The sequence below is a fragment of the Cricetulus griseus genome, chromosome 6 (genome assembly GCF_003668045.3).
Source record: "Cricetulus griseus strain 17A/GY chromosome 6, alternate assembly CriGri-PICRH-1.0, whole genome shotgun sequence".
Lineage (NCBI taxonomy): Eukaryota > Metazoa > Chordata > Mammalia > Rodentia > Cricetidae > Cricetulus > Cricetulus griseus.
Genome location: NC_048599.1, coordinates 100,211,741 through 100,283,829, shown reverse-complemented (window position 1 = coordinate 100,283,829; position 72,089 = coordinate 100,211,741). Strand labels below are relative to the sequence as shown.

Below are 72,089 nucleotides of genomic sequence, written 5' to 3'. Positions count from 1 at the left end.
CAACAAAAGAAGACAGTTCAAATTTTTTTGTTTTGTTTTGAGACAGAGTTTCTCTGTGTAGTCCTAGAACTTGCTCTGTAGATCAGGGTGGCCTCAAACTCAAGAGATCCACCTGCTTCTGCTTTCCAAGTGTTAGGATTAAAGGTGTGTACCACCAATGCCCAGTGACAGTTTAGATTTTGAACTACGGGTACCTCAAATGTCAGATAGTAGAATAACAAGACCAATTCTGCATCCTTACATCCATGAGAATGAAACTTCCAATACGTTCTGGGCTTGCTTAGGATTTTCCAGACACTTGAACAAACTTACATGCTAAAATTGGAAGGATTTTTAAAGAGCAGACATTGATACAATTACCTATTTATGTACCCACTTATCTCTAGACTGCAATGCCTTTCTGCCTTCAAAAATAAAGAACTTTACATTGGTTTTGGATAATAAAGCAATTATCTACCCTTTAATTTACTACAAAATATCATGCATATTATTTCTTGCTGTACCACCATGACTTCGTTTAAGTCAGTGGTTCTCAGCCTGTGGGTGGCCCTTTTGGGGGTTCAACAACCCCTTCATGGGGTCTCCTAATATCATTGGAAAACAGAGATATTTACATTATGATTTCTAACAGTAGCAAAATTACAGTTATATAGTAGCAAAAAAAATAATTTTATGGTTGGGGGATCACCAAAACATAAGCAATTGTATTAAAAGGTCCTGGAATTAGGAAAGTTGATTTAAGGGAATGGTGTATCTCAGTGAACAAACTCTGTGAACTTATGATAAATCCATTCAGTTCTTTGCTATCTGGCTTCCAGTGTCACTATAATTTCTTTTAAGGTATTTATGAAGGAAAGCACCGTTTCCTTCGCTGATAAAGGAAAGTAATTTTTCATCTTAGAAAAAGCAATTTTAAGAGCTCTTTTCTCCAAGTTTAGACTGTTTTTCTGTTTGAGGAGTGGTTGGCTCTGGCCCACCTGTGCCTGTCAGGTATGCCCCATTTGCAGGCTCTGTCTAGACATGCTTTTTCCATTCTGAAAAGAGCCTGCAGCAAGTGCCTCACTCTTCAAGTGGACAGCATGCCTCTGAGAACCACCAGGTCTTTCTGGCCTCCAGGATCAGATCTCTTAGGACTGATACAGCTGATTGCATCAAGATCCCAGAAGCCTCTGGACCTTTGACACAATGACTGACTGTTTTTTCCCCTGATCCAGGAGGGCTCCTCTCCACCTTCCCTACCTCTTGCTGTCTCCCATGTTAGGTCTGGTGTTTAGCTTAGGCTGTGGAATGAATAATGCTGGAGAGATCTTCCAACATTAGTGAGGGCTGTTTCCTGTAAAACAAAAAGGACATTCTTAGCTGCTATGTTTCCCTTTGAAGACAGAGAAGAGGCCATGGAGAATTAGTTTTAGGTGTTTTCTAAAATTTCCAAAGTGTGTTCAAAGACATCCTCAAGAAATTATTTTTGGTGGTCCACGTCTTTGATTCCAGAACTCAGGGTGCCAGCCTGGTGTACATAGTGAGTTCCATGCCAGCCAGGGCTACACAGTGAGTCCCTGTTAGAGAGAAAAGCTCAGGTTCAATTCCCAGCACCTATGTAGTAGATCACAACTTACTATAATTATAATTCCAAGGAATCAAACACATCTGGCCTGCACAGGCACCAAGAATGCACCATATGGTGCATAAACACAAATTCAGGAAAAAACACTACACATATAACAAAAAAAGAGAAATGTGTAGAACTCTGAATACTGCTCTTGTGTATAGAAATTCATAATGCAAAAATGCACAGTAGCAGCTCTGAGAAGTGAAGAAATCTATTCAGTGTGGAGGCTGTAGCTCAGTGATACAGTGATAGAGTGTGGATTTAACATGTCCAAGGCCCTGAGTTTCATACCCAGGGTGATTTCATACCCAGTGAGAGGTGATTTCTGATGCTTGCCATACTGAATCCAGCTTTGATATGGGTTTTGGGGATCCAAACACAGTTCATCATGTTTTTTGAATACTGCACATCACTGCCAAGGAACTGGAAAGCTCAAAGCTACACACAGGCAAATAAATACCAGCATCAACAAGCATTTAACTATACCCATTTGCTTTGCTGTTACTGAAGTCTTTGCCATAAAGGCCTGTTTTTATTCTTCAAACTTTCCTTCCTTCTTGGCTTCTGATACTCTGCCTCCTTCCACTCTGTGTTCCTGGCCTGGATGTTCTCTACCATTCAGGTTTCAGCTCTGTTTGTTTTTCTATCCTTTCATCCTTGGGAATCACATTATGCTTCTAAATTCAACTATCATTCATATACAGACTTGGGGAAATCATTTCTGTCTGGTGGTTAGTTTTAATGTTAACTTTGCATAATCTGCAATCACCTGGAATTTTTATGAAGCTGAGATTGGTTGCTGGCCTGTAGGCGATTGTCTTGGTTATGTTAACTGATGTAGGAAGACCCTGGGTAGAAATGGGTGGCACCATTCTTTTTGTCTAGGTCCTAGAAAATGTGAGAAAGGAAAAGTCGGAGCTAAACACAAGCCTGTATGCATTCATTTTCTCCCTGCTTTGGCTACAGATGTAGCTAGCCTTGTGGCTAGTCCTGCCACCTTGACTTCCATGCTATGATGGACTGTGACTGGAACTGTGAACTAAATTCAACCTTTTCTCCCCCTGAGCTGCTTCTGTCAGGTATTCTGTCACAACAACTAGAAAAAAAGCTAAGATACCCTCTCCCAGCTCCAGTCTCGAACCCTAAATGGCGCTACATAATTTTCTTTGTACATTCTGTTTCCTTTTAAAATTTCACACACCTATGCTTCTCTTTCCACAAAATCCACCCCTTTCTGACTTCCCTTAAGTACTCATTGCTAGGATTTTGAGTTTGGGTACAAAATGGAATTTTTAAATATTTGTAAAAGCTTTACTCAAATAGAAATCTGTCTTTTTTTTTTAAACCATGTTTTCATCCATTGGTACACTAAGGGAAAGAGTTGTTTAAAACTCAATTGTGTCAAGCTCATTTAATTGACCACAGGTACAAGACTGGTGGCGGACATAATGTCTGTTTTTATCACCAAGAGTCACTACTATTTGGTCACCAAATCCATTAACATTTTAAATGTAAAATAAAATGCCAAACATGAATACCCTTCATATCTATGAACAATACCACTTTTAGCCCATAAAGTTGGAGAAAAACCCATTTTAGTAGCAATAAAGAAGATTAAATACTCAGAAGTAAACATAGTAACCAAATGCACAAAACCCAGATGTGAACATCTTAACGCATCTTGCCAGGCAGAAACCAGCAAATGGAATATCTGTCTCTGTTCTTGCATCAGATGGGTCAACATTATAAAGATGCCAGTTCTCCTTAAATCAATTTATAGAGCTAATGCAGTTCCAATAAAAATTCCAAGAAGCTTTTTAAAACAGAGCTGTATAAGTTGATACAGAGTTCATGTGGAAGAATAAACATTTAAGAATAGTCAGGACAATGTTGAAAAATAAAAATTACGAGAAAAGACATCAAAAAAATAGAATACTTCATGTAAAAAGGAAAGGGATTTAAAGAAAATAAACATTTGTCTACTCATTTGTGCTAAAGATATGCGAAGAGAACAAAGCAGAAAAGGAGGCTGTTTACTGGTGGGAGTAGAAAGGAGGGAGGGGGTGAGGAGAAAATGTAGCAAGACTGAGAAAGGCAATGATACTTCTGTATCAACCTTTTTTGGCTTTTTGTAGGGAGATACCGTAACCACGCCTACTAAAGGCTGGCTACAGGTGTGCTTAACAACGCCTGTCAGGGCGTGGTCAAGGGGTGTTCAGGATGCCGACGTGTGGGAGCTCTCTCCTCTCTCTCTCTCTCTCTCTCTCTCTCTCTCTCTCTCTCTCTCTCTCTCTCTCTGCCTCTGGGCATGCTCTGGCTTGCGCTTGGCTGGTATTACTTGAATAAAGATATCTTAACCTACAGGCTCATGTTTCAGGTTTTGTTTGTTTGTTTGTTAGTTTTGGTTTAAAAAATGAATCTTAAAAGTTAGCATATAGAAGGAAGGGTTTCATCATGGTATTTCCACACACATATGCCATTGAAAATATATCTTTCCTGTAACTGGTCCATGGTGATAAGACACATATCCCCCTCCCTGATAAAATTAACTGCAGTCAGGATGTGAGGGAAACCAGAGGCAGAATATGAAGAGTGATAGATGAACCTAAGTGTATTACATGGGCAATGTGTAACACTCGAGTGGATAAGGAAAGAAAGCACTAACCTGGAAAACGGTTTTAGAACTATAAAGTGTATGTAAGGCAAACCAACACATATCTTTGCATGGGACTGGAGAGATGGCTCAGCAGTTAAGAGCATGGACTGCTCTTGTAGAGGATCCAAGTTCAATTCCTAGTACTCAAGGCAGGTGACTCACAACCACCTGTTACTCCAGCTCCAGCGGATCTGACATCCTCTTCTGGATTCTGAGGACATTTGCATAGATGTATATGTACATACAGAGACAAACACACAGATATACAGACACATAATTCAAAAGTTAAAAATAGTTAGGATTGGGAGAGATGGTTCAGCAGTTAAGAACCCTGGCTGCTCTTCTAGGGGACCTGGGCTTGAGTCCCAGTACCCCTACATGGTGGCTCAACTGTCTGTAACACCAATGATAAGGAATCTTATGCCTTCTTCTGGCCTCTGAGGGCACCATGCATGTAGATGAAATACAGACATACATTTGGGCAAAACACCCATACATAAAAAAAAAAACCAGCCAACCAACCCCCAAAACACACTAAAAAAACAAAAAACAAAAAACAAAAAACAAACCCAATTAGATAAACTTGAGGTAACCTTAATTATCAGTAGTAAATATATAAATACTCAAGAATTAAGATAAAAATTATTAGGAAAAGTGTGATAATTAAGTTTTTGACTCACTGTAGTATATTTTAATCTGATCCACACTTAAAATATGTATTTTCTTACTACAACATAACTTGGCAGAGCTGGTATACTTACTGTTTTTGTTTGTTTATTGTTTCTTCATATTATTTTGAAGCAGGGTCTCTCTATGAAGCTCTGGGTGTTCTGGTACTTACTGTATAGGCCAGCTAGCCCTGGTCTTGAACTCACAGAGATCTGTCTGCCTCTGCCTCCCAAGTGCTGAGATCAAAGGCTGGTGGCACCATGCCCATTAGTTTACTGTTTTCAAGTAGGCAAAATGTTTTCTAAAAGTCTGTTGTTATGTTCATTAGCAAGATAATGGACATTAAGTAATATATATCATATATGCTGTGGAATAGAATATTATTTTAACTATGTAAAAATGTGTTACATTTGTTTGTACAATTATGTAGAGATATGTTGTTGTTTTACCTTGCCAGCCTAAGGCACCAAACTGGTCTAATAAAAAGCTGAATGGCCAATAGATAGGAAGAGGAGGGATAAGTGGGGCTAGTGGGCAGAAGAGAATAAGTAGGAGAAGGAATCTAAGTTCTTAAAGAGAGAACAAGAGAGAAAGAAAGGGAAATGCCTGGGGCCAGGCAGTCACTAGCCAGCAGACACAGAATAGGATATACAGAATGAAAGGTAAAAAGCCCCGTGGCAAAACATAGATGAAGAGAAACAGGCTAAATTAAGTTAAAGAGCTGGTGGGACAAGCATAAGATGAGGCTTAGTGTTCATAACTAATAATAAGTCTGTGTTATGATTCGGGGACTGGAGGTCTTCAAAAGTCTGATACATATATATGTTTATCAAAAGAAGTACATATAGGCTAATTATATGGCCTTTGTTTTGCCATCAAGATCAAAGTAATTTTTAAGATTGAATTCATTCTTTCAGATATTCTCTTTACTCATTCTGACTTCAAGGCTATGGTTATTTTCATATTTATGTTATGCACATGTACAACTGTCTTTTTGTTTTGCTTTTTTTGTCTTTTAAAAATAGTCTCACTATACATTCTAAACTGGCCTTGAATTTAGTATTCTACTGCCTTAGTCTCCTGAGTGCTGGGATTATGGGCCTGGTCACTACTCTGGGCTGGCAACTTATTACTCTTATACAGATATATAAACTGGCTTTCTTTTCTCTGCTTTGTGGGGGTCTAGTTACAATTCTGGAGAAAGCTGAATAAGGAAATCATCCAGAGAAAACAAATTGCTTTATCTTTCCTAAAGCTGGTAAAAGTCCCCTTGGAGGGTTTTCTTTTCATTGTTTTTGTTTTCAAAGATTTTACTTATTTCTCGTTTTCTTTGGGTTAGTATACAATTAAATTAGTTTCTTCATAGTATCTGTTATAGATATGTGTCATTATGTATTTTTTGTTTGAGGCAAAGGTTTTTGCTATATATCCTAGTCTGGTCTCAACCTCCTGAGTGCTGCAATTACAGATGTGCACTGCCATGTTTGAGTTTGAGGTATTTGATTCTTCAGTCTTGGACTGAAGCACTACTGGACTTTGAAAGCAGCTCTTTTTTTTTTTGTCTGATTGAAGTAGTAGATCTCCAGTAGTCTGACAGCAATACTTGTATCATAAATACAACTTTAAAAACACCAGAGGTCAGCCAGGCAGAGGTAGCACACGCCTTCAATCCCAGCACTAGGAAGGCAGAGGCAAGTAGATCTCTGAGTTCAAGACTAGCCTGGTCTACAAAGTCAGTTCCAGGACAGTCAGGGCTACACAGAGAATCCCTGTCTCAAAAAAAAAAAAATCACCCCTCCTCCCCCAAACCCAAAACACTAGAGGCAAAAAACAAACAAATAACAGAGGCAGAATGGTATTTTTACTTAAAATTAGGTTCTTTATTGCCCTAAAATATACACAGACTAAGGAGAAGATCTGGATAGAGTTTGTGTGGGTTCATGTGAGTGACAGTTCAACAGTAAAGAGAGAAATACTCAGGCATTTGAAAATATTCCAGAGGGGAAAAATGGGAAGTTGCTGTGATTGGCAGGTGCTGCTGCTATCTGAGATTAGTTGTTTCTATTCCTTTTAAGTTTCTGTGTTTTATTTCTGGAATTTTTTTGAAAGGAAAGCTGACAAGATGCCAAGTATTTTACCCTGATCATCATCTTAAAGTGATTTCTTTGGACGATTTTGAAGAGTGATAGAGTGTGATGTTTTCATTTTATGTAGAAAGAAAAAAAACTAAGGAGTCATAATGAATAGAAGCGTGTTGTGCCTTTGAGGGATTGTGAGGCTCAAGGAGTGTGCCAAAATAAATTGCTCCCTCTCTCCACAAAGGCTATGGTTTTTGATGCCCTTTCAGGTTACTGAAAACATTCCCTATAAGGGCAAACACTTAGTTCTTAGATACCAAATTTCAGAAGGGCATTTGTATCTTGGAAGGGCATTTCACTTACATGAAGAGTTGTGTTAGTTCTTTCAACACTGCCACTTAAGCCATTTCTTAGGTAACACTGCCTATAACTTGCATGGGCTCACAGTTTCTCTTGTATTCATTCCAACGAATGGAAATGTCCTATTTGTGTCTCCACCTTCTGAGTTGGATTGTAAGCACCTACAGAGCAGACACTAAATTTTGATTCCTTTGGTAACTCTAGAATATAGTCGAGGGCCAAGAACCAAAAAATAAATCTTATGCTCTAACATAGATTTGTTTTGAAAAGAAGGCAAGGGAAAATGGTGGTCTCCATGTTGCTTGGCATTTTCTCTAGTTTGCCAGCTTTACACCGGAGGTGACTTATTTCTCCATCATGGGGCTTTCCTCAAAGGGACTCCAAGTGCTCGAGTGTCCTATCAGATTTTAGTGTTTATAGGACCATCTCTTCACCAACTGTGTCACATACAGAGAAAACTATGGAAACTATTGGTTTAGGGCACCTTAGTCATCATCACCATCCCTTCAGCTTTGTTAATGAGTTGAAAGGAAAATATGACAACTTGGTTAAGAGTTAGAATTCATACCAGGTCACTGCCAAAAGCAAAAGTGTCTACAACTGGTTTACAAAGTTTGTCAGCTTCTAGATCAACCCATTATTCTTGCCTATCAGTAGGTAGTTTAAGTAAGGATTTATAATCAAGAAAGAATGCACTTTAGATGCTGTTCTTTCTGTATATTCTTCTCTTGTTATTAATGTAAGCAATGAATCTCTGCTGTGGAACATGAAGCTGGTCTAAGGTAGGATCTCAGCAATGCAATTAATGAGACCTGTATCATGCAAGACTTGGAAGCAGAATGGCCCAAATACTTTTCATATTAGTCATCTTCAAAGAAATTCTAGCCTGTGTGATAGAAGAGTTATTTTTTGCTGATGTGTGAGACTGGGTCTTACTATATAGCTTCAGGTGTCCTTGAACTCATGCTTTTCCTTCCGAAGCCTCTTGAGTGCTAAGATTACAAATGTGTGCTGCCAAATTTGATTAAAATAGCCTTTTTTCTAAGTGGCAAAATATTACAGAAAATTTAAAAGAAACCAAAGAGTTAAAAGTACTAAATTTTCACTCCCTTCTGTAACAGGAGGTTTATGATTTTTGAGAATTTTACTTTTTATAACTATGTCTTTACATAATTATATTCCGAATAAAATATATTTTTTATTCTGTTGGGTTTCTTTTTTTTTCTTAGTATCTCACCAATCACACTGCTTTCTATGCTGTTATATGGACTTTATATGTACTAATTACAGATTTAGGAAGAGTGTATCCTTTTTAGCCAGATCTGAAAGGGTCATACATACATCCAAGGATGTTGCAGACATTCTTAGTTCTGTTCCTTCTAGTTAAAACAATCATGTGAATTATTCTTCCCCTCCCCTGTGCTAGAGGCCGCAATTAAGGCATTATTACATTTTATGACTCACTTTATGGAAATGGAAAATATTAAAGAGCTTAAATGACTCATCTAAGTTCCAAAACAAGTGATAGTCACTCCCCTAATTCCTATTGTCCACAGTGGTCCTATTGTTTTGGCTGGCCTGCATATTTTCTCTATTCCCTTATTGTAACAGGTCTCACCACCCCCCCCCAAGCCTGTTCAGCCATCCAGTCCATTCCCATAGACAAATACTAAAAGTGGGGGTGAGCGCATGCAATTGCAGTTCTTCTAGGGTAATTTAGAAGTTGGAAGGATGTCAAATTGGTTCTTCTAGCACCTATTTCTCAAATTACCTGGAGAAGATGTACTTTAAGATAAAAAGAAGTAATTGATCAGAGATACATAGATGAAAGGTGGGGAAAGAGACAGACAGACAGAGATCAAGACACAGAGAGACAGGTTGAGCCTAAACTTCTGGCTCTTACAGGCCTTTATTAATTCTGTGAATTATTGCTTTATCTTTTCTATCAAAATGAGATAATAAACTTAAACTTGCTTAAGTTTAGGTTTAATTGTGTTTTTATAACTCGCAACCACAAATCCCTAATTAACACAGTCCCTGTGACTGTAGATAAGACATAACTACCAGTTAGTGGTAGTCAGTAAAACAAAGAGATTCAGTTCCTACTAGCAAATTATGAAAGTGAGCAAGAAGATATTTAGAAGAACATGTCAGAAACAGTGTTTTAATTTGTTTTGAAAACCATTAATATTTGAAAAATCTTTGCCCACAACAATCAATCATGTAGCTATTTCTCCAAAAGTAGTCAAATACCCTTGTAGGTCACAGAATAGAATGCTAGAGTAACATAGAAGGAGTTGAAATCAGAAAGTGGGAACAAAAAGTATAAACTTTATTGTTCTGGTCAATTATGACTCCTTAGATACTCAAAAGGGGATAAAAGGAATGAAGAGAGATAAGGATAAACTGCCGCTACATTTCTGGACCCTTTACCCTTGTAAAGCTAGGTATGATGGCACATTCCTTTAATCCCAGCACCTGGGGAGATGAGTTTGAGGACAGTCTGGGATACATAGCAAGAGTTCCCTCACCCCAACTTAAAAAGGAGACGAAAGAGAGAAATTGCTTGGAGTATCTCGGCATTACCTACAGTTTATTGTCTCTTAACTGAATAGTACACTATTTGGGTTGAATGAATAAGCCATAGTCAAAACTGTTGATTGTGGAGGAGGGGACTAAATTAAGAAGTCTGGAATTGGCGATTTTATTATCAGAGCAATAGCATCCTTTGAAGGAATCATGTGTAAGAGTTTTCTCTTGCAGACATTTTCCAAAATATTTGCATTAAGTACTACTATTCTGTCAGAGAAAAATAAAATATAGCCAAATATTTTAATGTTTAAATGTATTCAAAACAATAATTGGACATTTCTTACTATGTAACAAAGTCTAGGCTACAGACCTGCAAATACCCAATGACAGAACAATTTGGCAAATAAGTGATTTCATTAGGGCAAACAATAAGACTGTTAATGTCATGCATTAATTATTTATTTTAAATAATTGTATGACTATCCTTTTAGTAACATATGGATTCCACAGTACTTTTGTTTTATAACCTCATTCTTAAAAATTCCAGTGGCTTGTTTTCTTGTATTTCCCTTAATTGTGGTGATCTTAAACAGATCTTCAGTTTTAAATCTGCCAGTTGTTCTAATACAGATGCATAAATATATTTTCTCCAGTTGGCTCTTTACTACAAAGAAAGCTTGTTTGTGGGCACCGTCAGGACATCTGCATCTTATTGGATTTAATTTTTAGTAATAAAGACCTCCCACATTACACATTCTTTCCAGCCTAAATTTGCCTGTGTGGGAAGCAAAAGAACTGTCAGTCAGAGAGAAAAAAGTAAATCCATATGCTGCAGAGGATTCAGCTTCCTTGACTACAATGAAAAAAAAGAGTTGCGTATAGACAGTGTCCCAGAAGATCTTGTTTTTATTTATTTATTTATTTTTCTCAAAAGGCTAGCTGCTGTGGTTTGAATGCTGGTACCCCTTCAAATTAGAATGTTGAAACTCAGCCTTTGAGAGGGTTCTTCCCTCATGTATGGAATTAAACCCTTATTGAAAAGGCTTGAGGGAACTTATTAGTACCCCTTTCCCTTCTACCATCTGAAGGCATGAGAAGGTACAGTCTATGTAGAACTGTTCCTCTTGCAAGACATTGGATCTACTGAACCCTTGATTTTGGATTTCAGAGCTTTCCAAAATAAGCAATAAATCTGTTGCTTATAAATTACCCAGTCTAGTTGGTTGTGGTGGCACACACCTTTAATCCTAGCAGAGGCAGGCACAGCACAGGTGAGTTTGAGGTCAGCCTGGTCTATATAGTTCCAGGACAGCCGGGGCTATGTAGAGAGATCCTGTCTCAAACAAAACAAAACAACTTACCCCCCAAAAACCCCAAAAAGATAAATTAACCAGTCTAAGGTATTTTCTTCTAGCTTCTATGACAGGCTAAGACACTTGTTATAGCAGCAAATGTAGGTGTGTCCTAACCCAGTACGCTTGATGCATCCCAGTTGAATGTCTAGCAAGCTATGGCTGCTTGACAACAATTATGCACAAACATCCATTTTGCCTCACTTTTGCTCTGTTGTTCCTACATATATCCTCAGTCTCTGACTCTAGCATTCTTTTCCATTTTGGGGTTCACCTTTACCCCTTATATTTGTTTATTGGTTTCATAGTCCAGTTGTCAGGACTGTCATCTAAGGACTTTGGCTCAAGTTGTGAAATAGAACACTAAATCCATCCCAAATAGTGAAAACATAGTATCTGTAGCTTTAGAAAGGCAACAAACAGAAGAGGCCAATTCAACTTGAACTGGTAATAGACTTTCATTTTTTTCAAGGCTATACATAACATTTCCTGTGCAGAGGACAAGAATGGAAAACTTGGTTGGCAGGAAGATGCGGGAACAGCTCATTTCTCTAGGTCAGCAACAGGATGAGGAGGGGATTGAGCACCACATACTCCACTTAGCACAAACAAGAACAACCTATCTTCCTTGTATTGCTATGAGCTTCTCATTAACCCTCAATTTCAGCCAGAGAAAAGATGCTATTAGAAACACTTTGTGTCTATTTAAGTTAATAGGCAAATTTAAATTTGCTCTAACAAACTTATTTGCTGTGTTGGCTACAAATGTTGCTGTGGTCTAGTCTTTAAAACTCTCTACTATTTTACATCCTCTGAGAAGACTTCTGCATCCTAGCCTCTGCTATCTATGGCTGTGACCTTATCTGAAAGTCAGCACTTTGCAGATGGAATTAACAAGAGCTCTTTTTAAATAGAGTGGGCCTTAATCCAATGACTGGTGCCTCTAAGAGGAAATTTTGGACAAAGAGACATACAGGGAGAATGCCATGTGATGATGGAAGAAGAGGTTGAAGGGACGTGTCTAAAGTCATGGAATGCAAAGGAGCACAGACAATTCTAGAAGTTATGAGGAATCAGGAAGGATGTTTATTACAATGTCCTTGAGAGAAAGCAGTCTTGCCAACACTTTCACTTCAGACTTCTAGCTTCCAGAACTAGGGAACGAATACATCTGTTGTTTTAACCACCCATTGTGTGGTAATCTGAATGGCAATTTTGTTTTGTTTTGTTTTTGGAGACAGGGCTGAGCAATATGCTACTTATGTATCAATTAAGGAAGCAGAAATATGAACAATAAATTGTAAGGGAGGGTCAGAGATACATGAACATAAAGAAAGGAGTCATACCTTTCCCAATGTCCTGGACAGTAATTCATAGCAGCTTTTCTAAATACAAACTTCATAAGCTATGGGATGGGTGTGTGTGTGTGTGTGTGTGTGTGTGTGTGTGTGTGTGTGTGTGTGTGTGTGTGTGTGTGTTGGGACTGAGAATGGGAAGTAGGTCTCAAGCTAGGCTCAAGTGTTACCAGGGAGCTATCTGCTCAGGCCTGACTTTTACTCATACTGTTGTTGGCCAGCCTAACAGCTAATCCTTGAGCTCCTGATTCTCAGTGAGATACCCTATATGAAAAAAACGAGGTGGAGGAACTTAGTTACCTCCCCCCCACACACACATGTACACAGTCTTCTTGCATCTCTTGAGACGTTTTCTCATCGTTGAAAGGAGCTTTGGCTCACCCAATGATCTCTGAAGTCTATTACAAGTGTAACTTCATGTTTCTAATTTGGCAGTATCTATGGTTTTTCTTCAGTTGTAACCTATAATTAAAAATAAATGATCAGGCGAAGAGGAAAGACTCATCTAGTGTCCTTCCTTTACTGCTCCTTTTCCGCTCAGAAACAAGAAATTGAAGTGTTTTATTGTTCAAGCTTCATTTTGGGTGCACGGAGTTGAAAGACAAATTATGTTTCAGCTCATGGCTGTTCAATCCTCCTTCTGGCTAGAGCATTTGAATAAATAATTGACACTAATATCCGTCCAAGGACCTCAAATCCTGCAGCTATTGGAACTGAGGGAATTTTGAGTTTCTGGGCCTCAGCAGTACCGCACCAGGTACTTTAACCTCTTGAAGCTTGTTTCCATCCTGGTAGGTTGCTAATGCCACAAAATTAAAAAACACTGATACGTGTGTGTGTGTGTGTGTGTGTGTGTGTGTGTGTGTGTGTGTGTGTGTGTGTGTGTGTGTGTGTGTGTGTGTGTGCCTATATACATACACACACACTCACATATATGTATATGCCTAGTGACATTACATAGTGAGAGAGTCTAATCTTCAAGGGTTCACACGGGTCTGGAGCGCGCGGGGCGGAGCAGCCGGAAGTGCCGGCGCGCGCTGTCAGCGACGCCGGAAGTCCTCGGCCGGCCTGGCGGTAACCTTGCGGGCCGAGCCGCGGCAGCGGAGGTGTGCTCTGCGCGTCTGAGCGTTGGTCCAGCGAGGCTCGTTAGCTGCGGGGGGTCGCGAGGTCGCGCGGGAGGGCGCCGAGGACCGCGGAGCGCAGGCGCGCGGTCAGGGCCTCGCAGCCGACATGTCCCTGGTGGCGGAAGCGTTCGTCTCCCAGATCGCAGGTAGCCCGCGTGGGCGGGGGCGGCGGCGGGGGGCCGAGTGGGGAAGGGGAGGTAGTTTCCCTGCAGCTGTGGGGCGGGAGTCCCCAGCCCACAGCCCGGCCGGAGGCGGCCATGCAGGCCTGGCCTCACTCTGCGGGTGAGGAAACTGAGGGCACATGGCCAAGGTCACCCTGCCGGGGCAGAGACCTGCCCCCGCGGCGCTTTGTTCCGCTTCTCGGAGGTTTGGGTGTGTGGAGGAGGCCCGGGGTTGGGGTTGGGGTGGGGGCGTGGCCTCAGGGCCACCCCTCCCCCCCCAAGGCCGCTGTGGGTGGTGGTTCCCAAGTTTGGGGTGGCCATCACTCATCAGCTTCCCGTCTTTACCTGTTGTTGACGGGCCACTTGCTTCTCCAAGCCACTTGCAAAATCCGTAGGATTCTTTGAACTGTCCTCAGTTGGCATGAAGTTTTAAAAAAGTAAACACTTTGATGGTCGTACTTGACTTGTAAATAGATTTATAAAGTTTTTTTTTTTTTATTGAGGTTTTTATTTTGGTGAAAGTGACTATGGTAGAGAAAGTGAAGAGTTTAGGTAATTGGGATGAAGGTTAACTCCAGCAGTGTTGAAAACATGAGTAAGATAAGGAGGTAGTCACTAGGGTAAACAGGAACACTTGAGATAAAGTAGTGTTTTGGAAATGAAAAGTATACTATGTTATAACTTTGCCAACTGTATTGAATTTGTGTGAACAAAGATTTCCCTTTCCTTTAAAATATCATTTTATAGGGGAGGGGAGAAATTTAAGGTGGATTGTAAGCAGCTTGAAAGCAGGGATGCTTGTTTTGGTTCCCATTGTACCCTAGTACCTGTCAGTTGGTTCTCTATAAATACTCATGACTTGAGTGAGAGAGTACTACTGAGATTTCAAGTAATGGTTATTTCTGTATGTTGTCTTAGCTATTTGTGGTAATCTATTAGGGTAGCATTTAAAGATAAATAATTCAGTAAAGAGTATTGCAACAGCTCCTATGTCAAATTGTTGCATGAATGAATTTTAGGTGTATTAAATATTTAAATATAACAAACTAATTTATAATACTTAGAAGGAAATTACAAGGACAAGTACAGGATATTATTTTAATAATATTAGATAGCAGAAGAGGTTCCTAGGCAAAATACAGAATGTACACTCCATAATAGAAAGTATTGGTAGAGTTGGGTATATAAAAATATTGGAAGCTTTTGAAGGTAAAAGACAGACACCATGAATAGTTGGTGTGGTGGCTCTTTCCTGTAATCACAAACACGTGGGAGACTGAGACACATGGATTGCAGGCTTGAGGCTAGCTATCCCGGGCTTTATAGGAACATGTTTCAACAAAGCATCAAAACAACAAAACAGTGAAAAACCCCACCATAAATAAATTTGTACATATTCATAAGAAAACTAACTAAAAAGAAAACATTCCAAAAGAAAGGCAAAGGATCTGAATGGGTATTTCATAAAAGGAGAAAATACAAGTAGACAATGGATAGGTGAATAGATGTGCTCCATGAGTAACTGATGAATCTTCTACTTAGGTAGGCAAATGTGAATATGATCACCTCTAGTATTGGCATAGAGAATAGAGAAACATTACTTTCTAACTTAGTGGGTCTGTAAATTAGGCTCCCTTTAGGAGCCAAACACAGCAGTGTTTACTAAAATGTTATACTTTAACCCAGAAATCATCTGTATGTGGATTTATCTGATAGAAATTTGAGAGTCAATTCTTAAAAGAACTATATAGTAATCTTTATTGTAGCCTTATATCTGATAGCAAAAAATAAGGATGTTCCAGATGTTTGCCAGATTTTGATAATACCAATTCCAATTTCATTTTGGTACCTAAAATAAGTGAATTGTCAAAGAGATATTTACTCCATTATTAGTACTATTCATAATGGCCAAGATATGGACTCTAACTAGGTGCCTGTCAACATGAATGGGTCAAAAGGATGGGCATATATACAAAAAGAATACTAATCAGCATTAACAAGAGGGCAGTTATTTCATGATGACATGGATAGAGCTTGAGATATTATGTTATGTGACACCAGCTAGGACTAGAAGCACAGATAATGTATGATCTCATTTTTCTGTTGAATCTGAACAAAGTTAATCTGATAGAAACAGAGAGTAGACTGGTGATTACTAGAGGCTGGGCAGTGGGTGGTGGGTAGGGGATGGGAGAGGCAGAAAGAAGCACTGTTGGTCAGAGGGCACAATCTGTTATTTAGACTCAAGGAGCGTAGTTTTGTGGTTTGTGTTCCTTCAATGGTGACCACAGTTGATAGTAACATTGTCTGTCTTAGGTTTCTAATGCTGTGATAAAGGCTATGACAAAACAACTTGGGAAGGGAGTGTTTATTTCAGTCCCTTATGAAGGGAAGTCAGGGCAGGAACTCAAGCAGAGACCATGGAGAAGGACCACTGCTTACCTGCTTGTCTTTGTAGCTTTCTCAACCTGCTTCCTTATACAACCAACCCAGGACCACCTGACCAGGGATGGCACACTGCCCACAGTGAACTGTGCCCTCAGGCATCAGTCATTAATAAAGGAAATGCTCCACAATCTTGCTTACAAGCCAGTCTGCTGGAAGGTTTTTTGTTTTGTTTTGTTTTGTTTTGTTTTTTCAATTGAGATTCCCTCTATCATGGCATGTCTGAGTTTGTGAACACTTGACAGAAACCAACCTGCACAAATGTGTATTTCAAAATAACCAAGAGGATAGATTTCTGATGTTATCACAAGAAAGTTGATGAGTTGATGATGGACATGTTAAGTAGCTTGATTTAGTCTTTACATAGTATGTACCTATGTTAAAAACTTCACATTTGTCATTTCAAAAAGCGAATTTATTTCTGATGTGGTGATAAACAGTTGTAATAGTAGCAGTTGGGAGGCAGAGAAAGGAGGATTGCCAATTTCAGGTCAATCTGGGATGGATGGAGATATATATATATATATCTCCTGTCTTTAGGGAGGAAAAGGAAGAAAGAAAAATAAATTTATAAGCAAATACTTGTGTGTTTACAGATACTAAAACTGAAGAAATGCTATATATATGTTAGCTTGCAGGCTAGAATTATACTAAGTAAAAAGTTATAGCATGTCATATCCTGTATGAACCCATTAAATAAATTCTGTATATGCTTACATAAGCAAAGAAAAACTTAGAGGAATTCAACAAATTCTCCTTAGGATGTTTCAAGAAAATATAAAGTGTTGATAGAGGGTGGAGGTCTGTGTTTCTGAATTGTTTGAATTACTGTAGTGTGCCTATTTTACTTTTGTAATTTAAATGATTATAAATTTTTAAGTTAAAGGATTATACTTAGTCAAGAACTGAAAATAAATGATTTGGGTTTGACCTTGACCTGTAAGTGATTTATAAATGTAACTCAGACCCAGTAACTATCCACAGTGTTCTGTTTCTGGTCATAATTTACCGTTTTTTGGAAGAGGGTAACCTATGGGGTAGAGATATGTATTTACATAGTTCTTTTGTTGTTGTTGTTGTTTGATGGGTTTTTTTGTTTGTTTGTTTTTTGTTTTTGTTTTTTTTTCTTTCCGAGACTGGGTTTCTCTGTGGCTTTGGAGCCTGCCCTGGAATTCACTCTGTAGACCAAGCCAGCCTCAAACTCAGAGATCCACAAGCCTCTGCCTCTTGAGTGCTGGAATTAAAGGCGTGCACCACCACTGCCCAGCTATGTAGTCCTTTTATAAAAAATAATTACGATATTTTTTGTAATTGAGAACTTTAGTTTTAGTACATATGGTAGATAGTTTGGTTATTCTTCTAGTGGACTTTTTGATATTTCTTTTGGAAACATTTAAGGCATCTGGTGTTTGTCTGTGACATTTCTGCAGTGCCTTCCCTGAGAGATTGGTTTGTAAAGGACACTGTTTTGTGATCTGCGGTGGTGTGGGTCTGGAGTGTTCCCCCAAAGCCCATGTTATCTAAAGTTTTTATTTTATTTTATTTTTTATCTAAAGTTTTGATCCCCTCTATAGCATTGGGAAGTAACTGATAGAAATTAAGAGGTGGTGATTGTGAGACCTGGGTCTCTTTTGCTGTGTGTCCTTACCATGAAGTGAGCGGCTTTGTTTTGTTATACCTGCTTCACCCCAGGTCCAAAGCAGTGAGTCGGTCCTACAGTAAATCAAAACCTCCTAAACTGAGGCAAAATAAACCTTTCTTCTTTGTAAGTTGATGATTTCATATATTTTGTTAGAGTAATGGAAAGCTTAGTACTAGAGAAGCTTTCTTTGAATTTCACAGTTTAACTAATCACCTTTGTCTCTTTACTAGCAGTGTCTCTCTCTTGCTTATAGAGTTTCCCATTCTTATTCCTTACTGTGGCTTTCTGTGTCTCCACAACCCTTAACTTTCTCTCAAGGCTTTGTTAATTATTACTTAGCTTATTATATTAGTCCATGAATTATCGTTTTTTTTTGTTTTGTTTTTTTTTTTGGGGGGGGGAGGGGGGCTTCCAATCTTGCTCTATTCCTAAAATAATCTTTACACTGCAAGTCTCAGTGGGATTGTTGTCTTTTTAATTTTTATTTTCTTAAACTATTTAGTGGGACTTTTCTTTTTCAGTACCTTCCTTGGTTTCCCAATGTCTGTAGGGCTAAGTGGCTTAAAAACCTCTCTATACCTGAGTCCAAGTCTGTCACTCTAGCTTCATCTTTTGTCCCTCCTTTCCCTCAACCTCTAGCCTTTTCTAAACTCTTTGTAATATCCATCTTTAGCCCATGCTGTTGTCTGCTTGAAGTGTCCACTTAAACAACTCCTGTTTCTTCTCAAGACTGAGCACCATTTGAATGTGTAAGTGCCTCTGACATTTTTTTCCTTGTCAATGAGATTAAAAATAATAATAGTAATGATCCATGGTCATTATAGAGAATGAAAATAATCCAGAGAACTGTAAGGAATAAAGTGAAAACCACACAACAGCCTACTGCCAAAATTAAGACTTTAAAATCCCATCTCATATTCAAAACTGTGGTGAGCAAATCTATCATTTATTTCCCCTAAATTAAAAATACAGACATAGATAATACAGAGGGTACATTTCTTTTGTCATATGATATAATGAATCTCTTCTCATGTCTATGATGAAATTATATGCTGTCAAATTGAATGGTTATGTAGTATTTCATTATAGTAAAGAAACCATAATTTACTTATGAGATCATTTGTTTGTTTGTTTGTTTTTTGATATAGTAACATAAAGTGTAGCACTAGCTGTCCTGCAACTGTCTGTAGACCAGGCTGGCCTTGAACTCACAGAGCTCTGCCTACCTCTGCCTCCCAAATTCCAGGCTATTGTGAAATTATATTCTGATGGATTTTTAGGGCTTTGTTTTATTTTGTTTTGTTTTATGAGACAGGGTCTCACTAAGTAGCCTTGCCTGGTTGGCCTGGATCTTGCTTATATAGACCAGGCTGGCCTCAATCTTGTAGAACTGCATCTGCCTTTGCCTCCTGAGTGCTGGGGTTTTTAGGCTATTGTATCAATTAATATAAATGAAAGATTCGTGGCAGTAGGAGCTCTGTGTCTGCACAGGAATACCTACACCAGCTCATGCTTCTATTATGTGGCTAAGAAAATTCAAAATTTGAAAAGCAGACAGTAACAGGATCTAGGAAGAAGAGAAAGCATTTTGGGACCAGGTGCTGTTTGGAATGTGTGATCTCAGGCAAGACAGTCCCTCTTTTAAAGGGCTTATAGTTTTTAACCTAGATTACCCAGCATCATCTTTTTTTTTAAAAAAAGTCATATGATTATGAATTTTCACTGTTATCACTTGAATTCCTTTACTGCAGCACCTGCATAAGTATTAGAGTAGCCAGGTGAAGGTGCTTTTGTTTGTCTCATGATGGCTATTGGTCTTATTTTGCATTCCTACCACTTATTGTGTAATAGGCTGGCAGTTCATATTAACTAGAATAGAAAGGGAATTTGGCAAGTCAGTTTGCTCAAGTTGATGTGTGCCAAAGCCATTGAAGGTGTATATGATTTTTTTTTCTCTTTGCACTGGTGCTTGTGTTTGTGTATGTGGCTTTTTTTGGGGGTGGGGTGGGGGGTACATTTCTTAAAATGGAAGAGGAATTTGAATTACTCTTTTATCCAAGTAATATGGAAAGAATAATAATTTATGACTTTGAATGAACAGTTTGGTTCTCTAGATTATTATAGGCTAGATTTGGATTTTGTTGTTGTTTTGTTTTGATTTTGAGACAGGGTTTCTCTGTGTAGCTTTGGAACCTGTCCTAGAATGCACTCTATAGACCTGGCTGGTCTTGAACTGAGAGATCTGCCTGCCTCTGCCTCCCGAGTGATGGGACTAAAGGCTACCACTGCCTGGCTAGATTTGGAATTTTGAAAGGATAAAAAATGGTCCTGGATATTGGATTGTCTAAATAATCTATTTTAAATTTTCATTGCCATTTTTTTGTGGTAACATTACTAATACATACATTTCTGGTTTACTTATGTATTTTTTAGTTAGTTGAGCATGAGTGTGTCCCTAAATGTGAGTATCTTGAAAATACATGGGATTAAAACAAGCATGTTTTAGTTGAGAATGTGGCTCAGTGGTAAGGCAGTTACCTATCATGTGGGAGACCCTGGGTTTGATCCCTAGCATCACACAGAGACACATATACCTACATATAAAATGGGCATATTTTAAAAATGTTTATATTAATATAAATAATATTATATTTAATATTAATAAAATATGCTTCCTTCTGTTTTTTCCCACATTAGCACAGGGCAGTGTAGATTTACATAGCACCAAGAAAGGTTCTAGACGCTAAAATAAATGAAAAAATAGAGGCCTAAAAATATTAATATTGATAGAGGTGTAGTATTGCCCAGGGGAAGGATATATTCAAGGCCCTGTGTTTGATGTTAAGCACTACCAAAAAAGTAGGGTGGGTTTTGTTTGTTTTTTTGTGGGGCAGTGTTGCTACTGTTCACAAGGCCATATTGAGATCTCAAAGTATTTAATGATGAAAACTACAACAGATAATTGAAGAAATGTATTAATTTAAGAACATGTGCTGAGGAGAATACATTCAGTTCTTTTACTCTTGGAAATAATTTTTTTTCTTAGTTGATTTTAATGTGTTCTTCTGAGGATTTCCCAGGGGTATTGAGAAAGGCACCAAAGAACTACTAAGAAGTGAATGAAGTGGTTATCACATTTCAGATTTTTTTTCATTTTCAGTCATATGAATAATATTATATTATGGAACTTACGTTGGTAGATGTGAAGTTGATATTGAAGGGGTAGGTGGTTGTAGGCAAACGTTTCTTTCTACCCACCAGTTTCCAAATAACCGACATGGAGTCTTAATATTAATTATAAATGCTTGGCCAATAATTCAAGCTTCTTACTAGCTAACTTTTACATTTAAATTAACCCATATTTCTTATCTATGTTTTGGTATGCCCATCTTGCTTTTCTCTGCATCTGCTGGCGACTCCACCCTTCTCCTTTGAAGCCTTCTGTTTGGCTTTCCAGTCTTACTTTATTCTGTTCAGCTATTGCCCAGTCAGCTTCTTTATTAAACCAATTATAGTGGCGTATATTCACAGTGAATAGGAATATTCCACAGGTGGTGAAACAGACAAAATAAGAAAAGTATAGGTTATATTTCAGATGAGAGGCAATGTATAGTTGATTGACAGGATGACCTACTATTTGATCTTAATGTATTCTTGAATATATTGCAATGCTTTGCTCCCTTTGAAAGACATGTTTCCTGAAATAATCCATAGTTGAGCAATAATGTCAATTTTAGTTTTCTTGTAAGTTCTGTTATAAATCGATATTCTTAAATAACATCTCTCTCTGAGATGTGTGTGGGCTGGAACCTAGTACCTTGAGTATGTTAGGCAAATACCGTGTCACTCAGCTGTACCCATAGCTCCATGATTTTTTTTTTTTTTTTGGTTTTTCGAGACAGGGTTTCCCTGTGGCTTTGGAGGCTGTCCTGGAACTAGCTCTTGTAGACCAGGCTAGTCTCGAACTCACAGTGATCCACCTGCTTCTGCCTCCCAAGTGCTGGGATTACAGGCGTGCGCCACCACCGCCCTGCAACTCCATGATTTTTTTTTTAAAGATTTTATTTATTTATTATGTATACAACATTCTGCTTCCATGTATATCTGCACACCAGAAGAGGGCACCAGATCTCATAATGGATGGTTATAAGCCACCATGTGGTTGCTGGGAACTGAACTCAGGACCTCTGGAAGAGCAGTCAGTGTTATTAACCACTGAGCCATCTCTCCAGCCCTAGCTCCATGATTTTTAATGATTCATCTTAAAAGGTTTTGGTGATGGGTCCCCTGTAAAATAGGTCAGTATTATCTCTGTGAAGGCTTTTGAGTTATTAATGTTAGCTTAAGCTTTCCATATTTGAGTAGAAATTGAAAGAAAACACCAAATCTCTTAACATTTTTCAAACATATTTAAGAAATATCTTGAGTAGTTATTAGATAGACTGAAGAATAGATAAGATGTTGAAAATTCAGACTTCATTTTTTAAGACAGAAATTATAATATTCAGTAAATTTAGCTAAACTCATTTACATGTAGAAGTATTCGATTTGCCAGTAAGAAAAATGCATGCTTTAATTTTTTATTGCTTTGTAAATGACCCTCTATTCTTGAACTCTCTTCTTATTTTTGTACAGTCTAAATGAATCATGGTTTTGAACTTTTTTACATCAGTAATAAAAATGAAATTTGATGGGTTAGTAGTGAAGGCTCTTTTCATAAAAACAATCATTTTGTCATGACAATTTCCATTAACTGTAACTGTGCTAGCAAAATAGAAACCATAAAATGCATTTCATTGTGTGTTTTTGTGCTAATTGCATATTTTTATAACTAAGAACTTTTCTAAACCACAGAAATTTCTTTATAACTGAGTTTGCCCTTGGATTAAAAAAAGATTTCTAGTGTATATTTAATTTATCCTATTGAATACAACATTCTTTGATGTAATAGAATTTCTTTTTACAAATATCTCATTATCTGGTTAACCTAAACATTGACTAGAACTTTATGTTTTTGGGATGGAAACATAACCTAGTAGAATACTTGCCTAGCATGCTCTCCTAGCATGCTTGAGGCCCTGGTTTCAGTCTTCAGCACCACAAAAACAAAAAACAAAAGTTTATGGACATCTTGAACTATAAGTAATGTTTCTGACTTGCCTGTTTTATTAATTTAAAGGATTGTTATGTTCTCATTGCTTTTACCATTACTACTTTTCAGTTGAAGACACTGATTTGGTTAGTGATGAGAACTAGTTATAATATGTTAACTATTTAACTGGTAATTGATTTTTTTGTTCTTCAGTTGGAATTATGAATTATTGTTTCTATATTTTCCTCTGTATTAGGGGCCTACAGAGGAGGAAAGTTAATAGGGCATAGGTATAGACATGAATATGTGAGAAGGAATTTATTTGAGGAATTGGCTTATTTGATTATGGATGATGAGATATTGCACACAGGCTGTCTATAACCTGGAGACCTTGGGATGCTGGTAGTGGACTCAGTCCAGATCTGAAGTTCTCAGAACCAGGGAAGTCTAAGACTGAAGGCCTGAGAGAATCCAGGGAATGACTGATGTGAAGTCTCAAGAGTCCAAAGATTATAGTTCTGGTGTCCTAGGGCAGGAGATGAGGACCCTGCTCATGGAGGAAAGGAAGCAAGCAAGAGGAGGAAGAGGGATGAAGGGAACATGAATCTTCTCTTCTGCATTATCTATCTATCTATCTATCGTCTATCTATCTCTATTTACTTATGGTGGTTAGGAGGAATGTTTGTTTCATCTTACACTTTATGATCCATCATCAGAGGAAGTCAAGGGAAAAAGTCAAGGTAGGAACCTGCAGGCAGGAACTGATGCAGAGTTCATGGAGGAATGCTGCTTATTGACTTGTGAACTGAACCCATAGGAATAAGGGTCCTTAATGGCCAGGTATTGAGGGTGAGGTTTGGGGATGAGAAGAAGGCAGAAAGCTGGAACCGGGAGGTCTTGCATAAGCTAATGGCTTATGCAAGTTTATTAAAAAGTATATATCTTATATGCTGTTTGTAGGGGAGAAATAGGCCGAAATCAGCAGAAAACTAAATCAAACAATGTTGATCAAGAGAACAAAAGATACCTCAGACACAGATGTTTTAGGACAGATAACCACATCCTTGAGTGGGGAAAACTGGACTCCCAGGAACCGAAACTGTGACTCCTTTAGGCCAGTGGTTCTTAACCAAATGGGTCTCCAAATGGGTCTCGGCCTCTTTGGGGGTTGAACAACCTTTTCACAGGGGTTGCATATCCTGTATATCAGATATTTACATTTCGCTTCATTACAGTAGTAAAAATACAGTTATGAAGTAGCAACAAGAATAATTTTATGGTACAGGGTCACCACGACATGAGGAACTGTATTAAAAGGTCGAAGCATTAGGAAGGTTAAGAACCACTGTTCTAGGCTATGGCTCTCTAGCCCCAGACCAGTTCTTACCAGTGCTGCCCTTGGGCAAGGACACAGCTAAAGTTCCATTTGTCCTCCCATCACGGCCTCTGAGAAAGCCTTGGATTGGCTTGGCCCCTAATAGGCTTGTTCTTCATGGCACTCCACCTGCTTTCTTTTACAATCCAGGACCACCTGCTCAGGGATGGTACCACCCATAGTGGGCTTGGCCTTCAAGTCAAATTTGTATTTGCTCTTGCCCCTTAGCTGATTAGGGGAAGTACTTATTTACCAGTCTCTTCTGTAAACACCCTCACAGACACACCCACAAATAGCACCTAGATTGTTCTCTGAGTAGTCCTTGATTGGAACAAATTAACACCTAAAATTAAATCATTATAATCCTCTAAAATATTTCTCCATCTTTCACATGTGTTTGTGTTTTAGAAATCATGGACTACAGATTAAAGACAAGTATTTATATTTCAACTTACTGTTTTAGATTATCTTTCTACCATAGATAATTGACTTTACTGGTCTGCCTGTAGAAAAAGATGTGGTAAGATTTGAGTTATGTTAGATGAATTGAATTAATCATTTGGAGTCATTTGTTTTTCTTTTTGAATAATGTAGCAACTGCTGTGTAGATCAACCCCCCCCCCCTGTGTGTGTGTGGGGGGGTGTCTAGACTTCTGCTGTCTTCATTGCTTGCTGTTCACCTTATTAACTGAGTCAGGGCTTCTCTCAGTCAAACCCAAGCTCACAAATAATGGCTAGTTTGGCTGGCCCGCATTTTCCAGGGATTCCCTGGATTCTTAATATAATTCATCTAATTTTATTCTTTAAACAATCTTAGAAGACATTTACTATTTCCCCCTTTACAGTAAGATAATGAGGTCAGAAAAGGTTAAGCAACTTGGTCAGGGTTACTCAGATGATAAATTATAAAACTGGGAGAAGCTACATGATTTCAAGGCTTAAACTTTTTCTTTACACCACCTGTTTTCACTTACTGTGTTGTAAATGGTTGTTAGCCCCTCTTGTTTCCTTTCCTTCCATGTTAACCATTCAGTAAAATTAGATTCTGGAATACAATGACAATTTTGTATTCATCTTTTTCTTATTAAAATAATTTATGTTTTAGGCATTTACTAGTTTGTTCATTTAAATGGCTTTAATTTTTTTTTTTGGAGGGGGGAATCTTAGAATTACAACATATCACCAAAGTATGTTTTAATACATAGCTTTTAGTCATATCCACAAGTATATACTTGAGTAAATAGAGTAAGATGGTCAAAAATTTTTTTGAATTAATCTACAAGGAGGCTCAATGTCTCCTTATCTGAGCTAAATGGATGAAAGAGATGAAAAGAATGTAATCTTATTTTAAGTGCCATTTATGTCTCTAGGAATTCTTTTTATGTGTATATTATGTGTATTGAATGAACAAAAATTGATTGTAGACCTGCTAAATATACTTTCTGAAATGAATGCTATGTAGTTTATGTATTCATATACCACAAGCAACAAAGGCTCCGATAGCAGTCAGTAGGTTTCTTCTTTCTAACGACTTAGGATAACTTGTAAGTAAGGCCATAACTCCGTAAAAAAACTTTCAGTCACAATTTTTTTTTTTCTTTTGAGACAGGGTCTCATGTAGTCTAGGCTGGTTTTGAACTTGTGATTCTGCTGAGATTATAGGAATGTACCACAGCACCTGGTGAGTGAGCCCAGTTCTTTGTGTGTGCTAGGCAAGCATTCTGTAACAGGCACTTTCCAAGCTTCACAGAACCCTTTTTGAGTCCTTATTTGAATCTGTTAGTCTTTAATCTTTGTATATGCATTTTCTTGCTTTAAATTCTAAATTGCCTTACCACTATGCTACACAATGCCGTCTACCCATGTGTTAGGTTTATGAAAATGATAATATGACTCCCTTTTAACTAAAAACACTTTCTGCATGAACTGATCTCTCAAACTGTTGAGTTACTGGGAGAATTTTTTAAGAAAAAAAGAGTTTTAATTTTAATTGTGCTTGTCTATGTTGGTATATGCCTGTGAGTGCAGGTGCCTTTGGAAGCCAGAAGAGGTCATTGGATTCCCTAGAACTGGCATTACTGCTGCCTAGTACAGGTGCTGGGATCTGAATGTGGGTCCTCTACAAGAGCTCTTAACCACTGAACCATCTCTCCAACCCTGGAAGAATGATTTGAAACTCCTGTTTTGGGGAGTCACTCCTTACTACATTTGTTGTAAAGTCGTTAAACATCCTCTCTTCACCTGAACTTTGGGGACATTATTTAATCGTCTTGTGATTATTAGCTGGGATTTGTTGTTGCTTTCTTTTTATAGCTTGCAGGTTGAATTAATGTTGAATTTAATACCGAATACAACATTCCTTAAATTCCCATTTTGATAGTCATATCATATTTTAACTCTAATTATCTTAAAACCCTATTTAATTATATTTGCCAGACAGACGATGGGTTTTAAAATTAGTGTATTTCTTGGTATTACTGAGGTCATCAGTCTGGTGTGTATATTAGATTAGCAAATTTATTTCTTCTTTGTATGTTCTGCAGTAATTTTTGATTAAGATCTGCCAAGTGCTTGTTTGAGCATTTTGTTGCTAGTATTTGCATTTATACCTTTGGCAGAAAGTCATCTGAATTTGGATATAGACTGCACTTGTGTCTTACTCCTTTTCTGTAACACTGTAAGTAGTGTTGCTGGGCTGAAGAAATGACATCTATGAGCTTTTGGAATATAGTCGCCTAAGGATAAACTGAGTTTGACTTCATTAGTGCACAAATGATAGGTTTGTGTAGAGTTATTATAGCATTAATCAATTTGATGGATTGGAAAAATGACAGAATTGAATCGGCATGTAATATTAGTGCCTATTATTCTACAAATTATGTCTTCACCTATGTTCATGTGCCAGAGGAGTCATGTTGTGCATTAGATATGCAGAATTTAAGAAAAGAGACCAACAACAGAGGGCACCTCTTTTCATGGCCTGTCTCTTGTCCTCTTAGATTAGATCAAGAAATGGACCTTGGAATCTAGACTTTTTTATTAGGTCACCACTTTGATAGTGTGAAGCAACCCTGAATGAATGGGATGGAAGAATCATCTGCCACCAGAATGACTTATCACTTAAGTTGACATTGAAGACACTGCAAGTAACATGCAAATTTTCTGAGAGACCTAATGATATACTACATATATGGATTTATTTGCTACCAGTCATTTCAGTAGTATTATAATAGACTGCTAGTAATGAATATTGATATTTGTGATTATATTTATTGATAAGGCTTAAGGGTAGCTTAAATACAATTAAAATAATGTTGAGCAAATATTTATATTTGGTGTTGTTAGTTCTATCATATATTGGTAACAATTTATGCATCATTTTATGGCTTTTAAAAAATTAATAGTTGGCTTTTTAATTTAATTTTTAAAAGCTAAAAAAGTTTTGTTTTTATCGAGACAGTGTGTGTATGTTGCCTCTGCTAACGTACTTATGATACCCCTTGCCACAGCCTCACAGGTACTGTAATTATAGGGTATGCTATCTGCCTTGTGCATGCTCTTTTTAATTTTGTTTTGTCTTCCTCAACATAAATACATGCAGGAGTAGAGAAAGGTCCATTTTAAGTTTAAGAATACTCAGTTGCATAAAAATACTCATCTTTATTTATCCCCTAAAGACTGAAGCTTAGAGGTGTCTTTTTTTGCTTTTGGTAGAGGAAGACAATAATTAGGGAATAATCAGGGTACTGACTAGGGCAAAATAGAAAGTTGGTAAAGGACTGACTAGCTTTTCAGTAGCATCAATTGGGATATGCACTTAGAGGCCTCTGATTTATTTCTAGTTCTTTATTATATTTACAAAATAGTAATATAAATGTTTATAAAAATAATAAAAGGAAATTTTCCTGAATATTGTTAAAATAGCAATTCTATTTTGAATTTGAGATTTCTTTTATTATGTAGATGAGTGTTTTGCCTCTGGTTATTTCTGTGCACACTGTGTGTGCCTGGTATCTACAGATGTCAGAAGAGGACATCAGCTCTCTTGGAACTGGAGTTGCAAGCCATGGTGGTGAACAACCACATGGGTACTGGGAACCGAACCCAGGTCCTATGCAAGAATAACAAGAGCTCTAACTACCGAACCATCTCTTTCAGCTCCCAGTAATTCTAATTTTTTAAAATGTTAAAGTAGATCACTAAGAATGTCTTTGTTTTACTATGAAAAAATGAAATAGTTTTTTAATCTTAGTAAAAAGATGCATCTCAGTTTTATTTAGTGTGTGTGCGTTTGTATGTGCATGCACATACATGCCATTGCATGTTCGGATAGATCAGAAAAAACCCATGGGAGTTGATTTTCTCCTTATACAATGTGTGTCCTTGTGATTGAATTTAGGTCAGCTTTTACCTATTGAATCATATAGTAATTTCTTTTCTTAGAACCAATTAATTTCTCCAAAAGCAGGCAGTAGTTTTTGTACACATGGTAGCCAGTGGTTGACATCAGTTACTTCCTACCTTACTTTGAGACAGGGTCTCTCACTGATCGTGGAGCTTGTTGATTTGGCTCACTGGCCAGCCAGCAAGCCCTGGGGATATCCAGTCTCCCTTCCAACTTTGTGGTTCCAAGCATGTTGTGGAGCACCAGGCTTTTTCAATGGTTGCCGAGTGGGTGTCAAACTGAGTCAGGCCTTTATGTTTGAGTGGCAAATATTTTACCATCTGAGCTATTTCTCTAGCTGCCAAAGTAGATTGGAATTTTTACAAGTATATTAGTTTGAAATGGTAATTAAACTTGATAAATTCAAATTTACTGTCTTGGCATGTATTACTAGAATTGCTGTGATTTGTTGGGAGCAGTTGAGAATCCAGGATTTTAACAAAAAACTTCAGAACTACAGAAAAACTTTTGTATCTAAGAATTTATCTGTAGGAAGTGAGAGATACAATATTGACCTCACAGTATGAGAGGGTAGGAAATAATGTATGACATAAGACAAATACAAACTTTTTTTTTTTTTTTTTTTGAGACAGGGTTTCTCTGTGTAGCTTGGAACCTGTCCTGGAACTTCCTCTGTAGACCAGGCTGGCTTTGAACTCACAGAGATCCACCTGCTTCTGCCTCCTGGTGCTGGGATTAAAGGTGTGCACCATCACTGGGCCAAATACAAAATAAATTTCATTTTAGATTCCAACCTTAGTTCTCCCTGCCACCCTCCCACCATGATGTTTGATTGGGGTTTTGGCAGTGAAGAAATATTGCAGGGAAACAATTTGAACAAATTCATAAAAGTAAGAGTCTTTAAGTGTTTAGGGAAAATTCGACATACTCTAGTTAGAAGGATCTTGGTGTTAAATGGGCAGGTAGACAAAGACCTTTATTCTCTACTGATTCATGTATGTTCCTCCCTCAGCCTTTTCTTGGTTAAAAAGCTGAGTTTTTTTACTGTGAAAGAGAAGGAGGACTCTTTCTTGTTCAGGAGCACATGGATATCTGGGTTCTATAGTGAAATTTGAAATAAGCAGTTAATTATAATGACATTCTGCCATGTGGGGTTAGAGTGTATATCTTGTACTGTGCAAGACAGTCCTTTGACGTACAGAAGAAAATATCTGTAAATTAGCTGTGCATTTCTTACCCAGATATAAACCCCAAAACTTAAAATATCTATTTGATATTTTATATTAACTACATAGTTTTCATCAGTGTCTTTGTTGTGTGATAAATTCCTGTGAAAAAACAAAGCTGAAAGGATTATTTATGGTTTCAGAGGTTTTTATTCCTGATGGGCTGGCCCCATTGTTTTGGAACTTGGAGAATGCAGGACAGAGTGAGCTACTCACTTGCTGGTGGCCAGGTAGTGGAGTAACATTGGATTGGGTCAGGAAGGATAGGCTTTCAATGACATAACCTCAGTGATGTACTTCCTCTAGCCAGGCCCTACTTCCTAAAGTTTGTAAGATTTCCTAGAATAGCTTCATCTGGCCACCAAGCCTTTTAACACATGAGCTTGTGGGGGACATTTCATGTTCAAATCATAACAATCAGATATTAATGTTTGTGGTACAATATTGTTTTAAGGTGTGTGACTTTTGTTTATGCTGCATTCATTTAACTCTGTGAAGCTGTGATTCTTTGCCTGTCTAACACACCTGATGGTTTAATAAAGAGCTGAATGGCCAGCCAATAGCAAGGCAGGAGCAAGGATAGGCAGGGCAGGCAGAAAGTATAAATAGAAGGAGAAATGAGGATGGAGAGAGGAGCAGCAGGAGAACAAGGAAAGGAGGACGTCAAGGGCTAGCCACCCAGCTAGCCAAGGGGTAAGAAGAAAAATAAGAAATACAGAAGTAAGAATATAAAAGCCCAGAGGGAAAAGGTAGATGGGTTAATTAAGTTAAGAAAAGCTGGCTAGCAACAAACCCAGCCAAGGCTGGATATTCATAACTAATAAATAGGACTCCATGTGTGATTTATTTGGGATCTGGGTGGTGGGCCCCTCAAAAAGAATAAAATAGTAAAAAAATCACACAACAAATGTTATACTTCTAAAGCCTCATAGTCAAGACCCAAGCTCTACCATGTTCTCTCACTGTTAACCCAGAGGTCATCATTTTAATATCTCATATTCCCTGTAGTTCACAGTATTCAGCATGTAGGGCCAAATAGATTAGCAATCATGGTTGATTCCTTTAGTATATATCAGACACATGAAAAGTTTACACTAAGAGTGAAAGTAGGTAGAGTTTAAAAAAGTAAGTTGAAATAGGAAATCCAACCATTTTCAGATAACTGCCTAATATTTTTAGACTTGTATGGTCTTGAAGTTCTCTGGGTATTTTTTTAAAATGTTTTTCTACATGGTATAGTTTCCTTATCCTCCCTGCATCACTGTTAGCATAAAATGATACAGAGTAATAATAAAAGAAGTGATAATAATAAAACCTAACATTATCCAGCCAGCATTTCCTGTGTGCTAGGTTCTAAGGATGACCTGAATATTTTCTGCTAGGAGACATAGCTAAACATTCAGATTGTAAAATTATCAGCTGTAATAAGTAGTGTAAAGGGTGTCTGTGTAAGGGCGCATTTGAGCAATTTAGGGAGATCAATAAAGACTTCTTTGGGTAAGCTCATCTTCAACATTGTAGGGCAAGGTGTAAAATGAATATCTGAGGCTCTTGCTCACAGACTCAGAGACTCCAGACTGGAACAGCAGAACACTTGAACAGGTCCTTCCTGAGTGCTGGCTCTGTTAAGCTGCATAGGTTAGATGTCCACAAACCAGACTCTGCCTAAGCAAGTGATGTTTGAGCTGAGATGTGATGACACAAGAGGAAGGGAAGACCATTTTAAAGAGAGGAAACAGCCCAGAAGAGTTTGGTGTATTCAGAAACTGGATGAAGGTCGTTAAGGATGGAATGCAGGGTGGGAAGCACTCAGGTGTGTGATAGGTAGAAAGAGGCCAAGAAGGATCTGGGACATCATGTTGAGGGTTTGGGTCTTCATGCAAAGAACCACATGTAACTCTTGGTATGGTTTAGGCATAAGTAACTTGCACTTTGACAGTACTGAACAACCCTTTCTCCCAACTTGCATTTTTTCATCAACCCCCTTTTAAGAAACTTATTTTAGTTTTACCTTTTCTAGTTATTCTGAGGCTGCTCCTTCTCTATGGATGTTTAAAATGGCCTTTCATACTAGGGAGTAGTTTAGTAATAGAAGTTGAAAGTACATATGGGTAAGTGATATGAAATATTATTTACTATTGGAAGTAATTTTATGGTCTAAAACATTTCAAGTCAACTGAAGAACACTTAGTTAAAAACTGAAAAGTGTTTTGTTTTAAAAATAATTTAAAAATGCTACAGGTATTTGTTGTGGAATAATCCTTTTGTACACTAAAGATTTGTCACTCAAATTGGTTTAATAAAAAGCAAACTGGTCAGTAGCCAGGCTGGAAGTATAGGTAGGACAACCAAACTAAGAATGCTGGGAAGAAGGAGGGTGGGAAGAGGAGCCACCAGCAGATGCAGAGGAAGCAGGACATGTAGAAAATGAGGTAACAAGCCATGAGCCCCGTGGCAGAGGGTAAATAAGAAATATGGGCTAATTTAAAATGTAAGAGTTAGCTAGTGACAAGCCTGAGCTATTGGGTGAGCATTTATAATTAAGATTCTGTGTTGGTTATTTGGGAACTGGTGGGTGGGAAAGAAAAGCCTGCGTACAGGTATTATAAGTCTCTAATGTCATCACTATGCTTTAAAAATGTCCGTCTCCCTTTATTTGATACATATCAGGGCAAGTAGTGGAGTGGGTATTGACTTGCTTGACATTGGGAAAGAGAAAAGTGGAGAAAGAGTTGTTGTTTTTTTTTTTTCCCCCGGACTGCCTCTGTAATCAGGTATTCACAATAAAAGGCTTTAAATCATGTTACTGGAAGCAAGAAGTAGTCTTTGTATTTAGCCATGTGTGGGTGATAATTGTCATGTTTCTTGGTTTTACTTAGACCAGTGGTTTTCAACCTTCCTAATGCTGAGATCCTTTAATACAGCTAATCATATTGTGATGACCCCCAACCCTAAAATTATTTTGTTGTTACTTCATAACTGTAATTTTGCTACTGTTAGGAATCATAATATAAATATCTGATATGTTCAATCCCAAAGGAGTTGCAACCCACAGGATGAGAACTACTGACTTAGATAGACTGGCACCTCCATGGATTGTTGATAGATATAGCAACATGCCACCCAACATGGGATTTTTGCTTTTGGCACACTTACAGAATAGCAGTAGTGATTTCATTTCCTATATTATAATTATTTAAACTAGGTCACGTTCGTTCACTGTGCTGAAAAAAGCAGTGGTATTTGTATGCTCAGGTGTAGCAGGTCATTTTCTGCATACAGTTTCTTATCTGTCAATCCATGATGCTGGAGTTCACAGGTGCAAAAATTAAATTGCTACATAAGTTACATCAATCTACTTGCCTTCTTTTTTTAAACTGATATGTTCTATTTGTGAAGAAAGTATCAAATATTTGGTAGAGTTTCTTCCTGGGAAGTTATTTTCAATAACTTATGAGTTGAAATATATTTTATATATTGGACCAAAGAAAACATTTACCCCCTCTACCTTAGTTTCCAGTTGTAGTTCTTTCATACCAGAGCTTTTGGTATTTATAGGCAACTTACTTTGCAGTCAAACTTGCAAAGTTTCTATTGCTTTTCTATACTCTATTAGCTTAGATATAGAGAATCCATCATAGTGGAGGTGATGAATTAAGTGTGTGTGTGTGGTGTGTGTGTGTGTGTGTGTGTGTGTGTGTGTGTGTGTGTGTGTGTGTGTGTTGGTTGAGTTTGAACCCAGTGTGCAGTCTCTCTCTAGTATAGAGACAAATAGCTAAACAAAAATTAAAATTGCCAAAATATTTTAGAACACCCACTACAGCAATATTAAGTTGCCTTTTCCATGTTTAAAGAATGAAGGTTTTAATTAAATGCTCATTTTCTTTTTTTTTTTACTTAAAATAAGCAACAACTGTATGCAAGACATAGTACATTGTGGCTCACACAGAGGTGTAGGACACGTCTGTTCTCTCAGGAAATGAGTTTTAATATTTATCTTTTGGAAATTTTATGTTATTTCTGTGCTTTATTGCTTTAGCCATATTTATGTAGTACATAAAATTAAATATTTGATGATTACATGTCTTGTAATGAACGAGTCTCATTGTGTTATTTAGAGAAGTAAATGGTACAGATGTGTTGACCATAAAATTTATCCTAAAAAGTTACTTTTGAGTAATTTGCAAATGGCAGCTTATTTTTGTTGCCTTGGCTTTTAAGAGTTGTATTATGCAGGGTAATTGGGTTCTTATTGAAATTTTACTTTGTTAAAATGTTTACAGTAAAATATAAATATTTAGTCTCACCACCCTTTTTTCCCTTTTTTAAAAAAATTTAGAGGCAATTATTTTATGTATTAATCCCCTTGTTCCCTCTCCTTCCCACCATTGAGTGTCTCCTACCAACCTCCCCAACCCACCCTCACCACCATTTTTGAGACAATTTCTCTGTATAGCCCTGGCTATTCTGCCTCCCAAATGCTGGAATGAAAGGCGTATGCCACCACCACCCACCATCACTACCCTTTTTGGTTTGTGTGTTGAAGTCCAGTAGCCTTCACATATATGCATAATATTGTAACTAACAGTAGAGAAAACTATTCATGGTCCATCATTTGCTTAATAATTTCCTAGTATTATCACTGTCAACCTAATTTTATGTATACTAATTAGGTAAAATTTGCAACTTTTGATACTATGTTTTTATTTTCATTCTAAAGTATAAGAACAAATTTAAGTCGTTTGTTTCTTTTACCTAATACCTCTTAAATGATTAATCTTAAAAATGCATTACATATGTAAATTAAAAAATCAACTATAATTATATATTAAAATGATTTGTTGCTGTTTCAGAGACTGGATTAGCATAAACAGTTAGAAAACTATCAGTTATTAACTACCACAGCCCACTTTCTTGCTAAGAAAAATCATAGTTGCTGTATTACAATGTGTTATTTTGATGTTTTATGTCATTTACAGAGAATAATTTAGTAAATGAGATCCTGTATATTCTCTTAATGCAACTGTTGCTTCTTTTTATTTTATTATTATTTTTAGGTTTTGTTTTCTTTGATACATCTGGTGTGCAGTTTCCCATCCCTCCACTCCTCTTATTGTCCCCTCCATCCCACCTTCGCCCTCCCCCAGATCCACTCCTGTTTTTGCTTCTTCTTCTGCCTTATTTTCCCCTCAGAGACAGGGTTTCTCTATGTAGTCCTGGGTGTCCTGGAACTGGCTCTGTAGACCAAGTTGTCCTTGAATTTACAGATTTTCCTGCCTATGCCTTCCGAGTGCTGGAATTAAAGGGTTGTGCCTGGCAAAAATTGTTTTGCTTCTGAAGCATACTTGATCAGACACTATTTAGAATGGAGCACTTTTTCCTTAGCAAGGATAGATTCTTATATTCTCCTTGTGGCTGGTGTCTTGTGTAGGTGGGAGAGTAAGGGTCAAGGTTAAGCTTACTGTCTGACTTAAAATTAGTTTTACTGACTTTGTTTCACATTGTAATGCTTAATGCTTATCATGCACTAACGCTTATTTTGTAGGGTGGCAGTCCAGGGTCAAGGCAGTGGAGCCTTTTGTGTTCATAGGAATTCCTATGTTTTAAAATACTACTTTTAAAAAAGGAAAGGTGGCCGGTCAGGTTGTTAACAGATGTGTTTAGGTCTTTCATTTAGTGTGAGAAAGTTTACTTTTTGAAAAGCTTATGGTAAAATGTTCTCAACATTATTTTACTGTCTTTTTTGTACTAACTAAAATACCAGTATTTTTGTATGTGAACAATATTTTGCATATAGCTAATTTAAGGAAGCTAACTTTATTTTCTAATTGGGCAAAATATCCCCTTTTTTTTCTATGAAAACCACACAATAAAGAAAACATTTAAAATAGTGTAGCCTTCTTATGCAGCTGATCGTACAGTCTAAGTTAGTGTGATTCATTGCTGTAGTTAAGTGTTACCTAAGAGTAGATTTTAAATGCTTGCCAATGTACATACGAATGGATTTGGCTGAGTACTGATATGCTTTTGCCCCTTGTTCCTAATTATCCTTGCCTTGTTTCTGCAGCCACAGAACCTTGGCCTGAAAATGCGACCTTATATCAGCAACTAAGAGGTAGGTTCTTATTCACAATTAAAAATGGCTTTGTATTAAAGTATACTTATAGCTAACAACAAACTCCCAAGCTAAACTGAACCAGCTGGCCAACCAAATAAACAAATGCAACCCACAGATGTGCTAATTTCCTGCAACGAGAATGTAAAACACAAAGAAGGGATTCCCTTGTATAATTTGTCTACAAGGTTTTGCTTAAACTTCTATCTGTTAGGTAAACCAACTATTCATAGCCTATAAGGTCCTTAGTTTATTATTGACTCATTATATTGGTTGCCGTAGGCAGTGTAAAATGATGTGGTTGCAGGAGCACTTGGCAGATTTACTGCACCAATAGCTGAGACAGCAGATTTTTGAAGTCCTGTGGTAAAGTGGGCTCTCAGTAAAAAGGAACTGTTAAAATGTATAGGCTAGGATGGTTCAGGCTCCCTTTAGCAGCTCTTCATATATCATCAGATCACATTATGGACCCCATTTGGGGCTCAGCAGCCTGCTACAGTTGTCAGAAGACTGCAAAGTAATGAAGACTAATAGGCAGCAGCCCCGTCTTCTAAGCATGGAATTTTTATTGCAGCGAACTTGTCATCTTTCTTTTGTGTGACAGACCTAGACACACTGCAATATTAACTGTAAGCTGGTTTATGTGGTTGTGAATACTTTTACTTTAAACTAGAGAGATTTGAAGATACTGTTTTACTTCATTTTAATGAAAAGAAAAAATATTTCTTAAAACTGTAAAAGTGAATGTGTTTTTAAATAAGTAAATTTAATTGCTGATTAAATGAGATAAATGATCAAATAGTTTTAGAACTATCCTATTTTATCATTATTTATACATGGTAATTTATTTGAAACTATTACATAACAGCATTGATATAAAGGTTCATAATTGCTTTAGTGTAGGATATCTCTTTTAAAAATAGAAATAGCTTCTGAAAATATTTTAAATATATTTTGCTTATTTAGCAGTTAAACTTCGGACTCAGACCTTTCTTTATGTTTCCACAGGGGAGCAAATTTTGCTTTCTGACAATGCAGCATCTCTTGCTGTGCAGGTAAATATGTAAATAATGTAATTTTGTCCTTTGTGCTAGGGGGTGTATGTCATTTTGAGTGGCAGTACACCTCCTACTGAAAATCTGATGCTGTATATTTAGAGTTTTTCTGTGTGATTTAACTATTCTCAGTATAATCTTACTCTTCTGTGAAGTATAATTTTATACAGTATTTTCAATTGTCAGTATGTAAAATAAACTTCATTATCCATTTCTTTAAGCAAAATTATTTCTAGGTAGTAGGCATTGTATCTTAGCAGTTTTGTTTTTGGTTATATATAGTATTTTATTTGGGGTGATAATTTCACTTACAGACTCAAAATTATTTTCTAGCTTATTGCAAAGAGTTATTCACTACATATTTTTAATCATCATTCTACTTATTATATATATGCTAACCTTAATTCTGTCTGTCTGTCTTGAAGCAGATAGATTCTTTCTAACTACTCATCATATATTTATTGATTACATGTATATTTATTATTCCCAGACCACTTATTGAATGCAATTGCTTTTTAAATTTTATGTTACAGCTGTGTAATCAAAAAAAAAAAAAAGATGTTTGGCAGTACAAACTTAAAATTGCACTATAGAGTACATGGAGAATTGTTTACTTGAAGAAAGTTAATGTTTCTGAAGTTGTAAAATTATATAAACATTTTACATATTTAGCTGCTAAGGTGCTTAGTTTATGTAGTTTGAATCACAAAGAAGATTGTGCATCATGTAAAAGGAATCTGGAGCTATGTGACATTTATTGGAGGTGAGACTGTAGGCTCCTGGAGGACAAAGAGAAAGGGGAGGAGAGTAAGTATTTATCAAGCTTTTGTCATGTTGGAAGCATAATGCTAAGCATTTAATTTTAGGTCATCTCATTTATATTTTTTATTTAATTTGATAACCTCTGGGTTTAATACCAGTGTCTAGTACTGTCATTCACTATGGCAGTAGATAGTATGGCATTCATCTTTGTTGTAAGGCAGAGAAGGAAAGAAGAAAAGGGAAGAAATGTGCTTGGACATTAATTTACTAGTTGGTGGATCTATTTTTTTTATATTTGTTTTGTATCTTTTACCAAAAGTATAAATTATATTTTTTCCTTTGTCGTTAGATTCCATTTAATTAATCTTTATTTTTTTATCATTTGGTAAATAAATTTTCAGTTATGTGTAATAAATATAGCCTTTATACAGCTTTTATTAATCCCTTTAGTGAGATAAATGGAATTTAACGTTTTATACACACACACCCACACACCCACACACCCACCACCCACCCACCCAGAGAGAGAGAGACTGAGACACACACACACACACACACACACACACACACACACACACACACACACACACACACACACACACACACACACACACACACACACACAGAGAGACAGAGTTGCCTGGAATAAAGAATGCACTTAGTAGATGTATATTATATAAATGGTTTGTTAGTATGGTGAAGCAATCTTGCCTGATAAATGATGGTGCAAATAAATTATTTGCTGTGTGTAAAATAATATTTTCAATCTTTGTGTCTTTGAAAAGGTAGCTTCAGGGCATGGTGAATATTTTAGTTGAAGCATTGTTTCTTGACCCCTTTTAATTGCCATTTGGGGGGTAGCTCTTCAAGGATTTAACAAAGCTAATTAACATATTCTCAGAAAAATCTTCTAGTGCATGCAATAAAAGAAAAATGTACCAGCCTGTTTTGTGTGTGATTTCAGCAGGTTTACTCCTTAACTGAAGTCACCTAAGGGTCCCTTACAAAGAGTCCTTAAAATGAAATCTATTCTAGGGAGTACTGCAGTAATTAATTTTGAACAAATAGGAAAGATTTTTTTTTTTTTTTTTTTGAGTAGGAATAGACTACTAATGATTTCAGCTAGGGAGAGTTTGGCTCCTTGAAGACATGATAGAGGTTTAGGCATGTGGGTTGTCAGAACTGTTGGAGGAATGCCATTGGATATCCCCATTAGTAGACACCAAGGGTGCTGCTCACTCACTATTCCACAGTGTATAGGTCAGCTTTCTACAGTGAGCTCTTCACTTCCAAATATAAATAGTGTCAAGTTTGAAAGGCCAAAGGCTAGATGGTTTAATCAGTTTTTGTACAAAGCAAAATATGAGAATATTACTGTTTTAAAAATTGATATTTACGTTTTTCTTGGAAGGGAAAATTAAAAAGACCTAACTTGGTATATATTATTGATGTTATGGCTCCTATTAATTTGTTTTCTCACCATAGTTTCTCAAATTATAGTTGCAACTGAAAATAACTCCAAAAAGGCACTTTTAAAATAATTGAATTTTGCTTAACCATTTCAATTTTTTATCCTACATATGTCACTTAGATGATAAATTAACCAGCATATATTAAAAACTCTTGGTTTTCTTCAATATTCTTTGACTTGACAGCTGATAGTAGCCATGACTATAAATGTGACTTTGTCACATATCTGATATAAACTTTATGGAGTAATTTTCTTCTGTATAGAGGAACAGCATCTGTTTAGAAGAACCAGCTAAGGGTTTGCTGTATAAAATTGATCAAAACAACATGACAAGTATCTATAAACTGTATATTTTCTAGAAGATAACAGATATAAAACATTGGACATTTTAATAGTCCACCAATTATGTCATCAGGAAATTCAGATTTTACTATCACACAGGCAGGTGTTTATTATATTCTGGAAGCTAAAGTGCTTGGCTATTTTTAATGAAAGGCCTTTATGACTCCAGTTTAAAAGAAAACAGTTTTCCTCCTGGTGATCATTTCCCCTGTGATTTGCTTTCTTTGTGTCATCTATCTGCAAGTGTAGGCTTACCTGAGTGCTGCTTGGCCATAATGTGATCTTGATTGCTGACTGTAGTGAAAAGTTAGTCTGATATATTTTCATGAGCTCAGTGTTTGTATAACATTGTATACACACATGAATAGAGACATTTCTCATTGTAAAGTACTACTTTGAGGAACTTGGGCTTATATTGATTGGTAAAACAAACCTGATAATTCTGTTACTATTTTCTCTTACACTCCAAACTTAGACCAAGTAAGTATCCAGTAGACAATATGGTGCTAGCCACTAAGTAATTCAAAATTTCTAGTAATCTCATTTAAAAAAAAAGGTAGTTAATTTTAGTAATGTTTTATTTAGCCTATTATATCAAAATATTTTTATAATCAATACAAAATTTATTTTACTTTTTCAAATGAAATTTAAAGTCTGATGTGTACACTTAGAGTTCATCTGTTTGTGCTAGTCATGTTTCATATGTTTCATATGCTCAATAGCCATATGTAACTGTTGGCTCTTGTATTGGACAGTGCTAGTTTAAAAATACAACATGAACAAATACATATGAATTCTTAAGCTTTTTATAAAAAATGCTTTTAAAAAACTTAAGAAATTTTGGGTGTGTACTGTATTCCTTTAATCTCAGTACTCAGGAGGTAGAGGTAGGCATGTCTTGTTTAAGGACAGCCTGGTTTATATAATGAGTTCCAACATTGCCAGGGCGATATAGAGAGAACCTGTCTCAACAACAGCATTAAAGAAGTTATGTCTATACTCCTTAAGTCAGAATATGTTTAATTATATAGCAAATTCCACAGAGAGAAATGGACAGTTTATCTCTGTTCCAAGGACAGTAAACCTTCAGAATTCTGTTTCAACTTTCTCTGTAAAATAGACATAAAGTAGATACTGACCGATTGGCTAGTGGGAATCGAATGTATTAACATATTTAAAACACTTAGAAAGATATTTGCAGTATTGTAAATATGCAGTGGAAGTTGATTGTTTCCTTCTGTCCTGATTCTTGGCAGAAATACATTCAATCAATTTCAACAAGGTAAGTAGAAACTTTCAGGCTTGATAATGCCCAAAGAACACTACTGGGAATAAATATTATATATAAGGTTTTAAGGGGAACATTTATATTGACATGAACATTAATGATATTATAGGCACATTTACAGGATTCTGTTAATTCTTTAGGAATTTCATATGTGAATTTTGATATTTACCCTGTTACTCCTTCCCACCTCTTCCAGATCCAATTCCCATTCTCACCCTTTCCCAACCTTGTAGCCTTTTTTTCTTTTTATTACCCACCAAGTCCAGTGTCTGCTGCATATACACTTTGTGTAACCATGTTTTCATGCTATACATAAAAATGATAATGCGTAAACCTAATGTTATCTAAGAATATTAAGACTTGTTTTAAAATTTAATATTAAATATATATTAAATGTAACCAATTTGACTGAGAGCTTTTATATAGAGTATTATGATCAATCCTTACTACAACACAACACAGGGAGCTACTATAACTCTAATTTTTAAAATGTGGGGCTAGAGAGATGTCTTCATGGTTAAGAGCAGTGGCTGCTCTTCCAGAGGACCCTGGTTCAGTTCCCAGCATCCACATGGCAGCACACAATTGTTTGTAACTCCAGTTCCAGGCAACACATGGTGCAAAGACATACATGCAAAACACCCACACACATGAAAAAAAAAATAAAAATCAAGATGTGGTACATAAATAAAATCCTAATATTTTGGATACTGAGGCAGAAGGTTCACAAATTTAAATCCAGCTGTGGCTAGATGAGTTTTAGGCCAGCATAGGCTATATATTGAGAGCACAGTCTTTAAACAACCAACAACAAAGCCTGAAAACACAAAACAAAAAGTAGAAATCTTTTAAGTCCAGAGCTGATCTTTTAAAGACACAGAGCCCACTAATTATGGAGGAAAACAGAAAGCAATAGTATTGGATGAGTCCTGTGTATGGGTGACACTGCTGAGCACCTTATTTTTATTAGCTTAATCCTTAATATGAGGCTAGTGCTGTGTGAATTACATGCCAGAACAACCTTCTCCCATGGAAATACTGTGGAATTGGCATTATTACAATTCTTTATTCCCCACAGAAGAGAATGGCGAGGCAGAGGGGTTCAATTGTTGGCATAATAATACATGACTTTTTTTTTTTCCTGAGACAGGGTTTCCCCCAGTAGCCCTAGCTGTTCCTGGACCTCACTCTGTAGACCAGGCTGGCCTCAAACTCATAGAGATCTACCTGCCTTTGCCTCCTGAGTGCTGGGATTAAAGGTGTGTGCTACCACTGCCCCGATAAGTGAAATTTTAATCATATATTATTTCTGACATTTCTTGGTATATTACAATTTACATTAAGATATAAAAGAAATGTCTCAGTTTTTGGAATTTGGAAATGTAGTAAAGGCATTATTAGGCTTGTTAGGTAGTAAAAAAGAAATTCTTTTGAAAAATATTAAAGCTATTTTAATAGAATATGTTGAGCAGAGAATTAATACCTGTTTTAACTAAAGATTTATACACTTTTTTGTGAATGTCATATATATAATAAGATATTACCTTCTGTTGGGGTTTAGAATTAATTTCATTTAATATATATGAAGCCAATTTAAACAACCCAGCTTTCCTTTTATATGTGTCTGAATATAGAGTCTATAAAAGTTTGAATTGTTTTTTAGTGTCACAAACTGATGAAAAAGTAACCTTTGTAACATTAAGAATGACATTTAAGCTCAAATTAAAAAGAATGTCTTCCATTTAATCTTATTTTCCTTAGTTTTTGAGTAAATAACTAAAAATGAAAAAAGATAAAAGCTGTTTTTTCTGTTGACTATATTGTCAAAAAATTCAACATTTATGGGTATCATTAATGCTTTGAACAGTAACATGTCAGATGGGCAGATATTTACTTAAGCTGACCTTGCTTTTGCCTTTTAGCAAATGAACGTTAGTAGGTGGAGGTGTTTATTAGTGGGTAAATGGTCATATTCTAATGTAATCTTTGGAGGTGAGCAGTGAGGAGTACCTTTTTTCCTTTGGATCACAAGTCAGTTGTATTGGAGAATTATGAAAATAGCTCCTTGTCAAGTCATTTAGATAAATGGCCAGAGTAGACAGCTTGCTTGCAGAATTTTAGGTAAAATAATCTTGAGTATTTGAGTTGCATATATTTTTGTTTTATACAAGTTGTTATATGCAGTATGAAATACCAGCTTAAACATGATATGAATACTGGTAGGATTCTGTCAGTTGATATATTTTAATCGAGAATGAATAAAGTATTATTTTGTGGAAAATATTTAAAACTAAAGATGCTTTATAGTCTCATAAAATATGAATTTAAAGATTTTGAACTCTGTCCTCACTTTGATCATGCTTTGTAAAATGAGGTTTTTGTATTTACTTTCAGAGTTAGGAGACAGCAATAGCAACTAAGAAAAAGAGAACATAGCAGCAGCCGTCCTCAGTATTCTAAAATCAGCAAGATGAAGACTGCAGATGTTTCCTTGACATCACTGAATTTAAATTTTTTAGAATTATTATTTTATATTACATTAATTAGGTCATATAGTAAGTTACACTTAAAACACCTGGCATGAGTTACGAAGTATAAATAAAGTGTGAATACGTATAAAATGTGATGTTTCTAAAACAAAACTGAACTTAGATAGGAAGCAGAATTTAACAGTAAGACAATTTCAATATTCATATTAGTTCTTTAGCACATAAATGGTATGATGTGTAAAACATCTGAACTAGCCTTGTAGGACTTGCATTTATGAAGTATTGCATATTCAAAATAAAATAGGTGGCCGAGTTGTCATTTTTAGTAATTTGTAAAATTATACCAGTTAATATTTTCTAATACAAATATTTTATTAAAAAGCCATGTTTCTATAGGTCTCTGAGAAATTACAAGTTTAGACTATCATCACTTTTTGTTTGTGTTTTTTAAAGGTAAATCATCAAGCTGTATGTTAAAATTTGTTGCAGTTAAATAGAACAATAAAGACATGGTGGTAAGAAGAAAACATTTTTTTTTAGTAGAAAAATGCTAGCATTCTTCATTATTAGATGTACAGTATCAGCATAATCGATCTAACAGTATTATATTTGAGCTGAAAACACACTTAAAATTGAGACCATACACTATCCTGTGTGAGTGAAACATCTTTCATATAGTTCTAAGATGAAATTACCCTTGAATGAATAGCATCTTCATTTATCTTCAAACCTCTTCTGTGCTTTTAGTGAATCTACTCTTTCAACATTCCACAAGAATTACATTACACTGTTATACCAGAGTACCTCTGCAGTGTGAAATAGATTGGTTTGGAAAATGAACTTGGCTTTGCTATAAATTACATTCACAGGTACAAAGGAATTTGTTATTTTGTTTAAAATAGTCACAAATATAATTACAGCCTTAATTTATGTTAAACTACAAATAGTGCTATTACTGTAACTGTATTAGGAACTTAATATGTCTCTTTAAGAATGATACCTAACACGTCTCATTTGTAACCTTAGATACATTATTTCAATTATGGGGTCTGAAGCTGCTTGATATAAAATGAATTATTTTGTAGATAGATTTGTTCATGGTTTTTAATTTTAAAACATCTCTCTTTGGTAAGGTGGAAAATAATTCTTCAGTTGTCGCTACTGATTTTTCTTTGTGTTCTGGTGAAACAGGATAGGAATTAAAATCAGAATCATTTTCATTTTGTGCCCTGAAAGTGGCATTGCATGATTGAGAATAAACTTTATAGAATTTCTACATAAAGTATTTCAGATGGCATGAAAAGTTTTGTCCTAACGTGAATCTTGGGTGGTACAGGCTATGATCACTCATCTGGTTGGACTGAAATGGGTCATCACCTAGCTAGACATTGAGCAGCTGTGTCAGTGTGCTCTGTGTGATGGAAGAAGCTGTATTAAGCTTTCCTCAGTCTTAAATTGGATTAAAGAAAATTATTTTAAATTTTGGATTATTTTATTGGCACTTGATATGTACATTACAAGAGTATTATGTGTTTAACTCATAAGATAAATATTAATATATCTTCAAATAAAGAAGAGGAAAGGAGTTTGCTAGTGCAGATCACTGGTAAACATTCATGGTTGTGTTATAATTACTTAACGGAAATGAAGTGAGTGTATTATATGTCCCTACCATCTGTTTAGCTAATAAAAATTAGATTTTTTGTTCCTGCTATTTTTCTCAGTTGGAACTGTAACAAAACTTTACCTCTCTTCATAGAATGTAGAGAACACTTTGTTTTCCCTTTACTCCAGTCTCCAGTGCATGCTAACTGTGCTGCCAGGGTTGTGAGGTTGTTGATGAACAAGATTTATTCTTTTTCTGTTTGACTACTTTATGCTTCTTTTGCATAATTTTCCCTTAAAGTTTATTTTCATTTATATGTAACTTTAATAGGCAAAGCCTATTTCTTTTTCTATTCTGATTTTGGTTGCTTTTATAAAGAATCTAATTTTTTCCAAGCTGTCAAATGTATCTAAAGTTGAGTTAAACATTCCAGGAATAGTTTACATGGGAGTTTGTACTAAGGATGATTCTAGTCTCTGATGTAAACTGTCTTCAGTGTTCTCCTAAATGTCATTTTCATGCTTTGGTAGTGGATTTGCCCTATATAAAGCAATTTTTCTTATTGAGTTACGATTTCTGATCACTAAATAGGTAAATTGAATTTCTGTTTTTTCTAAACCAACTCCTGCTTATTGATAGGTGTAAGTATTGATTTTTTAAAAAAAACTAATTAGTAGGAGGTGGGTTTACTTTAAAGCACTGAGCTTTGGATCCATTAAAAGATGGCAATCCTTATTGTAGCTTTTCAGTGCTTTTCAGTAACTTATTTGTATACCAAGGATAGGTAGTACAGTCATGGTCTGTAGGTACTGACAGAACTTACACTCTGAAGGGAGAGGTCTTTCATCTGCATGATTTTGATAACTTATAAAATAAAAGTTTATGTCAGTGCTGTATGTTTATTTACTTGTTTTTGCTTTGTTAGAAAAGATGATATAGGTGTTGGGTGTTGGTGACGCACACCTTTAATCACCAGGCAGAGGCAGGTGGATCTCTGTGAGTTCGAGGCCAGCCTGGTCTACAGAGCAAGTTCCAGGACAACCTCCAAAGCAATACAGAGAAACCCTGTTTCAAAAAAACAAAAAACAAAAAAAGAAAAAATTATGTGTGTTGAAAGGCAATCATTCCTTTTTTCCTTCGGTTTGTTACTAATATTGTAAGAACAAGCTTACCCAAAGTCTCACTTCTGCTGAGGTGTACCTGGTGCCAATATCCACATCTTTGACTTGGGACAGAAGATGGCAAATGTTGATGAATTCCCACTTTGAGACTGCATGGTGTCAGATAAATATGAGCAACTCTCTTCCAAAGCCCTGGAGGCTGCCCATATTTGTGCCAACAAATACATGGCATTTAATTTAATCCATTTTCTCCTATATTTCCTTCTGGAATATTACTAGCATAATTGGTAATAAAGACTTGAAATGTGATATGCGAATTAATTGAGATGCTACTGAGGCATCTCTCCAGTTTTTGTGGTTTGTATATATAATGTTTAGTCACTTTCAGATGTCAGCCTTTCGTGCCTTATTCTCTTATGTACTGGCTACCCATATTATAATCCCATGTTATCCAGCAGGCATTACTCCAGTTTGGTATCTGTGCTGTATAATAAATGTAGTAGACCCTTAGGCACAAGTGCCTCTTGAATATGAAAAATGACTAGATAGCCTGAGAACTTGATTTTAAAATTTTGTACAATATTATTTAACTTAAATTTAACCTAAGTAGCAGCTTGTTGCTAGGGATTACCATGTTGGACAGTCTTATTATAAAACATTGGGATAGGATATGCTAAGGAAATTGTTTCATGTTGTTATTTCTTTGAATTGCTTTGGAATCAAGTATCCAACTGAAGAATAAGTTGTTAACTTAGATTCATTGTTATAACCTAAACTACATTTTTCTCACCTAAGAATAAAAATAAATATCACTACTTCAAATCAAAAACAAAATGTGCTTTTGGTTGGTGCATCATAGGTATTATTTGGAGTACTTTTAGATTAAAAATAAAAATAGGGGGGGTTGGAGATGCCTCAGTAGTTAAGAGCTCATACTCTTAGTTAAGTTCCTAGTGTTAGATGGCTCATGGCTACCTGTGATTCAAGCTCTACAGGGATCTGTAGTCTCTGACTTTCATGGGTACCCATACATGTGTGCACCCCCCCACACATACACACTTAAACATATTTAAAAAGTGTCAAAGGTGAAAGTACTGTTTGGGATCTTCGATTCCCTTCCATCTTACAAAGAGAGTACAAAAGTACTAGTTAAGTCAGAGCTTCCTTTCGATTTGGAGTTTTTACATACTGAAGATAATCATGGTAATGCTTTGTTTTTACATTTTAATATTTGGATGGAAGTTATATGTAATATCAAGCTTCTTTGTGAACTCCAGATGAATTCAGAAATTACTTCAGAACCAGTGAAGAGTAAATGTATTAATGTTACAAAAATTAATCTTTGTCTAAGAAGAATCATGCCCTCAGTGGAGGTTTGTGTGATAAGTGCTGTTTAAATTGGTCAAAATTCAGTTTTTTTTTTAAATAAGAAAGGAAACATTTTGAGGTTTAAGTATGGGTTAATTATTCAACAATAATGCTTTTTAAAAAAGTGAACTAAAGAGAGAAGAAGCAAGCCACAGCCACACCTTACCTCCTTAGCATCTCAGCAGACAAGAGAGAGTGTTCCTGTTTCTCCCTGCTTATATCCTGTTTCTGCCAGCTATATCACTTCCTGTCTGTACAGAGGTTAGCTAGTGGCAAGCTCCATTCTCTGATCTTCAGACAGGCTTTATTTGTACTAGCAAGATATCACCACATATCCCCCTTTTTTGTCTAAAATTTAAAAAATGGTTATATCTGATATAAGAAAAATATATACAATAAGTATATACAATATATACAGGCAGTAAGTACATTAGCAATGTCTTGTCATTAGCATTTGACAAAATCAGAGAAAATACTTCATATCTATTCTTTCTTGATGAATCCAAAGTCTTGTACTTAATTTACTTTCTATTCTAATTTGTATTATCAATTTATCTTTTAATGTCTTTAAAACCTAATATACTTAAGACATATTTAGTGAGTTTCTTTACTGAGTCTGGTAAGCAAGGGAAAAACTATATACTATGTAGTCTTCAATTACCTCAGAGACCCAAGAAGGAAATAATATTAACTGAGAAAACAGGAAGTGTGAGCAAGCGATTTCCAAAAAATATGTGAGAAATGACATAAACAGCTGGCTGTCTGGACTGTCACCCAAGGTTGCTCTGCAACATTAGGATATCCATCTTCAGCCTATAGGCCTAGTATATCTGACAAATATTTCTGTGAAGCAGGATATTCTGAAGGACTGGACTGCCTTGTCTTGGCAATGTTTGCAGTCACTCTTTTTGCTGTCCTGTTTGTTCAATTTGGACAGCATACTGTTAGCAGTTGAGGCAAGGACATTTTCTTGCTCAGTGGCTTATCTTTGCCACAAAGTAAACTCCATGTGGAGTTTCATTGATGCCCATCATCTTCTCCAGTGAATGTAGATTGGTGCTGCCAAGAGCAGACATGTTTCATTGTTATAAAAAAAGAACTTATGTTACTAAAACATGTTAAATGCCATATTCTGTAGATCCTCTGAAGTGTTTGAAGATGACCTGTTTTTCTAAAATATCTGTTTGACCTTGTCAACATACCTAATGTGACTACAAGTTTAATTGTAATAGTTGACAGATTACTAAACTACGTTTCCTTATTGTCCTATATAGTTGATAATAATAAGTTTCAAGGACTAGAAATTTGCATTATATTGTTAAATGAGCTGTATAGGAACAAAATCTTGAACAATATTAGAAACGTATGTACAGTATGTTTTAGCAAAATTAATCTCAAATTTGTACCAATATACAACATTTGTATACAATATATAAAAATCCAATCCAATGTAAATTATTTAAAACTAGTAGTTGCTCTTTAAGAGTAGATTCAATAATAAGCCAAGATTATTTGGAGATGCACAGACTAATAGAAATGGGTTAGTAATTAAGAAAGAGCTAGCCAGTAAGAAGCCTGAGCCATTGGCTAAACAGTTTATAATTAATATAAGCCTTTGTGTATTTATTTGGGACTAAATGGCTGTGGGACCAAGAGGGACAGAAAATTCCATCTACAGGATGTACTATGATTTACCTATTCCTTCATTGGTAGACATTTAATTCCTTCAAAATTTTCCCTTCTATAAACCAAGTAAATAATTTGTCTCTTTAAAATTTTTATTTAATTTTGTTTGTTTATTAGTGTGTGTGTGTGAGAGAGAGAGAGTGAGCATGAGCATGCATGTCACCGTGTGTGTAAAGAAGTCAGAGAATAACTTTTGCAAGTCAAGTTATTTTTACCACATTGTAAATAGAGGTTTCTTGTCCCACCCAGTCCCGCAGCCACTTTTAAAGTAATCATTATGAGGCTTAATATTAATTATAATTGTTTGGCTGACTAGCTTCACAATTAAATGAACCCATTTCTGTTATTCTGTATTTTACCACAAAGCTCGTGGCTTGTTACCTCACATCTCACCTCCCTGGTGGCTGCATGGCGTCTCCCTGCCTCTACCTTTTTTTCTCTTTATAACTGTTTGGATTTCCTACCTAGTTATATTCTGCCTGGCTATTGGTCAAAACTTTACTCATTAACCAATAAAAGTAACACATGTTGGCAGCATACAGAAGGACATCCCACATCATCACATTGGTTTGGGGATGTCATACTTGGGTTGTCAGGCACCTTTACTAACTGGGCTGTCTCACTGCCTCCTTAGTTAACGTGGAAACCACATGTCAGGATTTTGAGAGTTACTGAAAAGAACATTGAAGTAGCCGAAATAACATTTTGAATTTTCTAATACAGTGAGAAAGATGGTGATACTCAATGAATTAAAAAATTAAACCATTAGTATCTTAGTAAAATTTTGATGTTAGTCATCCATTAAAGAAAGTTAAAGCAATGTTACATTGCTTACTTACATAAAGTAATATAAAATATGAATAACATTTTCCCTTAAGTATATATAATCGTCTTAAGTCTTATATATTTACTAATGACTTAGTCTTTTTTTTAAAGTAAAATGATATTTTTGTTTGGAAACCTTAAACTCACCATTTTCCAATGGAGTATTACTGTATGGATTATATAGTTTAGGAAAGGAATGAAGGAAGAGTCCTTTTCAAATACACATATATTTTTACTAGGCTTATTATATTTCTCTTTGTTTACAGGCCTTTTTGCAAATGTGTAATCTGCCTATCAGAGTGGAGTGTAGGGCAAATGCAGAATATATGTCTCCATCTGGTAAGTGTGTGTGCTATCTGTTAATACTTGCTTGTTATTTGATACTGAGGATTGAACCTAAGGCCTTGGACATGCTAGGGAAGTACTTTACCATTGGCCATATTTCTAGCCCCTGAGGGATTTTTTTTCCTCCTTTGAAGAATTATTTTCCAGTTTTTTTTAAAGTAGCAGTTATAAGCTTAATCATGAAGGCCTATGTTTACTTATTTCAACTCTGGTCTGAGGTTTTTAACTGGATGTTCAGGACATAGGTGATATCAGATTTTCTCAAAGGGCTTTCCTTATCTGAAAATAAATTTTAATATTAATGAATCTATTATTCAGCATCCCTGAGTTATCTTTCCTATAAAACAGGTACAAGAAGAAAGCTATTGAAATAATTAAACTGTCAACTTTCTTTTTTCTAGTGTTTTAAAGTACATTTTATTAAAGCTTCACTTTCACTCTTTTAAATGATAACAATGATCTGTGTTACATGCTAGTAGATTTTAAATAGGATTCAAATAGTTGGTAGAAAAATATAATGCCAGCCGGGTGGTGGTGGAGCACACACCTTTACTTCCAGCACTTGGGAGCCAGAGGCAGGCGGACCTCTGTGAGTTCAAGGCCAGCCTGGTCTACAAAGCTACACAGATAAATTCTGTCTCGAAAAAACCAAAGTAAAAATAAAATAAAAATAAATAAATAAATACCCATAAAACTTAATTAAATGTTAAATATAATGTCACAGATTATTTTCATTTCTATTTTGCTGGAGCAACAACAACACAGAATCATTCTTTCATGAATAAGTGATTGTGTATAATTGCTTAGTGTAGGTGTGCTATATTGCTTTTTATACCTAAAAGTTTGTCGATCTTCATTTGTCAATTATTTGTGTCTAGCATTTTCTTTTCACCCTTAAGCTTTTTTAAAAGATTTTATTTATTTATTATGCATACAACATTCTGCTTTCATGTATATCTGCACATCAGAAGAGGGTACCAGAGCTCATAATGGATGGTTGTGAGCCACCATGTGGTTGCTGGGAATTGAACTCAGGATCTCTGGAAGAGCAGTCAGTGCTTTTAACCTCTGAGCCATCTCTCCAAGCCCCCATCCTTCAGCTTTTAAGGGTGGTAATAATTTAGACAATCTGTAGACACCCATCCCTTAACACTTAAAATTCCATATAAATGTACATCTATTGGATTTTTGAATAAACTTTTAGAAAACATTTCTTTTTTTTCCCCAACATTTTGTATTTGAATTAGAAACAGGATTGTTTTACATGACAATCCCAGTTCCCTTTTCCCACCCGTCCTCCCCTACCCACCCCCCCCAACTAAAACCATTTCTAAGAGAAATTTTCTAGAATTAGAAATCAAATTATTTTGGATTTTTAGAGGTTTCTATTGCTGTGATGAAACACCATGACTAGAAGCAAGTTGGGGAGGAAAGAGTTATTTGGCTTACATATTCTGAATCTCGGTTCATTGAGGGAAACCAAGGCAGTAACTCAAACTTGGTAGGAATCTGGAGGCAGGAGCTGATGCAGACCATGGCCGAACACTGCTTAGTAGCTTGCTCCTCATGGCTTGCTCAGCCGGCTTTCTTATAGGACTACCAGCATAGGGTGGCACCATCCATAATGGGCTTGGTCCTTCCACTTCAATCACTAATTAAGAAAATGCCCTACAGCTTGCCTATAGCCTGGTCTTTTGGAGCAGTGGTTCTTAACCCTGTGTGTCATGATCCTTTTGTGGGGAATCAAATAACCTTTTCTCAGTGGTCACCTAAGAACATCAGGAAACACAGATATTTATGATTCATAACAGTAGCAAAATTACAGTTATGAAGTAGCAACAAAAGTAATTTTATGGTCAGGGTCACCACAACACAAACAACTTTAGTAAAGGGTTGCAGCTATAGAAAGGCTGAGAACCACTATTATGGATGCAGTTTCTTAGTTGAGGTTCTCTTGTTTCATATCAGTCTAGCTTGTGTCAAGTTGACATAAAAACTAGCTGGCACAGAGATCATTAATTCACTTCTGTGTTTATTTTATAAGTAGGATGCTAAAATAAACTATGGAATTCTGATGAAATACATTATATTCTCACTGTCTTTTTCTTTTTCATATAAAGAATTTGATTATATACCTAAGGATTTCTATTGCTGTGAAGAGACACTATGACCATGACAACTCTTTTAAAGGGAAACATTTAATTGGGTGAAAATTAACAGTTTCAGAGGTTTAGTCCATTGTTATCATGGCAGGGCATGGCAACATGCTGGCATGGTGCTGGAGAAGGAGCTGAGAAGTGGAGAAGGAGCAACAGGAAGTGATCTTAGACACTGGACGTGGCTTTAGTATATATTCCACTTCAAAGTCTACCCCCACAGTGATACACTTCCTCTGTTGAAGGCCATACCAACACCAATAAAGCCACACTTTCTAATAGTGCCACTCCATATGAGTTTATGGGGGCTTACTATACTTACATATAAAATAATTAGTAATTTAGCATTGAAGTTAAAATAAATGGCAATAAGTGATGTAGTTTGTATATTTAGGTTACTGTGTTTATATAATTTAGGGATTAACTTCATTTTTCACACTTGAAAAGCAAATAGATAAATATTAGAGGAAACATGTATGTTAACATTTATTACCATACATTCAGGCTTTTTTACTAAGATATTTATACTTCATCTTGTCTCAAATTCGTATTTTTTTTATCATGATTGGGAGTGATAAGTGCAAAATAATCTGCCTACTTAATAATATAAGACTTCCTCCCTCCCTCCCTCCCTCCCTCCCTCCCTCCCTCCCTCCCTTCCTCCCTCCCTTCCTTCCTTTTTTGAGAGACAAAGGCTTACTGTCTCAGGGTTTCTGTTGCTGTGACCAGACTCTATGACCATGGCAACTCTTATAAAGGAAAACATTTAATTGGGGCTGGCTTGAAGTTTCAGAGGTTTAGCTGATTATCATCATGGCAGGAAGCATGGCAGCATGCAGGCTTTCACGGTGCTGGAGAGGAAACAGAGTTCTGCATGTGGATCCATAAGCAGCAGGAAGAGACAGTGAGCAACTAGACATGACTTGACTTACTGAAACCTCAGAGCCCTTCTCCCAATGACACACTTCCTCCGACAAGGCCACACCTGCTAATAGTGTCACTCCCTGAGAGTTTATGGGGATTATTTTCATTCAAACCACCACACTCACTATATTTTTTTGGCTATTTGGGCACTCTCTATGTAGACCAGGCTGGTCATGAACTCAGAGATCCATGTGTCTCTGCCTCCTGACTGCTGGGATTAAAGGTGTATACCACTAATACCAGACTTATAATGGGCTTTTGAAACAGAGAACATAGGACAGTTAGGAAACTTTTTGGCCAAAAGTTAGGAAGTCATTAAGCCTGTTACTTTGTCCAGTTATTAACTATTTTATTGGAGAGTTCTACTTCTCTTCTTTTAACTTCATCTGTTACATGAACTACTCAGACTAGCTGACATCTAAGTTTCTAGCTAATATTCTCTGAATAAACAGACTTACTTGCAACATGTTAATACTTTCTTCAGGAGAAAAAGGAACCAGTTAGGGCCGAGGAAATGGTTCTATGTTTACTCTGCACACATGAGGCCCATTGTTCAGTCTCCAGTACCCACAAAAAAGCTGGGCTTGCTAGCTCCTTCCTTCAATCCCAGGGCTAGGAAACAGAGACATGCCAGTCTAGCTAATTTTTGAGCTCAAAGTCCAGTGAAAGACTGTTCTTCAAAAATCAAAATAAGGTGGGGGCAGACTGATAGAAGAATGATAAAGGACCATTGATGTCATATTAACTTCTGGCCGCTGCACACTCATATAGGTGAATAAACCTGTACACTTTTGTGTATGGGTACACACACACACACACACATACACACACAGAGGCCAAAGAAAGAAAAAAATGATCTGGAGTGCTTCTGTCTAAAATGAGAAGCAGAACACACAGAATTGTCTCGTGTTTTTGCCTGGTACCTACAATAAAGACTGCACATTGACTCTAGTTAGCCTAGTGAGAAAAGGATCATTCACTTCCCATCTGTTGCTTTGATCTCTTATGCATATTCAGTTTTCTAGCCACATTATTTCTGTGCTTTATTACCTACAATGCTAATTTATGTATGTGGATGTTAGGTGTGGGTGTATTTTCATGCAGAGGCCAGAAGTTGATATGTCTTCCTTTGTAGCTTTCCACCTTTTTGTTGGTTTATTTTCTTTTGAAATAAGAGCCCTCTGAACCAGTAGTTCACCATTTGGCTAGACTAGCTGACCAGCTAGCTCCTGGAATCTTTCTGTCTCCATCGTTTGTTACTAAGGTTACAGAGCTCTTGACCTTTATGAGGGTCCTTGACTCTGAACTCAAGTCCTCATGCTTGTGCAGCAAGCACTTAGGATTCACCTCAGCACCCTTTTAATATATTGCAAGAAAACAAAGTACACAAAGTTGTCTCATGTTTTTGCCTGGTATCTACAATAAAGACTGCACTAAGAATTTGAAACTAATTGAAAAAGAGAAATAGTATGTTTCTGAAAATAGTATTCTTGAGAGGGCTGGAGAGATCAGTGGTTAAGAGCATTTGCACCTCTGGTAAAGGACCAGAGTTCAGTTCTCAACACCCATGTCAGGTGGCTTCAGTTCCTGAAACTCCAGTTCCTATTCCTTTGGCTTCTGTAGATACTGTCATTCGTATGTGTGCACATGCACACACACACATCAAAACAAAACAAAACTTAAATGTCATACCTCACAATATCTGTTAGTCTAGGCATGAAACAGTTTTTTTTTTCCAAAATTCAGATGACCTGTATTTAATAAAATTTTTTCCAATTCAAAACCAAATAACAATATAGCCTAGTGTTTGTCCAGTTTAACTTGTTTGTTTTTTGAGATTTATAAAGCAGTAGAAGGAATATACCATTGGTAATAGGGAAATAAAAATACATCTATTAAGTGTTATGTTTTAAAAGGCTCCCCTTTTCTTTGTAGTGCTATCTCATAGATGCAGATGAAGCTTTTATTGGTGCTAGGCACCTCATCCATTATCCTCAGGCTAAGTCAGAGAGCAGTGAATATACTGAAAAGTAGCTGGAAGACACCTGCTGCTGTTGTGAACTCTGCTTGAACTAAATCTGACAGCATGTTTCATCCTTTCACACGTGGAATAGACTAGCTTGCTTTTTACAGACTATTTTTTCCTTTATCTCTAATAGTTGTAATAAACATTGATGCAATATGACTCTCTAATATAGCATTTATTTAAAGACACCAATTTTCTCTTTCTCTCTCCTTCACTTCCCCTACTGAGGTGTGAACCTAAGGTGGCTTCATACTGATCAAGCACTGTAGCTTTAAGTTGAACTATGTCTCTTAGTGTTACCATTTTCAAAAGCTTACTGTTTTTGATTTTTCTTCTACTCTCTTGTATTGGGAACATAACTCAAACTAGCATAGCCTTTAAGGTGGTAAATTCTTTGAGTCCAAGACATTTATGAATTCACTATTACGTGTTGTTTTTGTTCTTTATTCATTTTGCTCTTTTGGCTTTTTGAGGGGCCCACCACCCAGCTCCCAAGCAAATCACACGTGGACGCTTAGTCTTAGTTAAGAATTTTGAGTCTCTAAAGAAAGAAATTAAAGAAGATACCCGAAAATGGAAAGATCTCCCATGCTCTTGGATAGGTAGGATCAACATAGTAAAAATGGCAATCTTGCCAAAAGCAATCTACAGATTCAATGCAATCCCCATCAAAATCCCAACACAATTCTTCACTGACCTTGAAAGAACAATTCTCAATTTTATATGGAGAAACAAAAGATCCAGGATAGCCAAAACAACCCTGTACAATAGAGGAACTTCTGGAGGCATCACCATCCCTGACTTTCAGCTCTATTACAGAGCTATAAGTCCTGAAAACAGCTTGGTATTGGCACAAAAATAGACCAATAGAACAGAGTTGAAAACCCTGATATTAACCCACACACCTACGAACACCTGATTTTTGACAAGCAATCCAAATTTATACAATGGAACAAAGAGAACATCTTCAGCAAATGGTGCTGGCATAACTGGATGCAGACATGTAGAAGACTACAGATAGACCCAAGCCTATAGCCATGCACAAAACTTAAGTCAAAATGGATCAAAGACCTCAACATAAACCCAGCTACACTGAACCTATTAGAAGATAAAGTGGGAAATGCCTTGAATTAATTGGTACAGGAGACCACTTCCTGAACATTACACCAGTAGCACAGACACTGAGATCAACAATTGATAAATGGGACCTCCTGAAACTGAGAAGCTCTGTAAGGCAAAGGACATAGTCAGCAAGACAAAATGGCAGCCCACAGACTGGGAAAATATATTCACCAACCCCACATCTGACAGAGGGCTGTTCTCCAAAATATACAAAGAACTCAAGAAGCTAGTCTCCAAAACACCAAACAATCCAATTAAAAAGTGGAGTACAGAACTAAATAGACAATTCTCAATAGAGAATCTAAAATGGCTGAAAGACACATAAGAAAGTGTTCAACATCCTTAGCCATCAGGGAAATGCAAATCAAAACAACTCTGAGATACCATCTTACTCCTGTCAGAATGGCCAAAATCAAAAACACAATGACAGTTTATGCTGGAGAGGATGTGGAGAAAGGGGAACACTTTTCCACTGCTGGTGGGAGTGCCAACTTGTATAGCCACTTTGGAAATCAGTATGGCGACTCCTCAAGAAAATGGGAATCAGTCTACAACAAGATCCAGCAATTCCACTCCTAGGCATATACCCAAAAGAAGCACATTCATACAACAAGGATATCTGTTCAAGATGTTCATAGTAGCACTATTTGTAATAGCCAGAAACTGGAAGCAGCCTAGATGCCCCTCAACCGAAGAATGGATAGAGAAAATGTGGTACATTTACACAATGGAGTACTACTCAGTGGAAAAAAACAATGGAATCTTGAAATTTGCAGGAAAATGGATGGAACTAGAAGAAATCTTTCTGAGCGAGGTAACTCAATCACCAAAAGACAAACATGGCATGTACTCACTCATATGTGGATTTTAGACATAGAGTAAAGGATTACCAGCCTACAATCCACACTGCCAGAGAAACTAGTAAACAAGGAGGACCCTAAAAGAGACAAACATTGTCCCCTGGAGAAGGGGAAAGGGTCACAATCCCCTGAGCAAATTGAGAGCATGGGAAGTGGGGGGGGAGGGAGCTACAAGAATGAGAAGGGAAGAAGAAGAAGGATGCAGGGGTCATGAGGAAGCAGAAAGGTATAGATTAGAAGAAAGGGTATGTGATAGGTAGGATTTTAGTTGGGGGGGGTTGTAGGGGAGGAAGGGAGGGAGAAGGGAACTGGGATTGTCATGTAATTCAATCTTGTTTCTAATTCAAATAAAATGATAAAAAAAAGAGAATGTTCTGGTTTTAGCTTGGCTTGTTTCTAGCCAGCTTTTTTTTTTTTTTTAATTAAATTAACCCATCTATATTTTTCCTCTGGGCTTTTATCTTTCTTCTGCATGTCTTACTTTCCTTGTTACTCTGTGATTATCTGACTTGGTAGCTGGCCCTGATGTCTTCCTCTCCTTGTCCTCTTGCCTCTCTCCTCTGATCTCCTATTTATTCTCTCTGCCTGCCAGCCCTGCCTATCCCTCTTCTACCTCAATATTGGCCATTCAGCTCTTTATTAGGACCACCAGGTATTTTAGAGGCACAGTAAAACAGCTTCACAGAGTTAAACAAATGTCACACACCTTAAAATAATACTCCCCAACAGTTATGCACTAAGAATACTGACTTCAATGGGCTTCAGATTTAAAATTAGAAAGCATAAAAGAAATCTTTGGAAGACTACCTTTCCCAGCACCCAGAAGGCAGAGACAGGTGGATCTATGGGAGTTTAAGGCCAGCATGGCCTACAGAGTGAGTTCCAGGACAGCGAAGACTACATAGTCAGACCTGTTTCAAACAATCACGAAGCAATAAGCTTTTCAGTACCTTGAACTAGTGTCCTGGCTTGGTCTATGTGATTAATAATTAGTCTTCTTTAGTGTTAGCTCTGAAATGAGAACATGATGACTTGTTGACATATCTGGGCAAGAACTCTAGAAATGAATCTACTTGTTCTTTCTCCCCTTCCCTACCTACTTTTTTAGTAATTTGATTTCTGTGAATTTTACTTTCAGGTTGTTTTTGACCTTAGAATCTTCCTGCCTTTGCCTCCTGAGTTCTTTGATTATAGGCATGTACTACTATGCTTGGCTCTTTTATTTTAAAGTGTATGAGCAATCGTTGCTTAAAATTTATAGACTTTAGCAAATGCTTCTGGCTATCATTTGGAAAATTATAATTTTATAATATTTATGAGTAAAACAATCCTGTTTGTTGTTAATTTTTTTTTAACTACCGAAAACTGTAATTTCCTGAAGCTGTTTCCTCACATCTTTTTTCCTTCTCAACAGGAAAAGTACCTTTTATTCATGTGGGAAATCAAGTAGTGTCAGAACTTGGTCCTATAGTCCAGTTCGTTAAAGCCAAGGTAATGAAAAAAATGGTAGATACGTTTGACCATTTTCATTGATTTTAACCTAGCTGTATGAAATACTAGTGTAAATTATTAGAAAATATTTCCAAACTGTGAGTTGGGTGCTTTTTCATAAGATAAATCAATAGCAAAGATGTAGGTTGATTTTTCTAGTGTAGGGTATGAGAATTTCTGTCATAAATGAAGAGTTTACATTTTTAAGAAATAACTGGTTGACCTTTGAGAAGAGAGATGTAGGATATGTTTTTAAATTGAAAGTATTAAGTTACCTACTTGACAATCAGTAGTTCATTTCATTTGTTTAATTTAGATTTTAGCAGTTAAGAAACACTTCATTAGCCAGATGGTGGTGACACACACCTTCAATCCCAGCACTTGGGAGGCAGAGGCAGGTGGAATTCTGAGTTTGAGGTCAACCTGGTCTACAGAGCTAGTTCCAGGATAGCCAGAGCTACACGGAGAAACACTGTCTTGAAAAAATAACAACAAAAAAAGCAGCACTTTCATTGCTATTTAGGGAAGTATTCTTCCAGACTTTTACATAGATAGAAAACCAGATCACACTATTATGTTTTATTTTGTCCTTTAAAATTACCAACAAGTTTAAATATGGTTTCATATTAATGAGTATACACAGATATATATCTTAAAAATAGTCACATGATTTTCTGTTTTGTTGCATGCATTGTATAGTTTTTAAATGGACATTTGGATATTGACCATATATTTTGCTATTTATGAGTATTAAAGTGAATTTTCTTTTGCATAAACCTCTGTATACTCATTTAATTCCTAAGACAGGCATGGTTGGTGCATACCAACACTCAGAAGCGAGAGGCAGGCTGGTCTCTGAATTTGAAGCCAGCTTGGTTTACAGAGTGAGTTCCAGACCAGCTAGGGCTACATATTAAGATCCTGTCTCAAAGCAAACAAAGATAAATTCCTGATAGTGTTATTGGTATGCTTTGTCATACACCTTTTAATAATTAGAGCAGATTGCCAGATTGATCTAGAAGCTATACTATTTCATGTCTCTCCATTGCTACAGTTTTTTGACATCATGTCTTTCTTCCTTGTTGATACTAAATTGACTCTCCCCCCCTCATCTTTGTCTGTTTTATAAGTAGCACCTGTTTGGCATTTCATTTGTTTCAAGGTTTTATGCCTGAAAAATACAAGGTTTACTACTGACCATTTTGTTTTCTCCTTTATGAAATAATTCACTTGTAATTTTGTCTATTGGAAATACATGTATATAATGACAGATTAATACTACTTAATAGTGACTGAATATTAGGTATACTTTTATGCGCAATAATTTTGTTTTAAAAAGCATTTTGGAAATTAATCCATTTTATATTTATATATTACATTACTTGTTATGATAATAAGATAACTGAAAGATATTGTATATTTAATATGATGCTCTTTTAAATTTTTTTAAAATTCCCTTTAGGGCCATTCTCTTAGTGATGGGTTGGATGAAGTTCAAAAAGCAGAAATGAAAGCTTACATGGAATTAGTCAACAATATGCTGTTGACTGCAGAGGTATAAGATTATAAGGCTTGAAATAAAATATAATCTTGTATAATCTGTATTCTCATATAACACTCTCCTTATGGGCTACCTTACAGCCATTGAGAAGCAGGCTGGGGTGATCATCTGAATTGTTTGATCATTATATATAAACAAGTTTCCAGATATTTTCAGCTCCAGTTTTTCTGTTGTAAGGAGTGAGTCTTGCCTGCTTATTGTTTTACTTTAGCCCTTTGAAGTTTACTTTAATAATGCCTATAAAATAATGATGTCTAGACATATGCATAAGAAATGTTTTCTGTAAAGTACTGCCAATAAATTTGATAATTCTGTGCAGTGAATTAGCTAAGAAGAAAAAAAAACATATTTGATTAACAAAGTTGGCTTATTAGCAATTACCATGGCAAGAAATAAGTTTGACCCTTTTCTTCTTGGTGTTTTAAAGTTTCAGTGACTGTTCTTTTGTTCCTAGTTGTATCTCCAGTGGTGTGATGAAGCTACAGTAGGGGAGGTGAGTGGTTCTGCAGCATTTATCTTAATTAAAATTTAATGAGAAAACACTTTTGCTCAGAATCGCAAGTCCCTGCTCATAAATGAAACATTGTGGTTTATACCATTAGTGATACAGTTTTTCACTTACTTTAATTTTGCTTGCACATACATTTTAGGGAAGCTATGTGTCATTGTTTGATAGAACTGGTTGTAAAGTACATAAAAGTTTATATATTTTTAAAGGGAATGGTTTAAAATTTTAATTTTTTATGTTGTAAGCTATATATTGGTTTTTTTTTCAGATTGCTTTATGTATGCTCCCTGGAAATACATACATTTTAGAATTCTGTTTGTAAAAATGCACTGTTTTTAGGAAGGATTCTGTGTTTTACAAAGTCTTTTTGCTTTAGATCACTCATGCCAGATATGGATCTCCTTATCCTTGGCCTTTGAACCACATTTTGGCCTATCAGAAGCAGTGGGAAGTTAAACGGAAGATGAAAGCTATTGGGTGGGGTAACAAGACTCTGGACCAGGTCAGTACAGAGTGAAGTTAACAAGAGCTTCAACTCCTATGCATTAAAAATGGCATTACTTTAAAAATAATCTCAGTGTAATACTGTAACATAAACAGCAGTATACTTCTGTTATTTCTCTCTTGTGATGTAGTTTTATTTTCTTTATGAAAGTTGTATGTGCTTATTTGCCTAAAAGGTCTAAATGACAAATAATTTCTGAAACCCTGCCACCTCAGAATTGTCCCTCTTCATTTGGAGAATATTTTTCTAGTCTTAACAGTACTGTCCTCAAATAGGATCATATTATGCCTGCTATTATATAACTTGATTTTTTTCTCCACCTAAACAGCATATTGTGGGAGTCTTTATGTCAATATAGATCTGCAGCATCAGAGATTAAAAAACTTTATTAAACACTGTACTTAACTGAGGTTTATTTTTTGGGGGGTGTCTTAAGTTTACTAAAAGTCACAAAAAATTTAAAAATGTAACTTTCAAGGTCATGAGGTTGAGCATCAATCATTTAAGGGTATCCCTGATTTTTAGGGTATCTTTTTGGTATCCCTGATTTTTAGCCAGACATCTTCCTGATGTGTGATACAAGGGGTTAGGATTAGCAAGTGACTGGGAAAGAATGAGATCAATCTCCAGCGCCTTTCGTGTGTTGTTTTTGTGGGCAGGCTCCCCTCTTCACTGAAAATATAAGCAAAATGACTGTGTGGACCCAGGAAAACATTGTTTAGAGAATTAAATTTTGAGAGAAAAACGTTTTGTTAAACAGTGATCTTTAACAGTAACTTAATACTTGTATTTAATGTTTTTTCACTAACTCCCATTAATATCAAAGCATAATTTATGTCATGTATATGGTCTGTAGTCTTAAAAGTGTAAGCTGAGTCTTTTTTTGTTATAAACTGTGATATAAATTGTTTTACCTACTTTTCATTGTTTTGCTGATTTGGATATTTTCCTTTTTGGTTCACTGCCTGTGTAGGTCTTAGAAGATGTAGACCAGTGCTGTCAAGCCCTTTCCCAAAGACTGGGAACACAACATTACTTCTTCAATAAGCAGTAAGATGTTTTAGTATTATATGTCTTTGCTTCATATAGCAGTTCCAGTTGTCTTTTATCATAAAGATATTATTGTTTTCAAGAAGTACATACAACTCTGCTCTTCTTGGTGGGGACCAGTTGTGTGCTTTTTTTTGTTATGTATATGAAAGGGCTCCAGCTCCTTTGTGGGGTATGTCACTAGTGTTGGGAGCTTTCTGTCCACAGATGTTATTTTCAAGCAGCAAAACACATTACAGGGGGGAAAGGTGTGTGTGTGTGTGTGTGGCTTATTTTTAAAATTCATTTTTGTACTCATTAAACATTTATGCCCTCTGGCTGTTAGGCATAGTGCTGGCTCTGGGAACTAAGATTTCTAAAGTCTAGTTCTTGTCATTGAGTTTTCTTTAGATCAGTCTTGTAAATCAATCAGTTTTTGTATGATTTGACAAAGATTTTGATATAGTTCAAGGTGCTTTAGAAGTACAAAATATTAAAATCTTAAACTTTCAAGTACAAAAACATGAATATGCTGCTAATACAACCTTAATCTGTAGTGAAAGATGCTTGAAGACCAGAAGAGTCATTAAGAACAGGCAGAATACTGTCAGAAGGACAAGAACTGTTTATCCTTTAAAATGAAAATATCTTAAATGTAGACATTAAGGAGTATAGATAAAGTATATGTATATATGTAAATTGAGTAATTAATATTCTATTAAGATTTTAAAATATTAAAACTAATTAAAAAGGCAAAGATTTTCCTTTATTAAAAATTATAATTTTGGGATGGGGTAATTTCAGGACAAGGTTTCTCTGTGTATCCCTGGCTGTCCTGGAACTCATTCTGCTGACCAGGCTGGCCTTGAATTCAGAGATCCAGCTGCCTCTGCCTCCTCCCGAGTTCTGGGATTAAAGGCCTGTGCCACCAGTGCCTGGCAGAAATTATAATTTTAATATTTTGAAAGTGTTTGTCAATTTTGTGATCCAGGATAAATGAGCTTAAATTAATATTTTAATCTCAATGGCTTTCTTAAGGCTATCTTTTTCTTGACTTATCATTAAAAACATTTTTAGGTTGATTATATTCTCTCATGTGTTTTTATGTGTGTGGTGTGTATGCATGTATGTGGGTGGCATACATGGATACGCATGTGCCTGGGGAAGCCCACGGTTTATGTCAGGAACCTTCCTAGATTGCTCATTGCTGTATTCTGTTGAAGTAGGGTCTGAAGTTCTCTTATCAAACCCAGAGATTGTTGGTAGGGCTGGTTCCTGCAGAGCCAGAGAGGGCATTGGATCCTATGAAGCTGGAGTTAAGGACAGTATGAGCTGTGTTGGGAGTGCTGAGAACCAAACCCAGGTCCTTTGAAAGAGCAGCCAGTGCTCTAAACCACTGTGCCTTCTCTCCAGCTCCAATAATTAAATTTTTTTAATCCTATTCTATTTTTAAATCCTGTGTATCTGATTGCGTATGTGCATGTGAGTGTAAGTGCTCATGGAGGCCAGAGCCCTGCAGCTGGGGTGACGGGATTGTGAGCTGTGACGTGGGGCTGGGAGCCAAACACAAGTCCTCCGCAAGAGTAGCTGGGCCCTTTAGCTGATAATTTTTTTTAAGGGCTTTATTTGCTGTGGTTTCTATCCTTCATAGACATTATCTTTTGTAGCCAAGTCAAATATATCTTATAGTAAAAATGAACATGACAATTTAGAAATATTTAATTATATAATTTTGTAACACAAGTAATATAAAACTGTATATATATAACATAACATCTCAGGTTTTATAAAAATATTTTAAGATTAAAAATTGGGACTAATTAATCTCAGAAGCAGAAAGTTTACAGGATTCATCAAATCCTGGAAGTTACAGCTTCTACAACTATGTTGTCTTCTATTGTTTCGTCCCTAACATAAAGAATTATATGCAGGTCTTAGTATTATGTAGTTCTTTTTCTTTTTGATACTGAATTCTTACTAGTTCAAAAGTTGAGAATCAATATGTTTTATTGTTTGAAGTGCATTATTCTTGTTTATGAGTGAATGAGTTTTGTTGCACATGCTGTCTTTTGGGGCAGGCAGGCAGAATAATTTTTAGTTAAAGTTGTTGTCAAAGTGTTGGTAACTAGAGATCTTTTAGCATGTGATTTAGAAAAAAATTAAAGATACTACTTTTGCTAATAAGTTATATTTAAACTTATAAAAGAAATTAGACAGTTGCAAAACAGAAGGTATTTATTTGATGTTTAATTGGTATTTAAGATGCAAGTGTTCAAAAATTTTACCTAATGTGGTACTTAGGCAGATACAATTTTTGGTAACCAATAATTAGGATTGAGGAGTATATTCAATTTTTAATTTTGCCCAATCTTTTAATTTAATTTCTAGAGATGAGGCTATTACTGTGTAGCCCTGGAATTTGTTGTGTAGCTCAGGTTGACCTCAAATTTACATTCATTCTTGCTTAGCCTCCCAAGTGCTGGGATTACAGGTGTGTGCCACATGCCTGGCTTGCCCATCATTTAATCAGTGTTAGAGGGAAAGAAACTACATTTAGGAAAAGGTAATTTTATTTTGTTATGGCAAAACTTTTTTCATTCCTTTATTTGTTGCAGGAGTCATTTCTTCGTAAGACATGGTATCTTAGCTAGTACGGAACTGGCTTAAAATACATAAATTAGATTCTAATTTAGAACCCTTGAATTCTACCTTTGGTTCTCACATATACTGAGCCGTGACAAATTCTCTTTTTCTTTATATCCTACTTTTACTTCCTAAAATTAAAAACAACGTTGGTTGTTACTGACCTACTAGAGATACTGAGAAAATATCCAATACTTTCTCAATATTGTGAAAACCAAATTTCAATACAATTTGGTTTTGAAAGAAACCAAATAATTTTTGTTTGTTTTAAGAAAGAGGATGAATTTGAGGCTGTTTCAGGATAGCTATGGTTGTTACACAAAGAAACCCTGTCTTATAAAACAAAAATCACAAATAAACAAAAAATAAAAATAAAGAAAGAGGAAAAAGAAATTAAGGAAAATCTTGTGACAAGAACAGTAATTGAGAAAGAAGACAGAAAGGACTTTGATTTGCATGCTTTAGTAACAATTTCAAGTTCACCATTGTATATATGTATATGTGTGTTACACTCTTTCTAGTAGTATGAAGAGATGACAAGGTAAATCATATTAGAAAAGGAAAATTAGGAGGCACCTGGACCAAATTAGTAGTTTTGGAATTAGATACTACAAAGAATATTAGATAATTGGGGGTGGTGGTACATGTCATTAATCCCAGCAGAGGCAGAGCAGATCTGTGTGAGTTCGAGGCAATCCTGGTTTACAAATCGAGTTCCAGGACAGCCAGGACTGTTACACAGAGAAACCCTGTCTTGGGGGGTGGGGTGGGGGAACAGATCAGGTAAAAAAAAAAAAATGAATAAATAAGACAAAAAGAATGTGTAGGAGGAAACTTTTAAATGGAAAAGGTTAGGGAGATGTTCTCATTTTATAGTACTGTTTCCATTTTGATATTCAAATGAAAGAATACATATCCAGCAGACATGATGATGATGTAAGGTAACAGTAGGATTTTAATAACTTGTCATCCTAGAATATTTTCCTAATAAAAAGTCAGCAAAGATGAGTGCAATAATACATTTGAAATCTTACAGCTCATAGGAAGAGAATTGGCACACACACACACACACACACACTCACTCATACACACACACATTCATATCACAATCCACAAAGTCACTTTCAAGCATGAGAGTGGGAAGTAATATTTTTTCTTCATAGCACAACAGAGAAATTTAAGAGCATGTACCTAATGGTCTTTGTGTTATTCAACAGTGTTGTTGAACTTCTGAGTAAAGTAAATTTTTGCAATTTGTTTTACATTTATTTTATGTGTGTGTGTGTGTGCAGGGATCATGCATGTGTGTGGGAGTTGGTTCTTTCCTACAATGTGGGGCCCAGGGATTGAGTTTGGATTATCAGGCAGTCAGTGCCTTTCTTTACTTGCGGAGCCATGTCACTGGCTGGTGGATTTTTGTTGTTGTTTTGCCCTTGTCTTTCATACAAGTTGTAGGTTTTTCTGAATTGGTTGCTTATTTATTCATTTTTTGGGCATAATTCACCATTTTATAAAATCATCACTTTTATGATTTTGGTTTTAAGTCTTAAGAAATACATCTTATTGTATAACCGCAAGTGTACTTTAAATTAAAAACTTAAATTATTTATGTATGTGTTGTGGGGGCATGCCATAGTGCAAGTGTGGAGGTCAGAGAACAACTTGGAGAAGTTGGTTTTCTCCTTCTACTGTGAGTTCCTGAGATAGAACTCAGGTCACCAGGCTGGGCAGCAAGTGCTTTAACCCTGCTGAGCCATCTTTCCAGTCTCACAAGTACTTTTTTATTTAAAGGGAGGAATTGTGGAAATTGATAACTTGTAAAAATCAGAATCAGTTAATATGAGTCACTGAAATTTGTAAGGATTGCAGGGCCTCATAGTGAATGCCAGTACTTTTGAGTAGGTGACTTTGTGACTTTGAAGTTAGGCAAGTTTACATAGAAAGTTCTAGACCAGCCAGGACCACATAAGGAGACATTGCCTTAAATTTTAAGGACCATAAGAAATGTGTTTTGATAATGTATGCTTTGTTTTATTCAGCTATTGTATCCTACTTCCTCATAGGTTTTAAAAAGCAGCTTTAAGTAGCTATCTTAGTGAAACAGTTTTTGTATGCTCATACCCATATATAAATTCAGGGCCTTTGGAGTTATATGATTATATGCTTTTAGCATGTGACATTTTGATCACTTCAGGGTACTTCTGATGAGCACAGATTCATTGTTCACCTTACTCAGAGCCTTCGTTTATTGATAAAGAGTGCCCAGCCATATAAGAAGTGAAGGATGATTGACATAAACCTGTATTAAGAAAATAAGTCCTCACTTGTAAAATAGATATCTCTCTTTTTAAGAAATGTTAAGGATATAGGAAAGTTAATATTTATATTACTTGTAGCAAAGTAACTTATCTACTTTGTGTCCTTGGTTCTTTGTAAGGATCTGCTTGTTATTGATTCTTCATTTGTGATGAAAAAATTATGGTGCTGTTAAGTTCAAGGACTCTTGTTATTTAAAACAAAAAATGAAAAAATGCTATTCTCTTGACTACCTTCTTAAACATGATCACAGATAGAATATTTTCATTTTATCTTATTTTTAGACAGGAATTTGTGTGTAGCTCAAGATCACCTTGAATTTATAATATTACTGACTAAGCCTGAATACTGCAGTTAGAGGCCTGTGCCAAGTTGTACATCTCACTTTATATAATATTCCATCATTGCATGAAAAGAGGGAAAACTGCAACAGGAAGTAGATAATTACTGTTAGAAAAAAAAATCCCACATTCTGCAGTATACTTATTTTTCTTTCCATCGTTTATCCAGCAAATCATGGAGACTACAGATACTCTACTAAGATCTGGGGCTATAAATATTCAGGCAGTGCTTGCTGCCTTTAAAACTTACAGACCCTGGTGAGGGAAACTGTTCAGTAAGTGCAGTTTTAGTGTGGTGTAAGACACACAGTCAGCCTTCCCCCTCCTCTGCCAGCCTGACCCCTACTGAGAGCCCTCATCCAGTGGCTGATGGAAGCAGAGGCAGACATCCACAGATACACACTGAACTGAACTCTGGAACTTAGTTGCAGAGAGGGGAGGGATGAAGATCAAAGGGGTCGGTACCAGGCTGGTGAAACCCACAAAATCAGCTGGCCTGAACAAGGGGGAGCACATGGACCCCAGACTGCTCTCTGGGAGGCTAGTACAGGACTGATCCAGACCCCTGAACATGAATGTCAATGAGGAGGCCTCTGCACTCCAGGGGGCCCCTGGTAGTGGATTAGTATTTTTCCCTGGTGTAAGAAGGGACTTCGAGAGCCCATCCCGCGTCTCTGCCTGGACACATGGGGGAGGGCCTAGGCCTGGCCCAGGATGATGTGGTGGACTTGGGGGAGCCCCCGTTGAGGGCCCTACCCTGCCTAGGGAGTGGAGGGTGGATGGGGTTGGGGGAAAGTGGGAAGTTGGGAGGGAGAGGGAGAGGGATTGACTTGTGAAGCAAGCTTGTTCCTAATTTGAACTAATAAAAAAAATTAGAAAAAAAAAGACACACAATCGCCTTTTCATTGACTCTTGTAATGGGCACATGGAGCACGTGTGTGTGTGTGTGTGTGTGTGTGTGTGTGTGTGTGTGTGTGTGTGTGTGTGTGTGTGTGTGTTTCATGTCTTAGAATATCTTTTTTTCTTTTTTTTGAACTCTAACATAGTTTCTGCCACTCTGAAAATGCACTGTATTTATTTGGTGATTAAAATAATGAATGCAGGGCTAGGGAGATGGCTCAGATGACTGCTCTTCCAGAGAACCTGGGTTCAATTTCCAGCACCCATATGGCAGCTCACAACTGTCTGTAAATCCACTTCCAGGGGATCAGACACCCTCATACAGACATACATACAGGCACCAATGCACAGGAAATAAAAACACACAAACAAAAAAATAATGGATGCTGAATGACAAATTTAAAATGAAAAAGTTCTATCAAGTTGTGGTAGGATTTATTTCTGTGACCTTTAACTTTTAAATTGATCAAGGAAATATTTTTTGAAAAAAAAATGGTTTTTAATATAAAAATGAAGTACCTCTCAGCTTTTCTCTTTTTTTTTTTTTTTTAGACCTACTGAACTTGATGCTCTGGTGTTTGGCCATTTGTACACCATTCTTACCACACAGTTGACCAGTGATGAACTTTCTGAGAAGGTGAAAAACTATAGCAACCTCCTTGCTTTCTGTAGAAGAATTGAACAGTGCTATTTTGAAGATCAGTGTAAAGGCAGGTTGTCTTAGAATTTTATGTCAATTAGTTGTTACTTTAAAAAATCTAACTTTTGAAATATGTATTACCTGAACATTATAATAGATAATAGTTTCAGAATTTCAAAACCAAAAACACTTTTTTGAAACCTCAAAAAAATTGTATAATTTCATATACATGTTCTTTGTGCTGTTATTTGTGTCCACCTCCATTTTGAATTGTTTGATTTGTTACATTGTATTCTATATCTTGATATTTTATTTCTTTATGAGCATATAAAAATAAACCTTAAGCAACTATGGTTGTTTCATTTACTTTCTTTGATCTTTTTGGCTACTCACTGAATTTAGTACATGTGGAATAAACATTTCTCTAAGGAAAGCAATTGATGTGTGTTTACTAAGACCATTGAATACACAATGAAAATGACAATGGGAAAGTATTCTTTAAAAATGTACTGAGATAGTGGGGTGACTGACTGTATGTCATCCAGTGAGGCACACATTGCACATTCTTCATACCTAAATTGAACTGAATTTAACAGTGTTTCATTAGGGCAGGGATGGGTTGAAAGAACTATTTTATGGAGATGAGAACATCTTGATATTTTTTAATTCTTTTGGGGGGGATGAAGGGGGAGTAGTTTTCATAGGAGTAGTGATGGGATTTCATATACAAATCTAAGGATTGTATATCATTCTCCCATCATAGTAGTGATGTCAAGAGTGATACTGCCTTATCATTTACCAAACATTTCTAACTCACTTAATGTTCACAGAACACTTAATAATGATTATCTCCAGTTTAAAAAACAGTAAATGGAGTCTCAAACAGTTTTTTAGAATTTCATACATGTATACAAATATTTTAGTCATATCTATCCCCCACTTTCTCCAGTGCCTTTCCCCACATATATCTCATCTCCTCCCCAACTTCTTGTCTTTAAAATAGTTAGAAAGTTTTTAAAACCTAAGTCAAATTATTCATGTTTGTGAGGTCATTCAGTGTGGGTTGTGGGACCAACTACCAATGACTTCCCCATTCCTCAAGGAAAAATAACTCTCCTTTCTCAGCAGTCATTAATTGCCATTGGCTTCTTGATAAGGAGTGGGATATTGGATGAGCCCTTCTCCCCTCCATGCTGACATAGTCTTTCTCATTTTCATTATTTCATCTCTAAGCTAACACTTTTTCTCCCCTTCAGGACAGAGTTTCTGTATAATCTTGGCTGTCCTAGAACTCACTCTGTAGACCAGGTAGTCCCTGAACTCATTTGAACTCATATTTGCTTGCTTATGCCTCCTGAGTGCTTGGATTAAAGGTGTATACAACTGCCAGGCTTCAGGCTAACACTTTTAAAGGGTAATTAAGTTTCATGTTTCTATTCCATAGAGTGCTTTAAAAAAGAAGAAAGGAAGAAACAGTAACTTACTGTGTAGCCTTGGTGGCCTAGAACTCACAGAGAGTTCTGCCTCTGTCTCTAGAATACTGGGATTATAGGGGTTTGCTGCCACTGGTTCTGTTTAAAGGTTTTAAATTTTTTTGGGTGTGTTTAAGTACTTCTATGTATGTTTGTATATATATCAAGTGTGCTCTCAGAGACCAAATCCCCTGGAACTCAAGTTACAGACAGTTGGGAGCTGCACTGTGGGTGCTAGGCTCTGAACCTGGGAACAGCAAGTATATATAAGCCCCTAAAATGCTTATTTTAATTCATTCAATAGCCAGGATTATGTACAGTTAAGTACTCTGAAGAGAATGGTGTGTGTATGTAAAACTTAGATCAAAGTTAACCCATAGTAACAACTCAGTGACTGCCTGGAGTCAGATTTTATATTCTTTAAGGATTAAATGCAAAGGGCAATTTTTGGAGGTTAATGGGAAATTACTTTGATTCTGATGTTTATAAGGCATGTTTATCAAACTGCATTTTATTGTATGTAAATTACAGCCCAATAAAGTTTATTTAAATAAATTTGACAATTCTCTTCTCCCTTCTCTTCCCTTCCCCTCTCCTTTCCTCCCCTCCTCTTGACCTTGAGATCAGCCTCCTGAGTTTGAGATTCTTGGGCTTTTGAATGCCAGTTTACATTTGGTTATTTGTCTAGGACTTCTATTTCCTCCTAGTGTAAGAAGAGACTGTGGCAAATCAGCTCTAGACTGAAGTTCACTTTTTGTTGGGCTTGTGTTCCATACATGGCTAATGAGAAAGGTGATTCTTGTTTAGATGGTTTCATTTTTCATTTCAGATTCTGGTTAAACCTGATAGCCACCTTGGTTTCAGTTCTGCTTTCTTGCTCCTTATATCACTGTACTTTTAAGTGATTTGATGCTATTCCGCACACTGCTTTAGATAAGAAGAGAGGTAAACAGCTTTTATTTGAAGATGTCGATACTTAATCTGTGATTCTTCAGAATGTCTGCTTGTGGTCATAGACCTCTGTCCAAGTTATTTCATGCT

The 72,089-nt window shown here is 36.4% G+C and overlaps 1 protein-coding gene across 3 annotated transcripts; it reads left to right on the top strand.

Moving 5' to 3' along the window:
* The first annotated feature begins 13,653 nt into the window (after positions 1-13,653).
* On the top strand, positions 13,654-70,013 carry Mtx2 (metaxin 2). Of its 3 annotated transcripts, none has more exons than XM_027420142.2 (10): positions 13,655-13,881; positions 36,149-36,196; positions 37,205-37,251; positions 50,476-50,548; positions 59,057-59,133; positions 60,596-60,688; positions 61,149-61,187; positions 61,579-61,704; positions 62,681-62,757; positions 69,489-70,013. In XM_027420142.2, exons 1-10 carry the CDS (start codon positions 13,842-13,844, stop codon positions 69,658-69,660), a joined length of 792 nt encoding a protein of 263 aa, XP_027275943.1. In that variant the 5' UTR covers positions 13,655-13,841; the 3' UTR covers positions 69,661-70,013. The 3 variants fall into 3 exon arrangements, with proteins under 3 accessions (XP_027275945.1, XP_027275943.1, XP_027275946.1); XM_027420145.2 differs by lacking the exon at positions 13,655-13,881 and adding an exon at positions 44,057-44,118 and having other exon boundaries at positions 69,489-69,660; XM_027420144.2 differs by lacking the exon at positions 60,596-60,688 and having other exon boundaries at positions 13,654-13,881.
* The last annotated feature ends 2,076 nt before the right edge of the window (positions 70,014-72,089 follow it).

What these genes read in the sequence shown, in the direction of transcription:
- Mtx2 (XM_027420142.2), top strand. Translation starts at nt 13,842, where the DNA reads ATGTCCCTGGTGGCGGAAGCGTTCGTCTCCCAGATCGCAG. An exon ending in GTTCGTCTCCCAGATCGCAG is followed by an intron (nt 13,882 to 36,148) that starts GTAGCCCGCGTG and finishes TTGTTTCTGCAG; the next exon opens with CCACAGAACCTTGGCCTGAA. An exon ending in ATATGCTGTTGACTGCAGAG is followed by an intron (nt 60,689 to 61,148) that starts GTATAAGATTAT and finishes TTTTGTTCCTAG; the next exon opens with TTGTATCTCCAGTGGTGTGA.